Source organism: Lygodium microphyllum, chromosome 15 (genome assembly GCF_053477565.2).
Source record: "Lygodium microphyllum isolate KBCC chromosome 15, Lygodium_microphyllum_v1.1.10, whole genome shotgun sequence".
In the NCBI taxonomy this organism is placed as follows: Eukaryota; Viridiplantae; Streptophyta; class Polypodiopsida; order Schizaeales; family Lygodiaceae; genus Lygodium; species Lygodium microphyllum.
The window spans coordinates 122,651,831-122,723,919 of record NC_141149.1 but is presented as its reverse complement, the minus strand read 5'-3'; the positions used below and the strand labels follow the sequence as shown (position 1 = coordinate 122,723,919).

Sequence of the window (72,089 nt, the reverse complement as noted above, 5' to 3'; positions counted from 1 at the left end):
GATTAACCTCTTCATGGAACATGACTGAAGGAATATGAACTTGTATCCATAGAGTGCCTCAAATGGAGCCATCCTAATACTCATGTGATATGTATTGTTGTAAGAAAATTCAGCAAGATGCAACCAATTATCCCAAGAGGATTGAGTGTCATGGTGACAAAAATGTCTCAAGTAGACTTTTACCCAATGGTTAACCCTCTCGGTTTGGCCATCGATTTGAGGGTGGTAAGCGGTACTTGGAGTGAGAGTAGTGCCCATGGAAGTAAACAAAATCTTCCAAAAATTTTCCATGGATCTAGTATCTCTATCTGACACAATCCTCAAAGGCATTCCGTGTAATTTTAATACGCTTTCCATGAATTGATTGGCTACTTGCTTGGCTGAAAACTGTGTCTTTGTAGGATGAAAACGGGCTAATTTGGTAAGTCTTTCCACAACAACAAAGATACTATTCCAACCATGCCTTGTGGTAGGGAGGCTCATAATGAAAACCATAGAGATATCGGTTCACTTTTCTTATGGAATTGGCAAGTGTTGAAGGAGACCGGCTCTGGTAATAAAGAGAATCTTTATTTTGTTGGCATTCTAAACAATGAGAAACATACTCCTTCACATCCCGTAATAATCCCTTCCAATATAAACTTTTATGTACTTTATCAAAGGTCTTGAAGAGGCCAAGATGACCAGCCAAGGGCAAAAAATGCATTTCTTGAAGGACTTTCAGCTTAAATTTACTTTGAGGGATCAAGTAGACCTTCCCTTTATACCATGAGAGACCATTATGCCATTTGAAATTTTGGTGGTGAGTCATTTTTCCCTTGTTGTAATTTTTGCATAATTGTGGCAGCATGCTCCTCCATCAAATATTCTTCTTGTATGTCATTTATCCAATCCTTGTATACATTAAAGATGGTAGATACATTACAAGCCCACATTCTAGAAAGCGCATCTGCCACTATATTATATTTTCCAATCATATATGAAATCTCAAAATCGTAAGATTGAAGGGTTGCCAACCATCTTCTTTGTTTAGAAGACAAGTTGGGGGCTAAGAAAGAAAGTACTTCAACACCCTATGATCACTTTTCACCTTAAAGTGGCTCCCATAAAGATAATGATGCCACTTTTTCACCGCATGTAATATAGCCAACATCTCTTCCTCATATACATGCATTTTCCTTTCTTTTTCATCAAATTTTCTACTCTCATAGGCTATGACACCATGTTCTTGGGCTAAAACAGTCCCCCAATCCTCTTCCACTAGCATCCACATAGATGGTAAAGACCTTAGAGAAGTCCAGGTAGACCAATATAGGTGTTGAAATGAGGAGTTGCTTAAAATAGTTTGTCCTTCCTCAAGATGTCAAACACCTCTTTAACATGTTGTAAATGCTCTTCTTTACTCTTACTATATATCAATATATCGTCAAAGAAGACCAAAACTGTCTTAAACAAGAAAGGCTAAAGTATTTTATTCATCAATGCTTGAAATGTGGCTGGAGCATTTGAAAGACCAAAGGGCATAACCATAAAACGATATAGACCCCTTTCAGTCCTAAAAGCTATTTTATATTCATCTCCCTCCTTCATAAGTATTTGATGGTATCCCAATCGCAAAAAATGGATTTTTTAAAAGACCTTGGCATCTTTCAACTCACCCAAGAGATTATCAATTCTCGGTATTGGATACATATTCTTGATTGTGGCCTTATTCAATTCGCGATAATCTATGCACATACTGAATGATCCATCCTTCTTCTTTCCCAAAAGAATGGGAGAAGAAAATGGAGATTGACTTGGTTGTATGAGACCCATCTTAAGTAATTATTTTACTTGGCACTTGACTTCTTCTCTCTCCACCTTTAAGAGATGATACGGAGGCTTATTGATAGGCTTGGTATTTGGAAGCAAGTCAATGGGATGATCCACTTCTCATTTGGGAGAAAGAGAAGAGGGAGGTTGAAATAGATCATCATAATCTTCCAACAATTTGCAAAGGCAAGGATCCATCATGTCCTTGGGAAGTGTAGAGGGTTGATTTGAAGAGGACTAATCCTCATCAATCTTAGATAAGAGAAGAGTGAACATACATGCCTTAGCATGGATTTCCCTCTTAATCTTCTTAGGAGGACTAATCACCTCTAACTTCTTCTTCTCAATCTCTTGAAGAATAACTTGATGTCCATGCCATTGTAATTCCATTTGCAACCTTTCCAAATCCATGGTAAATCCACCAATACTCTTCAGCCAGTTATAGCCAAGTATCACATCAATGGGGTCCATTTCCAGAGCAATAAGATTGACCGAAGTGGTACATGATGAAGATAAAGTGATAGGAACATTAGAGCAAATCTAGTTACTGCTCTCATAAGCTCCGTTTGCCACTTGGATCTGTAGAGAGGAAGGCATTTCTTGAATGCTCAATTTCAACCCATCAAGAGACTTTGTGTTTATGAAGCTATGAGTACTCTCGATGTCAATAAGAATATGAGCCATTCTTTCATTGATGTAGCCTTTAAGGCCTAGGGTATTATCCCCTTTAGATCCATTCCATGTGTCATCATGGGAAATAGAACATAACCTCAAAGAATCCAGACTAGTACAAGGATCAACCCTATAATATCCACCCATATCAAATGGAAAACCATCCATGGGATCATAAAACTCCTCATGGATGTCCTCTTCATGGTCATGCATCTCTTCAAGAGTGGATGGGCTCTCAAGCTTAAATACATTGCCATCATTTGCTTCAACGTCTGAATCTTCCTCAAAGATCATACTTCCTTTGACATTATTGGCTTTGCATTTTGCTTCATGATCGGGAGACCATTTCTCTCCACATTTGTAGCATAGTCATTTTTCGTACATGTCCTTTAGCTTGTCATTGGAAACATGTTTTCTTGCACCAAAGGAGCTAAAAATTTTCCATTAATTTCAGTCCTTTTTCCATTTGATCTATTTTCAGCATTAAATCTGAAATTAGCACCCTATTTTGACCCATAAATTTTAGGAAATGAAGGAATCTTGCTATAGGTATTTGACTGCTTTCCTCCATACTATAAATCAGTCTTTGTCTGCCCAAAATTAGCAGTTGTCCTAGTTATTTAGTTTGGTTGAAAATGATGCCCTGTTCTTGATGGAAAATTCTTGTACTTTTGGCCATACCTTTCAACCAATTGTATAGCTACTTGTAAGGAAGAAGGTTTCATGGCTCTACTTTTGAAGATAGAGAATATTCAAGCCCAAATATGTATTTATTCAGTTTGGCATTGTCGGATACTCCATCCACGTATGTAGAGAGGTTAAGGAACTAGTTAGAATAGTCTCTAACTAATAATCCCCTTTGTTCAAAAGCATACCACTTCTTTCCTAGCCTCTCTTTTTCGATTGGAGAAACAAATAATTCGATCATTTCTCTCTTTAATGCTTCCCATGTCAAGAACTCATGACTAATCCTTGACATATACCTCCACCAAGTGTGTGCATATCTCTCCAAGTGTAGGGCTGCAAACTTGACCTTAGCATTTTTCGGTCTAGGATACAAAGATTAATACATATCAAGTTTATCAAAACATTCTTCTAATTCAATTGGGGATGGATTATCGCCCTTGAAATTAGAAATGGTAATCTTCTCCTTGTATTCCCTCTCAAATTGATGAGGTTGGCTATTATAATGTTGATGCCCATAAGTATTTGCACCAAATGAATTCTGCCTTTGAGTATCATTGATCCATGTTCCATGAGCATATGGTTTTTGCTATTCATGGGGGTTTCCAAATCCATGTGGCTAATTATATTGTCATTGTGGCTAAGAGAAAGAATTACCCATGACATGTGGTTGTCCATATACTCCTTGATGTTGTCCATACATATGAAACTGAATATTTGTTGTGGCATTTAGTTGTGGTTGCTGTCCACTAATTTGATGAGGCCAAAACTTATTACAATGAGGACTTTGCTTAGAAGACTGATTGTAAGCATGATTAATGTTGGTGCTACCCATAAAAATTTGGGGTTGAATTGACATGATCATTTCCATTATAATGGTGTTTTCCATGAGAATTATTGCCCCCAGTTTCTTGACCATGATATGATTGTTTTTCTTCAAACTTCTCTTCATTGATAAGTTTTGGGATGGTTGATGGTTGAACATGGAAAGATTTGTAGAAAGGATCACACCCATGTGTGTCTTCATCATGCTTAGAGTTAGCATGGATCCTCTCTTGTGGGTCTTGACTATGAGAGCTTGTGTAAATCTTTTGCTAATAATGAGGGTGAAATTGTGGCTGAAATTGAGATGGTTGAGATCTCGATGGTTCTCCAACCTCATAATGCCCCCCCAACCTTAGGCGTTGTGATCCTTGGATGCTCCTCAACAATGGGAGGGCTTTGAACATTTGGAACTGTTGTAGGTAATATTCTCTCGCTTAAGAGAGCCACAAGTTTGTCAATGCCCGGCTTCATTTCTCTTATATCATTGGATGGTTGCTAAAAGTTATTAGAATCTGTAGATACATGAGTTGTGTCAGTCCCATTCACTTGATTGTTGACTGCAGCATGAGTTGAACTCATTTCCACCTCCTCATTATCATGGCTCACATGCTAAATAGCTTCTTGGGAGGCTTCATGCTCTCTTTCCTACTGGTAATCCTTTAATCCTTCATTAATAGTATCCATAATGGGATCCTTCTTCTTGTGTTTGGCCATTGTTGATGATCTATCCTGAATATACAACAGCAGTAAAACTCACATATCTTGAGCTTCAATGATCCAAATGATGAACTTCTTGGCTCTGTTCGAAATTAATAATGTCTCCTTTCCAATGAGCTATCAAACGTTGAAATTAGTTCAGTACAGAAATTTCTATAAGCAATTTTCAGTGGCTGTTTGCAGTTCCCTACATTCTGCAAGTACTGAATAATCTCTACAAATACCCAAAACAAGTTGACTAATCCCACTATGACTGTAGAAAAGTAATCCAACAATGAATCCATGTTTGCATTTATTGCCAAATTCTTCAATGCTGATTTGAAATACTTCAATGCATCAATAAGCATACATGTTTCTCTACATATATCTATCCATATTTGCCAAGTGTTTCGTGTTGTCATACATTTTCCCAATTCACCATGGAGTCATTTGCCAAGTACATCATGCTATAGGCCAAAGTACGTCACTTTATATGTTGGTACCTGCACCTAAATTGAAAAATGTGTGGGATCCGTGACTTGAGGGGTTTGAAAATTTCCCTCTCAAGTCAATTTGTGCTCCCCTTCAGGGTCCTCGTTAGTAGGGGAGGATCACCTCACTATTGTCCTACCAACTTGCCTAGCATCCATTTTTCATCGTCATGGGAAATGACATGGTAGATCAATACTAGGCTAATAAAACAGCATGAAATGCATGGCTTGAAGAAAAATACATATCCATTTCATGATATGTAGGAATTTGAGTGAAATGGACTGAAAATTGAATGGGAGTAGGTGGGAATTACCTTCAACAGTGACTCGCTACTTTACAACCCCTTTTTTTTAAACTCACCATTGGGCAAAAATTTTCACATGACATTTGAGACAACAATCAAACAAGGCAATGTCAAGGTTAGGGAAATTATATATGAGAAAAGTATGGTTATGGCAATGAAATCAGAATGATTTTCTAATCATTACCATCAATGAAAGATCTAATGAAAATTTATGCAATACATTTAAGAATATGGACAAACTTTTTATCAATTTAACCTCTCTTTCATCAATTGGATAAGCTCAGTAATAGGATATTCAAGGGAGATTAAAAGATGTTTAAAAATACCTTTGTACTTTGGGTGGATAATATTGTTGATGAAGAATCCCTTTGACAGAATGGTTTCAATTCAGCCTCAATAGACCTATGTTATCCTCAATAAGCTTCAACACACCATCAAACCGATATCCATGGTGCATGTCTATTGAAACTAATCCAACCATCTTTCCAGTTTTTGTTCATCCACTATAGTTTGCTAGTTGTTCTTGAGCTCATCCATTTGCTACTATGCTTCTGCATTACAAGATCGCAATACCAAGCAAGGTCGAAAACTACCAAGCATGTTGCATCACCAAGAACTTGATGAACAGATTTAATTGTCTTCCAATCACTAGTATGGAACCAGCACAAGTCTGAGTGAAGAGAAAATTCAATTCCTGGTTCTCCCCTTTTGCAAAGAAGGCTAATTAAACCTTGAAGCATAACCTGATTCTCCCTTCCCTCAGAGAATGTTGAAGGAGGGCATTATGGTGCAGGGAACAAAATGGAAATGGATCCAAAACCTTCTGCAGTTGATTTGCTATTGTTCATGTTGTACACGTGATTGAAGTCAACCTGTTCAAAGAGCAAATAATGCTGGTTTAGAATAACAAGGACGAGCAAAAGAAATTCAAATGATCAATCAAACTATCCAGGACACTGACAAGCTAGGGGCACAAGGTACAAGGCATGAGGAAATATATCAAGACAAAAGGTCGATTAATCCTTTCACAATTGTCAAAACTGATTCAGAAGAAGAGGCCGAAGGAGGACATTATGATACGTGTCCATGATTGTCTTGACACACTCCGTAATCTAGCTTCGGTAGCCTACATTTCACAACTATGGTACAAATAATCCATGAGATGGGCTCATGACCTTGTACAAGGGCCTTTCACTAGCGGGTTTCTATAGGCGAGCCTACTTATGCCTCGCTGAATTTGAGCCAGGTCAACAGCAAATGCTATCAAATACTGCAGACCTGTAGTAGCACTTATGGCAAACAAGAAGCCCTGGAAAAGTGATGTGCATCAAATGCTCCCCTAAGCTCCAGAATTTTTGCGGCATTCAAAATTTGTTAGCATCTGTTAGACTTCCTCTTCTCTGAACAACCAAGCTTTCATTTAGGGTACGTTTGCCGTCCACCATGTCTGCCTTAGTTTGGCACCATAGTTAAAATGGTACTCCAAACGATTCTTAGAATGCAAGGATTAGTGCTACAAATGAAAATTACTTCTGACATGATCTAAACCAATGCATGAAAATGACTTCTGACATGATCTAAACCAATGCATGAAAATGACTTCTGACATGATCTAAACCAATGCTCTGATACCAATGTAAAGAAGGTCTATTCTACCATGAAAATTAATTTAAAAAAATAATGAGCTGAACTAAGAAAATAACAGGAAATAACATGAAATGCTTCAATCATTATAACGTGTCCCCCTTTCCACTTGTAGGACATGTCTTAGCAGCCCATCGGGAAGAGAGTCCAGAAAGCGCCGCTCGGTACTCCCATGGAATGTCATAGGGTTTGCGATTTAGGTCTTCCCGAGTCTGCCACAAAATGGAAGTATTCTGGCCGTTCCCACTTAGGACCGACCTGAATCAAGGTTTTCCTAATGGTCAAGTTCCTAGAAAGTAACTAGCATCGAGCCCCAGACGAACTAGTTGTGCAGAAACGTCAGGGTTGAAGCGGATTTATACTGCACTTGGTTCAAGGAGAATGGGAAACGAGAGGGATGCGAAGCTCGACCTCTCTGCCCATAAGGCATAGTCCCATTCCGTTCCCCTAAAACAGTATAAATCAGGACTCTAGCTTTCTAAATTCTAGGTCATTGTTACCTCGCTGTCAATTCCTTTGAAAAAAGTTCCCGGCGAACCAGGACCACTCTTCCGTAGGACGGACCCATGGTCACATCCATCGAACTTTCCTCGAGTTGCTTTAGTTATCTAATTACCTACCACATTTAGTTTGACAAGCAAAAATAGCTTCCTTAATTAACCAATTAATTACTGGTTCCTTCACGTAACTTAGGCACTGACATAGAAAAACAATGTCAAGCAAGTTCCTTTTCAACATTTGATCTTTATTTATCAGTCTTTGGAATACATCATATAACCCAGCCCGAAAGCTAATCCATAATTCGCCCAAAGGTAATTCCATAATCCGCCCGAAGGCAATTCCAGCAATCCTCAGGGATCGCTATTCCAAGTTTCCGCCCATTGACTAGTATGCGGGCCTCGAGATCCAATCTCGAGTCACGTCGGCCTCTTGTGCAGGACCCGAATGCAAGGGATTTACGGGGCCCAGAGCCCCCCTGGCACCCAAGTATCCTCCTGCTCCAAGTAGCACCCACAGAGAGACCTCTCGTGGCGAGTTCAATCCACGTACCCGGCGCGGCTAACAACCCCCTTGGATAGGGTTCGGCAGACAGTCGGGGATAATTGATGCTGCCTCTCCCTCCAGGCTTTCAAACTGAAGCATTAGTTATTTTCCAGCATTAGTTCCTTGAGCAAAGAAGAACAAACAGTGCTCCAAGCACTCCAGTGGTTGTTTATACGACCAACTGCTAAGGTATAATTCCTTGTCTCCGAATACATCTAGCATTCGATCCGGGATCAATTTCAACTTGGCAAGATCCCAAGGGTTTCGTAAGCTGAGTTGCTTGCTTACCCTTAATCCTTGGGTTAGGGTTTATACCCTATTCACCTAAATTATCAATACTATAGGTTTCCATATATTATGATTAATAAATCCTGGACAATCCCGTTGTCCTCACTTGATTGGTCAATTGCTTGCCAGGCAATCCATAATTTCCCTAACCTTGGCAAATCAACCCCAAGGAAGGGTTATGTAGTAGAATGACTACTCATCCTCTAGAAAATTAGACTTGTACTTAGAACTTGCCAATCTTGTTCTAAGGAGTGGCAATACTATTTTAATTTAGGCACAAAACCATGCAATGTTGCAACTTGTTGCACGAGATAAGTGTCGCACCTAACTCGTGGGATTATTACTCCCATCGCATGGCATTCCTTGGTCAAGATGTAGGGTTTGGGATCCTCTTGACCCAACCCAACCCTAACTCTACTAGGCCGATAACACTTTGGCCCTAGGGTTCCTAGTTCCCTTGCGAAAATCTAGCATTTGGTCAATTGACCCTTAGGATAAGAACCCTAGATCATTCTTGCATGGGCATTTAGATAACCCTAACATTTTCGAGAATGTGGGTAGGATCTTTGGGATCGAAAGTCTTAAATCAACATCCCAAGTGCGATATTAGGCAAAATTTTAACATAACTTAACCCTATCTAGCACTTTGAGGTAATCGTCATAAGCAATCTAATCGTACCTTATGTTTTTCACGTGAGCTACTCAATTATACGCGAATTACTTAGTTGATTTAATTAGCCCACGATTAGAGATGATCATCCTTTTTAAAGATGCAATTACTTCCTTCTAAATTAGCAAGTACATTTCCCTAGAACATGCTAATAATTGCAAGATATAACATTCCATGCAAATATGCGATTTCAAGACCATAGACTTTTTCCTTCTATGTAGATATAAGATCTACAATGATCATTAATCAAGCTTTAATAATTTTAATGAAGATGCATTCAAACTTTGATAGAGAACTCCACTCTTGAGCGAATATCATGAGTCCATCATTAAATTAATCCTTCCTCTAGTACTTAACCCTACCTAAAATGCAACCATCTTTGCATGCAATTTTCCATGTATTGCAACCATTTGGACATCATTCAATTGGCGTCTACGATGATTTTATATGCGAAATATAGCTAGGAAATTATTACCTAAGTGCATTATGCATTGTTCTTTTTGTGAGGCAACAAGGATGCCTTTAGACAAATCCATCTTTTAACTTATGCAATATGCATTCAAGAATGCAACTACCATGACCATGCAAGTAGTCATCATGCAACTTACTTGGTAATTCGATGCAAGTATATATAAATTTTTCAATTTATTCAAACTTGTCTATGTGAATTAAAGACATGCTCAAATGCATCCTTTTCATGTAGGGAATTAATCAGAACCTAGGCATTAAGATTCGGGGTGTTGTCCACTTGCGTACTCGGAGTAGAAGCTCCCGCGTGTGAGCCTCATGACTTTTGCTTAGGAGCCATCGAGGACGTAGGTCTTGACTCAGCAAACTCACCTTCCCCTTTATCCGATTATTCAAACTTGCTAATGTCCATGAATTTACTCCTCTTCGCAAGAAACGAGCCTTATAAACTCGGTTTCAAAACCCACGGAAAGCACAGGTGAATGGGGGCCTATGGAAGCCCTTAATGGAAGCTTCCAAAAAGAAGATTCTAAGCTTCTGAGACAAACAGATGACATCGTGGAGATAGAAGTTGATAAGGATGGGGGTGGAGATGTCGATGAGGATGACGATGAAGGAGAGGAAGAGGATGATGTTTATGATGATGATGGCAATGATGGCGCAGCTTGGCGGCAGCAGCTCGTGACGTGGCGGCGGCAGCGTGACTCCTCACAGCAGTAGGGCGGCACATGATTTCCTCCTCTCCCTCTTAAGCTTGAGAGGGGGGGTCATATATAGGTAGAAGGGGGAGGGATAGCCACACATGTGGCTAGTTGCATGCCTCCTCCTCCCCCCGTGCTCTCCTACTCCACACCCACTCCTCATACTCCCTCTCCCCACCATGCAACGGCTGAAGGGGAGAGGGTTAATAGTTTTAAAAAAATTGCAAAATTTTATCCATTATCCATTTGCCTTTTCCCGTGAAGGGTGTTCCCACGTGGGACTACAGGTTTTTAGCCACGATCTTCCATACACGACACGGAGCTGGAGTTTATTAATGCGCACCGAGGGAGCACTTAGCCACCAACATTTATTGATGCAGGAGATTATTTTGAACCGCTTTTTGTGTGGGGTGTGCGGGGTCTAGGATCATTAATATTTCGTGCAGAAATATTACAATCATGGCCATGCCATAGACAACTTCCATTATACCACAGCACAATGTAGCCATGGAAGTTAAAACCAAGATACAAGAATCAAAGCTTGGTACTCACCCCAAGATGGTGATGAACAAGAAATCTCTAAGAAAAAATAGTGTAAGTGCCAAAAAGCTACCTACATTAGCACTTCTTGCCTTTTTATAGTAAGCCCTAGTATCATCATTGCTAAGGTATTTACATGGTTTATTTTGGTAAAGGTAAGTGAACTAATGTGGCCAATTTGCTTCATTACACATTGGATACTTGAGAGCTCACTCTTGAGCTTCGCATTGACATTGGCAGTGTTTTACTCAATTTCTTGGACTATTCATAACAGTGTATAGGGTAGCATTGACAGTTCATGCATGTGCTTGAATAGCATTAGCTATTTGATGCTTATACATGCCCAAATCGATGCCTACTTGTCATGGGATGTTATGCCTACCATTTGGTACTAATTTGGAGCTAATTCTTGCAGTATCATTGCTCATTTTGATAGTGATTTCACTGCTATAATAGTAGAGGCCGAATGCAATTTTGTCAGTGAATGACATGCCTATTGGTTGCACGCACTATCTCGGGTACTCAAAGTGATGTCTAAATGCTTATCTTGGATGTCATATACCTAGGAATAAATTTGGGGATGCTTTGAGCTTGGAACATTTTGTCTTGGCTAGAAAATTACAATATTCAAGTACCATAACAGAGAGGGTATTTTGGGCAGTTGGATGGTTCCCATTAAGGTCCTTATATACTGATTTGGTACTGATATTGTTGACATATGCTTGAACATTGGGTGCACATGCTTTATGCCTCATTTTTAGGCTGAAACAAATCAGTCTATGCAAGCATTTTGATATTGTTTAGAGTGAACAACAAATCTTGCTTGTAAGTTTGCATCTCTTCTTGGTCACTTGTTTTTTTGACAGATTTGGCTTGTTTTCTTGTCATTTGAGCTGCAATTATGGCTGGCAGCAGTGACAATAGTCATCTTATGCACATTAAGAAGCTTGAAGAGGCACATAATTTTGCAATTTGGCAAAAGTAGTGCTACAATGTCTTGGTGCAAAAGAAATAGGTGAATCATATCAAGTCAAAAGGAGCATGACCAGTGAACATAGAGCAAGAGGATTGGGATGAGTTGAATGAGCTAGCTCATTTGACCATTGAGCTTTCAGTTTTCAGTGCTTTGTTGTTCAACACAGAAGGGCTCAATTCTGCCCATGCCATTTGGAAGTGATTGGCAGAATTTTATGCTCAAAAGAATGCTACAAGTAAAGGCTATTGGCTGAAGAAATTGATGGATTTATGCGTGAAGGAGGGGACAACCATGTATGTACACCTCAGTGAGTTTAATTCCATTTTCAACTAGCCGGTTGCCTTGAAGTTCAATATCAATGATCAATTCAAGGCTACTTTTATGTTATGTACTCTACATAAAAGCTAGGATACATTTAGGACAGCCATGAGCAACTTGAATATTATGATGTTGTACTCTGCTGTAGAGAGTTCTTTACTCATGGAAGAGATGAATTAGCAAAAGAATGCATCTAACAAGTCATCCAGTGCTTTGCATACTAAAGGTAGGTCTTAGCAAATAGGGAAATCTAAAAGAAAAGGACATAGTAAATCTTGTGGGAAAGATGTGGAGTGCCACCATTGTGGCAAGAAAGGACACTTTAAGTGGGAATGCTTTAAGTGAAAGAAAGAGAAAGGAAAGAATAAGAAGATTGATGATAGCAAGGATGGAAAGAAGGACAATCATCCAGTTAAGAAGAGCAATGTTAAGATTGAAGAAGTGAATGTAGTCAGCCATGAGAGCGACAATGACCATGATGTACTCCTTGTCTCTTATTGCTTCAGTGCACATGCCTTGGTAGCAATACGGATGATGACGTGCATACCTAGATCTTGGATTCAGGTGCCTCATTTCATGTCACTTCTCATCATGAGTGGTCCTTAGACTACACTAGGGGTAGACATGGTGTTTTCCACTTGGGGGACAATTATGCATGTGACATTGTAGGCATTGGCAGTGTGCAGCTGTAGTTTCAGTATGGATCTATCTTTACTCTTTAGAATGTGTACCCCAGCTCAAGAAGAGCTTGATTAGTACTGGGCAGCTAGATGATGATGGTATTCATACCACCTTTGGTGATGGTAAATGGAATATCTATAAGAAATCTAGGGTTATTGCTAGAGACTCAAAGAGTGATACTTTGTATCCGCTACATGTATCTAGTGTGCGTGACCATGTCATTGCCATGACCGACCAGCTAAGTGTTTCCCTGTGGCATGGCTGATTGGGACACATGAGTCAGATTGGAATGAAAGTACTTACTTGTTTGGGTTATTTTCCTTATCTTCAATATGCCATAAAAAGTTAGTACATTCACACTTCACATAAAAAGTCTGTTTCATTGAAATATTTGCCCTTAGAGTTAGTACATTCAGATGTATATCAAATTCCAAGGTTATCTCTAGGGGGGAAGAAATACTTTGTCACCTTTATCGATGATGCTACAGGGAAAGTCTAGGTGTACCCTATTCGTAGTAAGACTGAGGCTCTTGACAAATTTAAGAAATTCTTGGCATCGGTTGAGAACATGACTAGTAAGACACTTAAGTGACTTCGTTTCGACAATGGTGGGGAATCTATGTCCAAATCCTTTTAGGACTTTTGTGACAACAAAGGGATAAAGAGGGAGCTCACTACCCCTCATAATCCACCCCAAAATGGAGTTGCAGAGCATATGAATCATACCATTCAAGATAAGGTCTGTACTATGCTGTCTCATGCTGCATTACCCCATGGTTTGTGGGTAGAGGTTGTTATGATAGTCGTTCACTTGATTAATCAATCACCAAATAGGTATTTGGGGGGGAGAGTCCCTCAAGAAGAGTGGTTAGGCAAGCCACCTTCATATTCTCATTTGAGAGTGTTTGGCTATGAGGCCTTTGTGCATGTCTGTAAGGAGGAACACATCAAACTTCAACCAAAGTCATGTAAATGCATTTTCCTAGGATATAGTGATGAGGGTGAAATGGGATACAGGTTATGGGATCCTGAGAAAAGGAAAATAGTACACAGCAATGATGTAATCTTCTGTGAAGATCGCATGCATAAGCAGCCCAAAAAGACAGAGGAGATCAAAAGTCTTGTTTTCAGGGAAGATATACATGTTGGATACCAGATTGTGCTTAATAGACAGTAGAAAATACCTATTGTAAATGACCCTGAAAATGCAGGGAATGATGTTAAAAATGGTCAGCAAGGTATTGCCCATTATGCCCCACAGTCTCAACATGAAAACATGTAGTTTGGGCAACTAGATGTAGCAAGACAACATGCTGAAATTTCAGGACATCAAGTTGTAAATGCAGATTTGCAGGTCACTCCACAACCAGCAAACCTTCACTTCATAGGTCCACCTAACCTTTGAGACCGCCTAATAGGTTTGTTCATGGTGCTCAATATGATGTTGATTATGTCATGGTAACTGATTGTGGTGAGGCATCATGCTTCAAGGAAGCAATGACTAGATAGGACAACAAGAAGTGGTTCAAAGCTATGTTGTCAGAGATGGAATCTCTTGAAAAGAATGGTACTTGGGATTCCGTGCATTTGCCTAAAGGACAAAATATTCTTCCATGCAAGTGGGTTTATAAGATGAAAGTCACTTCTGGTTCCTCACCAAAGTACAAAGCACGGCTGGTTGCAAAGGGGTACAAGCATGAACATGGGATTGACTTTGATGAGATCTTCTCTCCTGTAGTCGACTACTTTGAGAACTATCTTGGGCTTGGTTTTGCAGCCAAGTATATGGAACTCATCTAGATGGATGTAAAGACTGCATTCTTACATGGTGATCTTCATCATGAGGACATATATATGTAGTAGCCTGAGGGTTTTGTGGCAAAGGGAAAAGAGAAGATGGTATGTAAACTCAAGAGGAGTTTGTATGGGCTGAAACAAGCACCTTAAGAATAGTATCACAAGTTTGATACATTCATGTAGTCTCAGGGCTTTCACTGGAGTCAAGTGGATCACTACTTATATACCAAGAAGGCACAGATGGCAACCTGATCATCTTGGTCTTGTATGTGGATGACACGATGATTACAAGCAGGGATGTTCATGCCTTGCACTCTCTGAAGAAAAGTCTACACGGCAACATTGACATGAAGGATCTTGATAATGCAAATCATATTCTTGGAATGTAGATACTCAAGGAAAGACCAAAGGGGCTTCTCTATCTATCCTAGCAGGAGTATGTATCCAAGGTTTTGCAGTGTTTCAATATGGAGGGGGGGAAAGCAGTTGGAGTTCCATTGCCTCCATATGTGAAACTCAGTGCAGAGGATAGCCCTACAATCTGATGATGAGAAGGCTGAAATGGCCAAGATTCCATATGCTTAAGATATTGGTAGTTTGATGTATGTTATGGTTTCTACATGTCCTGACATTTCCTTTGTAGTGGAGTGGTTAGCAGGTACATGGAAAACCTTGGCAAGAAGCACTGGGAAGCAATGAAAGGTATTATGAGATACCTCAAAGGCACAAAGGATTTATGCATCTACTTTGGTAAGCAAAAGGCATCTGTCGTTGGCCTTACGAATGTAGATTGTGGTGGACATGCGAACTGCAAGAAGTCCACCTCAAGGTATGTACTTACCTTCGCAGGGGGATCAGTCTCTTGGATATCCAGGTTGCAGAAGTGTGTCGCATTGTCTACTACAGAGGCAAAGTATGTGGCTCCCACTAAGGCATGCAAAGAGACCTTATGGATGTCACGTTTGATTGTGGTGAGCTTGGTATTACCAAGGTTTCTGTCCTCCATTGTGATAGTCAAAGTGCTATCATGTTAGCACGGAACATGTCTTTCATGCAAAGACAAAGCACATACAAGTGAAGTATCATTTCATCAGGGAGGTACTTAACAGCAAGAGCATTGAGTTGGTCAAGGTACACACTGATGATAACCCTGCAGACCTTCTCACAAAGGGTCCTCCAACAGAGCAGTTTTCCCATTGCCAAAGGCAAATGATGGGGATTGGATAGGTATAGTCTCTTCAACTTTGTACATACTTAGACTTAGCTTATTCTTTTTTCTCTACCTTTGGGCACATTGCCTTTAGGGGGGAGGTTGTTGGGAATAAAGGGCAATGTACCTAACAACAGGGCTTGCTCGCCTGACATTGTACTCTATGTACCATATACATATCCAAAAAACCAAAAGAGGTACACTATTGTAGCCACACGTTGTCATTCTCTCTCTCTCTCTCTCTCTCTCTCTCTCTCTCTCTCTCTCTCTCTCTCTCTCTCTCTCTCTCTCTCTCTCTCTCTCTCTCTCTCTCTCTCTCTCTCTCTCTCTCTCTCTCTCTCTCATGCATAGCATCCACCATTGAAGCTCTGTTCTCTCTTTGATCCATGCACTTCAGCAAAAATAAAACACTAGTTGATGTTGAAACGAAGGCAATAGAGATTGGAAAATAGGCCAATTCACACCAAAATTGGGTCTCTTGGACAAGAGCAGTCAAGGAGTAGCAAAATCAGTAGTTGGTAGACTTGCAACAGTAAAAGACAGTACTATAGGACCTAAGACAAATGTTTGATACCATGTCAAAAGTGGGTGCAATGATGCAAGCATAGAAGACTATTATAATAGTCTAGATCAAGCTAAACATCTCAAGAGCACATCAATAGAGTAGGCAACATGCTAAATACGTTCTAGATGAGGTTGACGACAATAGCTCATTAATAAGTGTAGTCTGTAAATGACCTACACTAGCAAAACACAACCAGTTGATGGTCACCTAGTTGGTAGTGATTGCTAGGAATAGCCTACACAAAATGAAGTTCAATTTTCCATCACATGATTATGTATAATGGCCAAACCTTAGCCTTGCCATTCAAAGGTATAATTGGGATGTTTCAATTTGATTGAATCATAAATAACTCCCTTGACAAACAATTAACATGTTTAAAAGAGTCTTTTTGAAATTGATGCAATACAATTCGATTCCAACCCTGATTTCAAATATTACTATTGATGATAAGCTATAGCATGTAGTATTTTGTTGATTATTAGGATTCATCATTCAACACTCTTTTCGTCATAAGGAACATGCTTAGTATTCTACATAAGAAGAATTGGCCATTTGAATCCATAGTGAAACTTCATTTGACATAACATTATGTGGGTATTTGGTAAAGCAACTCCTTCGTGCACATAAGTGAATAAGAGGTTAAGAGCATGCCAGTTTTCTAAAAGTCATTTGGAGGGGCACCATGACAATGTAGTAATCCATGAGGCAACTTGGAAATTAGCTCATTTGGAGTACCTTTGCAAGCAAAGTACCCTTTGGCTAACGCTCTACAAAATTTCACACCCCAAATATATGTTCATTATGGCATTGATTGAGACATGGCTTTTGGTCTTTGCAACAAGCTTGACATTCTACCCTACTCTTCAACCCTTCAACCAACTGAGGAGTACCATATTCTTTCAATAGCTCAAATGCACACTTTAGAGTGCTATTGTGTTTGAATTTGGATGCATTAGTGCCTTATCCATTAATTCAAGCATGTCCATTGCTTCATAATGATTTATGCCAGTGTAGATGGGCTACACATGTTCCTACCAAAAAGACAAGTGCCCCTGTAAGCACTTTATTTTGTCATGTAAGTTTGTAGTTTCTTAGTCTAGTGGAACCAAAATTATCAAGGATGACATGAAAGGACATAGAATGAATGAGTAAAATGCAACTAAATTATGGGTTGAATGCAATGAGAAAGAAAAGACAATTTATATGTCTATCAATGGCAAGTTGCAAGTGCTTCAATTCCTTGGAATTAAGTTCTCTATAAAATGCAATTGTAGCTATTGTAATGGCAACCAAAAGCACTTTTCGAAGTGGGGCAAAGCTATCCCAAACTACTACTTCTAGTTCATCTCAGTTCCATACAACCGTGCTAGATGTTACAACATCAATACTGACAAGTAGACCATCCAAGCCATTTTGTTTACTAGCCCATCCTATAGGGAGGGTCCATGACATTTTGCATAGCAAAAACAATGTTGAGAAAGCACTCATTGTATTATCCAAATTCCAAAAACTAGCATGCATACTTCAAACTTTGAGACTTTTTTGTATGGGATTTGTCTCTTTCTTCTCAAAGACACGCAATGAACTATCCTCACATGATGGTCTGATAGAAGGCTTGATGTGCTTTCTTCATAATTACATACCTGCTTGAAAAAAGAACTATCACCCCACAACTTTTGATTAGAGAACTTGTAAGATTTTCATGCATGAAACTGCAGTTGTTTTAGGTCACATAATGGCTCAAATCTAGATTTACCAACTTGTTGTAACTCTAGATCACATGTTTCCAAAGTATCAATTAAAGGGTGATGCTCTGCTTCCTATTCAGAACACTTTCTAAACCACATTTCGTAATGTCATTAAGTAAGCTAGGTTCATATACTTCATCATTCCCTCTTCTATACCCATCCATCCTACCTTGCCTTGCATAGATTTTATTTGTGGACTTTGGAGAATGCTAAATCTCCTATTTTATCTCAATATCATTAGCAAACCATCAAAAGAAAGAGAAGAAAAGAAAAGAAATATATAAGACCCTTGAAGCAATGCTATTTGAAAGAATAATCCATCTCATCTATGGTCTTAGTAGGTTCTTAGAAAATCGAGATGCACCTATTTACTATCATGCTGCCAGCAAAGTTGCAAACATAGATGGTGGTTAATAATGTCACCCCCCTTGGATGGTGTTTTGGGCCCCCGAAGTTTGCAATGGTGCAATTTTTGTGCTACCAGAATGCTATTGTTAGGGGTACCATCATAGAACTACTTGATGTGGAGAACATAGTGCCTCCACGTGCAGCAGCTCTTAGTGCATCAACATATGCTAACATTATCTTATGGAAGGCTCCCCTTGTGGTTGGCCCATGTTGCCCATGGAAACTACCTATGTGAAGGACCATCCATGGGCCCAGAATTGGGGGAGGCAATTGTAGTTGACATAGGAACATCAAGAATACACCTAGTATTGCAGTGCTTGATTGGTTTGGGTGCCACTGCCCAAATATGCATCATATGCCAGGCTCTCACTAACCTCTAATGTAGGATGAGAAATGAAGCTATGGTGATGGAATCTCGAAAGCATATCTTGGCCCATCTCTGATGTCACATTTGCTTGGCCTAAGTTCAATCCCATCCATTCATTGGCATGCATACCTACTCTCTCATATAGAGGCCGCATCCCACTCAAACTTGCTATCTTGCTCCAACTTGTGATCAGATTGCAGGGTCTGATGGAGACCTAAGGGATGTTCATTATTAAAGGGTTGCATGTGCAAATAAGCAGTGACTTGTTGGATGCATGCATGGATTTCATTGAGCCATTGGATGTCTAGAAAGATGCAGGGATGCTACATGTGCCTATTGTTGTGAAGATGGCAAGCTTAATGTGATGCAGTAACCATCATTTAATATTCTCACCATCTGATTTGTGCTCCAATTCACGCATAAGTTGAAATATCCTAGCTGCACATGTTGTTGCATGTAGATATTCCTTCCTCTATTGTCTACCTCTGTGTCGGTCCTTGGACAACAGTCCATGGACGAGGTCCTTAGACGAAGACCTCTTCGGAAGCCTTGGATATTGAACTCTTTGAAGGATTCTTGGACTCATCCATAATATTGGATCTCCGCACAAGCATTGATCGACTGGTGGTTGCTCTGATTCAAAAATTTTGTGCTTTTTCCCAAAGCTCGATGGCACGATAGATTTAATGGCAAGCAAGGCATCCACATGTGAGGAGGGATCAAGGCTATGGGAACCATCACCTAGGGCTGCCATAGCTTCAACTTTAGCAACTCCATTGAAGTGTGTGTTATGATGATGATGATGCCATAGGTGCCAAACATGGTGGATCAGATGTTGGAGGGGTACATGGCTTTGTGATTTATTGCTTGAACTTATCAAGTCATTAATTGTAAGCACTATTAAGTGCTAGAAGTGTCTCATGGGGATAGAGAACAAGGATTGATGCAAACTCTTTACAAAACTGGATGGTTTTCACACTACACATGCTCAAGTCATGATTTTTCATCACTTTGAAAGAAGCTTCACATTCTTGTAGGAGTCAAAAACTCAAGTTTTAGTTTATTTCTACCTTATGGTAGCTTGATTCAGAGCCTTTATGTAGGTGCTAGTTGTGCGAGCAACAAACAAGCTTGACATGCTTGATTCAATCCTTATTTAAAAAGGTTGCTTTGATAAGGTGGTGAGTATTGGTCTTCCTATTGAAGAGGGGAGGCTTTTGATATTAAGGGTATGTTAATATTTCTTCTCATTTTCATAGGGGGATGGGTTTGCTACAATGGAAGGAAGGATTGATGAGAAAACGACGAAGGAAGGAGATGCGAAGAGCAGCCATTAATAGTAGCAAAAGTGGGACGATTGATTGTAGAAAAGGGAGTCCGTGAGAAACAAGAGGATTGCTGGATTGGTTTAGAGGGTGGTTTTTTCTGATCAAAGGACAGCACACATATAAGGGAGATGGAAAAGGATTGAGGAAGGTTGTAATACTATGGCTAGGAAAGGAGGTAGAGGTAGCTCAAGCTTTGAGAGAGGAGTAGCCTACTACTTGAAGACAAGAAGATCATGAGGAGAAACAACAAGAAGAAAAGGGAGAAATAGAAAGAGCCTATGTATGAAGGGATAATTGAATAGGGCCAAAATGAGAAGAGTCTAATCTTTTGAAGGAATGACATGCAAATATGGGGCAGGTGGTGCTTCAAGAGAGTTGAGAATTAGGTCTGCAAAAAACAAATTAAGCACTACAAGCTATCATGATCATTGATAGGTTTTATCATGTGATGTCATGATCTTTGCTCATTGATATAGATTATTAGCCCACCTCAATATCGGGAAGAAAAACTACAACTATTAAGTTCGTCAATCTAAGAAATCAAAGACCAAAAGTTTCTCATACACCAAATATTTCTTGCTTACCTTTGTGTTGTTTCAGTAAGTACTCGTGAGCCGCATAACCTATGGCAACCGTTTTACATTCTTGTTCTTCTCAGCAATTTGCAAGGAGTCATCATCAAGAATGAGTGTAGGCCTTAACCTTTGCAAAATTGTCGCATGTGATATGACAATGTACAATAAGCATCTGGGTACCAAGCCAATTGGGCGAGAAGGGTAGAACTAGGCTATTTATGACAGCTTATAGGATGCATCATTTGCAAATAAGGAGGCAACAAAAGAAAAGAAATATATGTAATGGAAGCAAAAATTGGGGGCTCTCAAAAGTCTTATTGTCTCTGAATTTTTCACAATTTGTAGTTTTAAAAGTTTGAATTGAGTGCAATTGAGATCGTGTGTACAACAATGAATCTATGTATCGCAACAAGTTTGTGAGCATTTATATCAGTAGTGTGACTTGGAAACTAGTTGCAAAGTCCCATAGTCTTTTGAGTTTGAGAAGGTGCAAATGGAGGATGAGTAGTAGCTTATAGCTGGTAGTGCAGACAACAATGGGTCTGCAGACAACACTTATGTACATAGTGGAAGTAGGCTGACAGGCAACAAATGCAAATGTTGTGATGATGGCGATAGCTTTCTAATGTAAATTGGATGTTGGGCAACCTATGTAGACAGTAAACTCTAGGGTAGATCTCTACTATAAGTTGGGCAATCTATATAGATAGCAAATTTTGGGGTAGATCTGCTATAAGTGAACAAAATCAGCTGCGCATCTCGATTGCTGATGAAACATGGTTGGAAAGGGTGCAAAAATAGGTCACCACGGTAGATAGGATTCGTGGGTAGCAGGAAGGACAGTGGAAGCCACCCTACTGATCACCTTCCATCTAGAGCCATCCAACTAACATCATCATCTTCTCCATTAGCATTTGTATTTTCAACCTGATCAGCTACTGCCTGCACTAATGTCATATCACCGTCATCATTAGACACATCGACACTACTATTGTTGCATTTTGGGATCTGTTTAAGTATGACAGACTCTAACATCCACTGCTTTAGCCATCATTGCTTTGGGAGTCAGAAGCTTTTGCAATCGCAAGCTAAGAGGCTTCCATCTCTCATTAGGTGTTGGCTATGGGGCCGCCGCCCCGGGTAGACACAGGCTGGGACAAGCTTCACATCCAAACCGGGCCTATGACTGTGCCGTCTATGAGGATTGCTCCCATGTGATGGTTTGTTTACAGCCTAGTGGAAGAATTCCAAAATTACCCCTCTTCTCTTTCACATACCCCCCTCACTCTGTCGAGAGAAGAGTAAAATGAGCATTTTAAGACTTTTTTCTCCCACAAGCATCAATTCTATTCAATCTATATCAAGGAAAGAATCACACAATGGGTTTGTTATAGGTCTCAACTCGTTGAAGTCTTGAGATGCTAAAGCACTTTGCTTCCAATAAAACAAGCTTACCACTAACATAAAATCCAAGACTCTATATGCAGCTTGTGCATCACAATTTAATTTTGTGTTGACAGATACTGCAATGCATCCATCAATATGAATTTCCTATATCGACTAAATTCCAATACTAATAAGTACCGATGCACTAATCTAAATCAAAGGCATTTTATCCTCATGAACAACTCTACATAAATCATACATGAAAGGAGATTATGAGGTCCTTGACAAGATCACATCTACCATGGAGAATTTGCCTTGAACTATCTTATGCCAACGATTTGTATCTAGATGCCCTATCTTAAGACAAAAGGTGCAGAATGGTGGATGGTCATGCATTAGTCTTGAAGGCGTCGGACACTCTATAACCACATGGCCATACCCATGACACTTACCACACCAAATATTGGATCTAGGTGGGTTTGGAGTTGAGCTACTCAAGGATTGTTGTGCACTAGAAGACTATGTTGTTATCAAATAAATTTCTTTCAAAGGTGCTTGCACTACACTCATAATCTCCTCCTTCAACTTTCCTAGTGATTTTGCAATAATATTAGCTACTTTTGCTTCATTGAGAGGGGACTGAGATTGCGGCATAGAAGGCATCCCGTTTGCATCATATAGGCTAGAATAGACGTGTACGGATTTAAAGGTACACTTGATACATTTGGATTTGCTGATACCGATGGATTTAAAGGAATGGTCACATAAGACACATTCTTAGATATCCCACTTGAAGTGCTTGAATATTCCATTTGAGATTCTTTAAATAAGTCCCTCCATTGTTGTTGGCTGATGTTGAATATTAGTGGCATTGAAGATGATGATTTGCTAAAGGTTGCAGCCGCAAATGCCCACCTCTCCTTTGTGTGGAATGCCGCCCTGTCTATTGACTCTGCCTACTAAGTTTGACACATTTGATGCATTTCACCCTACTTGGTCAACTCACTGTATCTATTGCCTAGTGCTTGCTTTGTTGTGTGTGTGTGTGTGTGTGTGAAGAGAGAGAGAGAGAGAAGGGGGGAGGGGGAGGTGGATGCAGAGGGAGAGGGAGGAGAGTGACAAAAAGTTATTACCTTGTCGAAGAAGGAAAGAAGAGGGAAAAATAGGAGTTTCAAAATTGAAATTTTAGAGGTTTAGCAAGAAGGTTGTAGGTTTCAAAGGCCCTCTAGATGTTTAGGGCCCCTCAAACCTACAACCAAAATAATATAATATAGATTTAAAGACAAATCTTTGTTTACTTGAGTGCCTTTGGCTCAATAACAAACATTTTGTCTAGGACTAAAAAAGTCAATCCAAATTATTTGGTTCCTTTTGAAAAATTAACCACACATATTGGTTGTGTGGATAAGATAATACTAGCATTCCTTGTGCGCTTTGCACATAGATAATGCTATGCCTCTTCTTTGTTGTTGTGAAGCAGTGTTGCAAGGGAGGTGAAGTTGCGCGCTTACTTGTCACACGGCAACTTCAGTTCCCTCACTTCTTCCTATGTCCTCTCTCCTCATTTTTCTTTCTCTCTCTTCTCTCTCTTGCCTTTTAACTTTTTTCTCTTCTTATTTTATCTCTCTCACTTTTCTTTTCTCTCTATTCTTTCCTCCCCTCTCTCTCCATGTCTCTCTTTAACTGCTTCTTCTTCTCCCCCCCCTCTCTCTCACTTTTTCCTTTGACACGTGTGTGCACACACACACACACACACACTCTCTCTCTCTCTCTCTCTCTCTCTCTCTCTCACACACACACACACACACACACACACACACACACACACACACACACACTTTTCCTCTCTATCTTCACATGCACCCAAAAGCCAACAACGATGGAGGGACTTATTTAAAGAATCTCAAATGGAATATTCAAGCACTTCAAGTGGGATATCTAAGAATGTGTCTTATGTGACCGTTCCTTTAAATCCATCGGTATCAGCAAATCCAAATGTATCAAATGTACCTTTAAATCCGTACATGTCTATTCTAGCCTATATGATGCAAACGAGAATGCCTTCTATGTCGCAATCTCAGTCCCCTCTCGATGAAGCAAAAGTAGCTAATATTATTGCAAAACCACTAGGAAAGTTAAAGGAGGAGATTATGAGTGCAGTGCAAGCACCTTTGAAATAAATTTATTTGATAACAACTCAGTCTTCTAGTGCACAACAATCCTCGAGTAGCTCAACTCCAAACCCACCTAGATCCAATATTTGGTGTGGTAAGTGTCATGGGTATGGCCATGTGGTTATAGAGTGTCCGATGCCTTCAAGACTAATGCCTGACTATCCACTGTTCTGCACCTTTTGTCTTAAGATAGGGCATCTAGATACAAATCATTGGCATAAGATAGGCCAAGAGCAACAACAAGCTCGTTTAATGCAAATGAATTACAATTACATGGATCGTAATAATACGACTTATGCGATTGGACCACCTAATCAAACTTTTAGGTCGAGAGGATTGCCAACCCAAGATAGACCCCCAGTACCTCAAAATAATTACAATAATGATAGAAATAGAGGAAGAGATTCTCCTTTTTGGAGAAATAATGGTCCTTTTCGTAATCCAATGGGTCAAGGGGACCACAAGGACCTAGGGGACCAATAAATTGTTATCGATGCCAACAGGAAGGCCATATCACTACATATTGTCCAAACGTGCATAAAAATCAGGACTATACTTCTTTATGCAGGAGGTGTAGTGGCGAAGGGCATCACGAAAAGGATTGCCCTAAGCGAGAAGATAATCAACCTAATGACAAGGGTAAGCAAATTTTAAATGAACCCTCAACCTCATTCGCAAATTTAATTGAAGTTAGGTCTAAATTCATACCTCGTAGGGTGACCTTTAAGATTGACCCCATGATTGGTGTAGTTATTAGAGCGCAAAAGCACAGTATGTAGGAAGGTTTTGGCTTTGCTTGTAGTTTTAGTAGTTTTGACTAAGGTTAACTTTTACAATTTGGGTTCTTCTAATTGTTTTGGTAGTATTTGCAGTTTTAAAGCCTTGTTTATTCTCAAAGTATTAGTGGCAAATTTTGGAATAGCAAATTTAGAGAGAGAGGGAGAAGGGGGATGAAATTTTGGGGGAAAGAGAGATAGAAGACAAAAATATTGTAGAGAGAGAGAGAGAGAGAGAGAGAGGTCATGAGAGAAAAGAAGAAGAGAGAAAAATGAAAGAGAGTGAGAGAACAAGAACAAGAATAAGAAGGGAAAGAAATTTAAGAGAGAGAATGATAGAGAAAAATGGAGAGAGAGAGAGGGGGAAGAGGAGGAAAACAAGATTTTACAAAAGGAACGAGAGAGAAAATGCAGAGGGAGAGAGAAGAAAAAAATTAAGAGAGAAGCGGAGAGCGAATGGAGAGAGAGAGAGAGAGAGAGAGAAGAAGAAGAAGAAGAAGAAGATAAACAAGGAGAGCAAATGGGGAGAGAGAGAGGGGGGAAAAGTTGAGAGAAAAAAAATGAGAGAGGTGTAAAAGAGATCAAATAAGAAGAGATAGAGAAAAGTTAAAAGGAGTAAGAGAGAGAGAGAGAGAGAGAGAGAGAGAGAGAGAGAGAGAGAGAGAGAGAGAGAGAGAGAGAGAGAGAGAGAGAGATTACCTTTCACAAAAAACTGTTAGGGTTTTTAAGCGCATGTGAAGAGAGAGAGTGTTCGAGTGTGCGTGCGTGTGTGTGCATGTGTGGAAGGAAATTTTGAGAGAGAGGGGGGGAAGAAGAAGAAGAAGAAGTAAAAGAGAGACATGAAGAGAGAGGGGGAGAAAGAGCAAAGAGAAAGGAAAAGTGAGAGAGATAAAATAAGAACTACCATTAAAAAGACAAAAGCAAAAGTATTTTGGATGAAGACAATCACATTTTACAGAGGTTGGATCACACCCACGGTCATACTCATGAGCTCTAACAAGCTAGGCTACTCCCTTGATCTTGTGCAGAGACTCCCATTGAATGCTTTTAGATCTAAAGAGGTTGTTTTTCCTTCTTGTAGACTTCCTTTTTCATTCAATGCTTTTTATTGATTTTTCTCAAATTATTATACTTACGTATATCTTATCACTTCAAAATGCCATTCCTACACAAATAATATGCATGGTTAATTATTGAATATGACCCAAAGATATTTGGGTCCACCTTCTTGTCATTAAGATGAATGGTTATCAATCTTCATATGCTTGCATGGCAATATTTGTTTGGTTTTTATAATGCACTCTTCACTATTTCAAAAGGAGGAGTAATAATTACACCATCTCTAGGATGCAGTTAAAGCACTAAGCTTCTTCCAAAATAGTTTAGCAATCCAATATTTGTCTGGTTATGGAACAATGTTGCTATTTATTAGAGCTTTTGGGTCCTCCTTTCATGGTTTTGCTTGACTTTTTCATGTGTCTATATATAAAGGAGAAAAGTGATCATCCTTACTCTTGCATAGAAGATCCACCATTGAATGCTATTACATGTACATGACTTGTTTTGTCTTGTTATGGACTTACTTTTTTATTCAAGATTGTTTAGTGGTTTTTCTTGTCTTCTTTTATGTTTAGTTGCTTGTTATGCTTCCACATTTTGCTAGGAGAAGAATGCTCAATTGCATTATACTTTCCACATTTTTCTATTTCTTTGTTATTTATAGCAAGATTCATTGGCTCTTTTTAAGGAAGTATCAAGGTTTTTCAAAGGTCATCTTTATACATTTCTATTATTTTATTATCCATTTAGTAGGATGGCTGCAATCATTGATCTCTTCTATCTTACATGTAAAGATCTGCCCCCACTTAACTATATTTTGTTTTATTCTTTTGTTTTCCACCTCCTTCTTCAATTAATGTTTTTAAAGAGTTAACATTACTTTTAATATTGACACCTCTATCACAACTTTTTTTGACACAACATGCTTGTACTCTTTATTCCCTCTCAATTATAGAAGAACCGTTAATGTTTTTTTGTTGTTCTTGTAGCACAAAAGTTGACATCCTACCATGCATATATTGGGATTTTGTTAGGAAGCTCCTTGACTTGTTACTGTAGGGGGATGGGACTGCAATATCTTTTTTTGGGGGGGTGTGGGGGGGAGAGTGCGCATATAATTAATGAACCTTCATATCAGACAATAGGCTAGGTATGGGGTCACTCCTTGGTAGGAGCTTATATGTAATTTTAGAGAAAAATCAAGGTTTAGCATTAATCAAATTGTTTATTTTAGGAAACTTACCTTAAGTTTGTAGTAGGCAAGGGGATTTGATTTGAAATATTTGGGGCATTTTATGAGGCAAAAAACATAGAAGCCATTGCTCCTAGAATACTTCCATGAATATTACTCATATGTTGACATCACATGAGAATAGTGACATATGTCTAATAACACTTATTGGATAGGCTTGCACATGAGGCTCTCATTCCCCATACCAACAAGCTATGTTTGTGGTCTTGTGTGGTCTCTTTTTGAGAGTTCCAAAGCCCCACTATAAGCATTTTGACCTTCAATAGAAGGCGATGTAATTTACAAGCTTAAACCTTACCATAGAAGGATAATTTTTCCCTTGAAAGCTATTGTTACATGTATCTATGCATCTATGAGTGGAATTTGGGGGAGGTTGAAGAAAGTGGTAAGCGCAAAGTTATGTCCAATACACATTCTAACTTATGTATTTCTGTCATGTGTACAAAAGTAGATAGTTTGACCTTTATAATAACTATGCTCATGTGTACAAAAGGTAGATAGATTGACCTTTACAATAAGTGTACGAGTCATGTGTACAAAAGATAGATTGATTGACTTTACAATAATTGTGCTCATGTATATATGTCATGTGTACAAATGGTAGATAGATTGACCTTTACAATAACTATGCTCATGTGTACAAATGGTAGATAGATTGACCTTTACAATGCTCGCGTGTACAAATGGTAGATAGATTGACCTTTACAATAACTATGCTCATAATTATGTTCTAATGCATTAATTTTTTAGATGTCTTATGCTTGGGCTTCATCCCAATCTTTTTAACTAGAGTCTAAGACATTGCTGAGCCACTCGAGCTAGTATTTGAGCTCTTGACCACATAGATAATACATAATCATCCTACCAATTGAACTCTTAACCACATAGATACAACATAGTCATCCTGCTAATTGAGATGCCACTCGTTGATGACTATGCACATAGTAAGTAGATAACGGTGCATTTATGAGCTTTGAAATTTGAAGTTGACATTACTTTCAAGCATGCGAGAAGTGGGTAGTGAAATAGATGTTGATTGGATGCCATTTATGTCACATAGGATGGATTGAAAGCTCATTAACATGCTAATGTGGCAGCAATAAATTGATGGAAGGGATTGTATAGGTAATGGGCATTTATGATGTGGTTGTGTCATTGTTTTGACATGAGATCATGCACGATTGTAGAGCTATCTTATAACCTTTTTACACAATCTCAATTGAGCTTTTTCATGGTACGACACATTTGTTTTTATGATAGGCTATGGAATGTACAATGATATCATAATTTCATGCTTAAATTGAGTGGTTAGACATAATCATACTTTGGATCATGTCATAACTATGAAAGGTGTGTAGAGACCAACATCTTTTAAAATGTGAGAAAAATAAATCTACATAAATCCTAATAGTCATTAAAACAACTGTGCACAAATTATATCCTTACAATAGTAGAGATGCAAATTTTGAATGGTGGCATAAAATTTTCGAAAAATCCTTCTTTAAGAAAAGCATTTCTTCATCTTTAAGCAAATTGTATATTGAAAATAGTAGAAACGCAAAAATTCAATGGTGGCATAAAATTTTCAAAAAGCTCTCCTTTCAAAAAAGTATTTCTTTGTCTTTGGGAAATCATTATATAAGTAGAAAGGCATAATTTTAAGCGATTGGGTAAATTTTTGAAGAGCTCTTCTTAAAGAAAAGCACCTCTCCTTTTGTAAGAGAGACGTATGATATAAGTAAAACTAACATTGATATGATGGCACCGTATTAGGGGTTCATGATATCAATGCTAAGAAAAATACCTCTCCTTATATGGGCAAAGACCTAGGATAATTGAAAAAATAAACACTAGTGATGGCTTCCTAATATAATAGGGGTTCATGATTGATACCAATGTTATGAAAAAAAACATCTCCTTGTGTAGGAAAGGCAGCTCTCCCTGTATGGAAAAGAACTAGGGTACTTGTAAAAAGAAAACATCAATTGGGAGGGTACTAGTACACGTGAATAGGTGCAAGTACGTTTTTAAGAGTAGCAAATAAGTAAAGTATGTCCACTTGACGTTCACCAAAAACATTTTGGTAGTAGATATAAGAACCTTTAACTTAAATTTTTGGAGGAACATTTAATCAAATTATTTGTACTTATGATGTTTATAGATCTCAAAAGTTTGAAGCCTTATTTCCTAAATTTGGAATGCCTTTTATAAAAGTTTACAATTTGTTTTACATTAAACCTTGACTTTTCCTATAAACACTCTCACAAAGTTCAATAAGAGCTAAATCTATATTCACAAAACCCCTTTTTTTGGCAACGGATACAAAAGCCTTCAACTCAAAACTTTGAAGTAGATTAAATAACATATATTAAAAATTTTCATTAAACATATTTGCAAAATTCAAGGTTTAAATGATTTCTTTAAAATTTTCATGAACATTACTGGTCTAAATTGAATGGATGTTTGCAAAAAAACTAACCTTTAATGTATTTTTCTAGTTACATTTCCAGAAATCTGGTTGGGATTGAAGTTTTTGTCAAGAAAAAGATTTTTCTTAAACAATTGGGTTGGACTCTATAATCCTACAAAGAAGGCCTGAATTTGATGGAAGTTTTTCCTATTTTTGGCCATTTTGCCTGTCAAAACAAGTAGAAAAACTCATCATTTGTTAAATGACATATCTTGTTAAAGATGTTGCCTATCATTTTTCACCAATACTATGCACAAGATACTTAGATTTCTAGATAGTTTGAGACTTGTTTTAGGTAAATGAAAGGTATTTCGACAAACTTAGTTGTCACATGAAATATTGAGTGTCTCCTGAAATTTAAGGTCTAAAGTTGATTCTTAGTCTTTGTTAGAATTGTCCTTTAGGGCATATGCTTATACAATGGTGTAGTGATAAGGTGGTGCAAGTTCCAAGGAAATTATCGAGTGGTAACTTCAATTAAGTGGTCCACTTAGCCTTGAAATGTGTAGATATATTGCTTTTTGAGAAATAAGAGATTATTTTATAAAATTAAAGAAAAGGGTATTCTCTCTAGGGTTCACAGAAAATAGTCCTTTAGTGTATTTTTAATCAGTTGGATTTCTTAGAAATTGATGGAAATTGAAGTTTGTCTTGATAAAAATCGGCTATTTTTAAAACAATTTACTTATAAAACCAACTAATTTCCCCTTAAAATCGGCTAGGTTTGTTATTGGATTAAAAAAAATAAGGGTGGTGGTTTGCGCTCTCTCTCTCTCTCTCTCTCTGTGTCACCAAAAAAAGGGTTATGTTCTTGCACGCGATAATGTTCGCGCGTGTATAAAGATACGCATGCACGCACACACACACACACACACACAAGCGGGGCAATGCTCTTGTGTGCGATAGTGCGCCTTTGTTAGTGTGGGTGTGAGGCTTAAGGGTACAAATATCACAGACAACATCTGGTGGCGAAGAGCTGGGCGCGGGACCCCCTTGCCCATTCGAAGGAAGGACGAGATGAATGCGACTCGGGTAAGCTCATAAAGCACGTGCCACAAGAGCGGCTCGTCAGGACTCAGCACGCACAAACTAGCAACTCCATTTCTCCTCCCTCCGACGTCTCCGCCCAGGCGGGAGAGCTGTGGCCATGGAGGTGCTGTTAAGAGGCGAGGGAGGCGAAAGAGAGAAAGGAGAGGCGCTCGGCCTGGCGCTGTGCGCGTGGACGGCCGCCTTCGTGGCCGTGCGCTTCCTGCTGCTCCCCAGGCGATCGCACGACTTCTGCAACCGCATCGTCTCCCTCATCCACGTCTTCGTCTCCCTCACCCTCGCCTCCATGTCCGTCCAGGACTGGCACCACATCTTTTGGCCTCTCAAATCCGCCCCCTCTCCCATGCAGGTCCGATCATATCCCTTCGAAAGATTTTGCAGAAATGGTGTATTTTTGTGATGTTCCCTTGTAACACGTTCAGCGCGCTTCCATTCTTCCAAATCAGATGTTCGCAAAAGCGATCATGTAAATGATTGCAGACTTAGCAGCTCAAATTGCAAAACAATGGTCAAATTTGTAAGGCTTGGCCTGTTAAAACGCAAGACCATGTCTCACCTTGAAAGAGGTTTGCCTGTTAAAAGGCAAGGCCACATCTCATTTGTAAGACCTTACCTGTAGAAACGCAAAACCACACAAACACAACTAAAACAAGGGGAAAGAATACTGTTTGCTATACTACATTAGCATAGCAAAACTGTTCCAGTTAAAAAGCGATTTGCATGATGCATGTTGCCATGACGAACAACCAGGGAGTGGACGAACAACGTTCAGATGAGAGCGTTTAACCACATCGGATCTCAAAACTATCATAGTTCTTGATTGTTTAGAGGTGTTGCTAAGTGACAAGGACCTCGAAATCCATTCAATAATGTGACATAATTAGGATTTGCAGGACGCATGTTGCTATGATCAACAACCAGGGTGTGGACTTGGTTAACAATGTTTAAATTAGAGCCTTTGACCGCATTGGAACTTGAAACTATCAAGAGTTATTGATCATTTAGAGGGGCTGCTTAATGGCAAGCACTATGAAACCCGTTCAAAAATATGACATAATTTAGATTTGTATAAGGACCATGAAATCCATTTGAAAATATGATAGTTTCCATTTGAAAATATGACCCCAAACTATCAGAAGTTCTCGATAATTTAGAGGGGCTGCTAAATGATAAGAACTACGAAACTTGTAAAAAAATACGACATAATTTGGATCTACACAAGGATCAAAATATGACCCTAAACTATCAAGAGGTCTTGATCTTTTAGAGGGTTTGCCTAGTGACAAGGACCATGAAATCCATTCAATGATATGATATGACTTGGATTTGCAAGATGCATGTTGCCATGACCAACAGCCATGTTGTGGACTTGGGTAACAAAGTTTAGATTAGAGCTGATGACCACATCCGGCCTTGGAAGTATCAAGAGTTCTTGATCATTTAGAGGGGCTCCTAAATAGTAACAAAGTCTAGATTAGAGCCTTTGACCACATCAAGCCTTGGAAGTATCAAGAGTTCTTGATCATTTAGAGGGGCTGCTATTGCAAGATTGAGTGTGCTTGACACATTAAACTACTGGGACTTTGTTATTGTCCCTACTCCTTGTCTCATTATGGACCCTCAAATTGGATTGGTAGTGGATTCAATAGCCTTGTGGGATTAGCCAATTCTCTTCGTCAACTCTTGTTTATGTTTGGCGCGTTTGTAGTATCATTGAAGTTTGGAACTGATTGTCTTCAATTTATTAGGTTAAGACTGTGAAGATATATTAGGGTTTGCGCTAAGAAAACATAGAATGTATTAGCACATATGAAATACTAACTCAAACAATGACGCAATAAATGCAATACCAAAAAACACAAACATAAGTTTAGAAGAAAGAGAACTTCGAGGTGAATGAATCAGTGCTGTAAATGAAGGAAAGAATGTATAATATGCTCAAGGATAGAGTTGTCCAATAGCTGGTGGCTCTGATGGGAGTGGGCTGAGGGAGTAGTCGGAGTGTGACATCCATCAGAGATGGTTCCTGAGTGCTATAACCACCAATCGGAGCCAAAGGAGTGCTGAATGTGGAAGGGCGGTAGGCTGTGACCAAATTGCAACATTTTGAAGGCTAAAATTTGATAATTGCAATAGTGTACCACTGATAAAAGGTTGGAAACTGAGGGGAAGGAGATTGATATCAAAGACAAATGCCAAAACGTGTAGAATACCAAAAAAGGGTAGGAACCCCCTCAACCATGGATGTCAATGTTGAAGGAGGAAGAGGAGCTTGATGTCGGTCTTTGTGGTTTCAAGAACCACGATGAATCTAATGATGAAGGTAGACTTGACATCCCTTAGTTAGAATAGCCAAAGGAGAATTAGCCATCAAGTATGTGGAACATGCCTATACTCGATCTCGGGAGAGGGCTCCAATACTGACCAAGTGACATAGGCAAGCCTAAAACTCAACCTTGGGAGATGGCTCTATGCTAGTTGAAAAACAACAAGATAGTAGTCCACCTTGCAAATGGATCTAATGGACGAAGAAGTAAGACCTAACACTCCCCGACTAGAAGAGTGGGGGAAGTGTCAACCACTAGGGTAGTTGGGTTTGCGTGTACTTGATCTTAGGAGATGGCTCTAATGTTAACCAAGTGTTGTAGGCATGAACGAAACTCCACCTTGGGAGATGGCTCTAATACTAGCTAAGAATGCGAAGGCACAACCACCAAAGTAGGAGTGCACTTGTCATGAAAAGTAAACAAACTAGTAGTGTAGGAAATGATGGTTGAATGATAAAAAAAAACACCTCAGCTAAAACTAAAGAAAGATGGATGTCAAGAGAAGAATGCACAAGATCCGATATAAAGAGAGAAGATACTGTCTCCATCTCCATGCTAATGGGCGCAATATTCTCTAAGGTAGAAACCAGAAAACAAACCTTCAGTCCAGGTAGGACCAGTAATATGCCTGCAATGTTAGTCTTAAGTGAAATACAAAACCCAGCATGAAAGGATCCAGAAAGAAACCTACATAGTAGATGCTTTATATTGAGATGCTTTGGATGTTGTGCTAAACGAAAAAGAAAGCTTAAGTCAGTGTAGAATGCAGCGGAAGACTTGAAAGAATATGGCTAAACCTAAAGAAAATGTAACCTAACTAGCCTAAGGGTAACCTAGGAGTACTAAGAGACTAGCCTAGGAGAAGGTAACGATTGAACTAGTCAAAGATGTCATAAGACATTGATTGAGGGGGAGATCCAAGATCCACCATATTGCTGGCAAGCCATTGATGAACATAGATACCAGGGGGTGGAGAAACTATACTACCACCCTAGGAAAGACCCCTTGCCAACCTCCTTGGAGTGGCACTATCACTGTTGGAAGGAGAAATGGGGATTGGATCTTGCTTTGGTGTGGACACAAGACTCTTAGTTATGAATGAGGTGATTTTGGGTTTGTCTAAAACCTTTGGTCTTTATCATTTGTAGGGCTAGGTTTTTGGCAAAATGTGCAAAACCTATTCTTTTTTGGCAAGAAGTGCCAGGTGGGTCTCTGTGAGGGTGTGAGTCTCTCTTTTTTTCCTTGAAAGAAGGAGATTGACCATTGGCATTGAAACATGGTTTATGTTTAGGGTCAATTGGGGAAGGCGGTATTGGGTCTATGGGACTGGGTCTAAATGTGGAGGTAATTCCTTTCCACTCCCTTGATAGCATGACACAATTACGGGTGTGTAAGGCATAATGTTAAAGGATGGCATTCCTTTTAAAGATGAACCAAGTTGCAGAATGGTACACCTCTAAGTGTCTAATGATGGCCGAAAACCTTGGTGTGCATTAAAGACAATGTGTGCTAAGACTGGATAACCTATTGTAGTTCTAAAGTAAAGGTTTAAGAAAAATCTAAATGTGAAGTGAAAGCACGAGGGAAGGGTGGGGAATGTGAAGGTGAATGGGAAGCACCAAACTCATACTCAAATGAAATAAAAAATGAAGGATTATCTCTTGTGGAACATCTTTGAACATAGTTTTTTTCAAATCCATACCGGTACCAATCTAGGTCTCCATGGTGACTTACAATTAGTTCTTTGCATAATTAAAGGAGCAATATAGACAAAATTAGACTCACACAAAGGTGGATTGTATAAACCTGCTGTTGGGCTTGATTGTGAAGAGTTTGAATGTTCGGCTGTGTCCAAGTGGATAGTCTTTCCTCAACTAAGAGGTGATTAGTATCGTCGGGGGAGTGCTCCAATTGAGATGTACCTTGTGAAGAGGTATGGGACGAAGAAGAGCTGGGCTGTTGTGAATGAACCCTAAAAGTATGGTTAGTAGATGAAGCGTTGTCCTCCAAATCAAGACCATCCTACCTCAACAAAGCCTCCATGGGAGTAGCTCGAGAAAGCATAAGAGGATCCAAAGATGGAGTGGGTTGAGCCATCATGAATTAATTACATGTCCTTCGTGTGTCTTGCCCAAACCAAGCCTCCACTATAGCCATAAGATACTCTTCAGAAGAGCATCGGCTTTGATACCATATGAAGATATGCTAGGTTTTGCACTAAGAAAACACAGAATGTACGAATACTTCTAACACACAATAACTTAGACAATGATGCAATAAATGAAAAACACAAAAACACAAACATACAAGTAGAGAAGAAAGAGAACTTTACAGTGAATGAATCAATGCTGTAAATGAAGGAAAGAATGTACAAGATGCTAAAGGGCAGAGCTGTCCAACAGTTGGTGGCTCTCGTGGGAGCAGGCTAAGGGAGTAGTCGGAGTGTGATGTCCACTAGAGATGAATCCCAAGTTCTATAACCACCAGTCAGACTTGAAAGAGTGCTAAATGTGGAAGGGCAGCAGGATGATACCAAAACAGAGCAATCTGAAGGCTGAAATTTGGCAACTTGCAGTAGTGTATCATTGATCGAAGGCTGGAAACTGATAACTGGAGCTGTAGGCAGTAGGGTGACAGCTGTAGAAGTGTAAGTTGATGCAGGACAGCTTGCTGGACAGCAAAATAGAGCAGTCTGAAGGCTGAAATTTGGTAAATGTAGTAGTGTATCACTGATCGAAGGCTGGAAACTGATAATTGGAGCTGTAGGCAGTAGGGTGACAACTGTAGAAGTGTAAGTTGATGCAGGGCAGCTTGTTGGACAGCAAAACAGCTGTGGCAGGTGCAGCAATGACATCATCACCTGGGGCAGCAAATGCAAATTGTACAACAGCTTCTGGAGGAAGGTGACCGGTAACTAATGTCCACGAGAGCATCTGGAGGGGTAGACTGTAGCAGACTAGAGTGAAACACAGGCTGATTAGGTTTCGAGGCTGATGGGTGTCGGTTGTGGATCACCTTGGCAATAGCTGGAGAGGGCACCTAATGGAGAAAGGAGAGCCAATGGTAGAAATCTACAAAGACAGGATGGGCTCAATGATGGACATCCTATCTATTTATAGATGCAAAAGGGTCCTCCCAAATTAGGGTTTTGCTTATGGGGTAGAGAAATTCTCTAGGAACGCATTTTGTTTTAATGAAAGTTTGGTAATATTTGAGTTTTGGGGAATATAAAAGAGCCTATTAGTTTATAATGCATTTTTAGTTCAATAAAGACCTCTGCACACATGATGACTCTTGCGATAATGCTATGATAACTCGCTATTGCAAATTCCTCAACCATGAAATATCATATACTAAGATGGAGGAGATACGAGATAAGCTTGTATCCCTTGGAAAGGAGGTGGTGTCGGATGACATGGCCATGACCTTATTGTTACATTTATCTTACAAAAAATTTGATACCTTCTACATGAGAATCTCACCTTACATGTTGAGGACAAGGAGGGGTTAGTCGTTATAGTTCTTGAGTAGGATATGTGACAATAGGATATAGGATTATTTTGAGATTAGTGCATCATTAGGGAAAGTACAAAAGAAGATGAAATCGGAATCTTATTTCCACTCTAATTTTGTCAAAGAGAAGAAGCTTTAGTGGTATGGGTACCATGCCGATTCTATGTAGTTGTCCATATTTGAGTTCTGTGAGGAAAGTCCTCCATGTTTTGAATTTGGGCTTCCATCTCCTATCGGTCTATGGCCTTACCTACCTTGATACCCGAGTTATCTTCATCAATGGGGTCATCTTTGTAGAAGATGGTACCTTTCAGAGCCATTTGTTGGAGAAGTTGTTAGGAGTGTGGGCTTTATTGACTTCATCTTCCTTAATTTATGTAGGGTTCTCCTTAGCGTCAGCCATTATGTCTTGTTCCCTCAAATCCCCATCCCTTTTAGAGAGGGATATCAATATTGGTGATGTAGTTGTGGTCTCAGGAGCTCTTTTAGGAATTCTCATCTCAAAGGGCCTTTACTTTATGGAAAGACTACTTTTTCTCTTCTCTCGTATACCCTTCATTGTTGCTGTTATTCCCATTGTGAACCCTTTGGTTCTTCATGTCCATCGTTGGCATGGATGCTTTACGTTGCTTTTGATAGTTTTGAACGATGGGAAAAATGTGAGAATGACAATACTTTGAACTTAATTAACTCAATTAATTATCACCATGAAAATTAGAAGATAGAGAGCAAGAGAGAGAGAGAAAAAAGAGTTGGCACCGTGTTGAGAGGGGAACCAACCCCTCCCCCTTTAGAAGAATTTATCGATACAAAACCACGGGCACCAAGTGCTTGAACCATATACAAAAGAGTTGATTTATTGCAATTTTGAAAAGTAGAGTTTTGAAATCTTAATTTCTACAAACTCTGAGCAGCAAGCTGATTTTCTTATTTAGTGCTTAGATTAGATTAAGCTAAGTAGAAAGTGCTTCTTGGATAAGAGATAGATAAGAGACTACAAAGCTTGTGACTGAAATTTCAGTATGAGAGCTTATTCCAAACGAAGAGAGAGACTTTCAATATATAGGTGTGAGATTGGGATACTCAAAAGTCCAAAGTAAAGGCTGCAAACGACAAGTGTTTGTTGAAAATGACAAGTGTAGGATCACTTGTCTATTCAAAATGACATGTTCTATTCTCGATGTCACATGTCACTTTTCTAGAGAAAGAAGCTTTTAAACCTTTCACTTTAAAAATCTCTCAAATGTTTAAGAATTTGAGATAGTTGCTAAAGACCAAATTGTTTCTTGCTAAATTCGAGAGCTTGACGCGAAGAGAAATTCCATTTGAGCAACTTTCAAAAATAGTATTCTCCTAAATTTTAAGAGTCGCCAAATTTAGCTTTTGGAGAGTGTCATTGTATATGTTTACTAGTTCATGGTTTGTTTCTTTGAATATGAGCATGTGGTGTCAGTTTTTGAAACCACTCATTATATGAGCTTTTAGTGAATATGATTGAGTGTAAAAGTCTTAGTCATTTGAGCTTTTTGGTTGATTTGACCGCTCGGCTAAACTTTTAATTTCTCTTGGGCATCTCATCAATGACGACCCAAGTATAATTATAGAGCGCTTTGGCCATTTATGACTCTTAAATAGAAAAAAGAACATTTAACTATATTTTGAAATACTAAAATAACATAAATCGTCTTTCAAAGTACTTGAGCATCAAATTAATTTGGCATCATTGTACCAATATTTCTTCGTAACAATTGATATACGAAAGGTTTATTACATCCCTTTCTTTTGAGATCCGTCTTGTTTTTGAGATGTTGCTTGATGTATTTCTGATCCTACAACTTCTTTATAAGTTGTAAGTATTTCTAGATAGTCTTTAAAATACTTCTCGAGCATCCATTTAGAATCTAAATGAGAGCAATTTTAAAAATTTAGAAGGAATTTTGTAGAAATATTTCTTTATTGTTTCCTAATCATATAAAAGACTATTTGCTATTGTTGAAGTATCTCCTCTTGTTTCTACTTCAAGTGGATGCTCTATTACAGGTTCCAATAGTGAAGGCTCTTCATAAGGCTTGAAAAGATGGATATGAAAAGTATTGTGAATTCTCCAATGCTTTGGAAGTTGTAACTTATAATAAACATCATTAATCTTTTCATTGACTTGAAATGACCTATATTTTCTTGTTGTGAGCTTAGTGACTTGGGATGAAGGCTTGTTAGAGCTTCGTTAACGAGCTTTGTGAAATTTCAGTCATACCCAATCTCCCTTTTGTGAAATCAAGTGTTTTCTATGCTTATCTACTATTTTCTATTGTTTTTCTTGAGATATTTGAATAGCTCGTCTAACTTGGGCAAAAGTTGTATCTTTATTACTTATGAACTCATCAACATGAAATATCTTCTTTGTTTTGAGAATAGGTATTAAGAATGATTTTTCATATATGATTTTAAATAGTGCTTTACTTGTAGAAATATAAATTGTGTTGCTATAGGCTTATTGTACCAAAGGTAAATACTTTGTCAATTGTTGGTTGGTTTTTTGGTAATAACACTTTAGCATATACAATATTATGAGATTGGTTATCTCATTTTGGCCATTTGTTTGAGGATGATTGGAAGAAGAAAAAGCAAGCTTTGTATCCAAATTTTTAAAAAGAGCTCGCTAGAAGAGACTAGTGGTTTGTGGATCTCTATCACCCATGATGGATTGTGGTAACCTATGATACTTAAAGATTTGTTAAATAAATATTTTTGCCATAAGTTGAGACTTGATAGTCTTCTTGATTGGAATGAAATGTCAATTTGCTAAATCTCTCAATGATAATTCATATGTCATCATTATCGTTTGTTGATTTTGGAAGCTAAAAATAAAATCCATAGCAATGCTTTCCGAAGGTTGGTTTGGAATTGGTAATGATTACAAAAGCCTTGTAAGCTTTTGGTGATGAAATTAATCTTTTGGTACATAAGATATTCTTTGAAAAATTGTTCAATGTCTCATCAAAGACTTAGGCAAAATAAATACATTGCAAGTGTCTTGATTATGGCCAAAATACCTCTATGAGCCATGTAAGGAGTTGCATGACATTTTTCCATTACTTTAGGCTTGAAATATTTAGTAACACATAACTAATTCTCCATAAAAAGAAATCCATTTTTGATAGCATAGAAGTTTATCTTTTATAAAGTTGTTAACTCTCCCAAGTGATTTTAAAATCTTTAGCAAAAGCATATATGTGTCTCATACTAGTGAAATTTATTGATGAATCATGAATACTGCATGAATTTGAGATATTCTTGACAGGGCATTAGCTACCTTCTTTTGATTTTCAAGAATATGCAGTATTCGAAAGTTAAATTGAGCTAAATAATTAGCCCATCAAATATGCTTTTCGAAAATCTTTGGTTGGTTGAGAAAATGTCTCAAACTGTCATGATTTGTCTTGATGAGAAGTTTTCCACTTAAAAGATAGTGTCTTCAATCTTTTAAAGCTTGAATGATAGCCATTAACTCCTTTTTATAGGTAGTAGCATTTTTTTTTTTTGCATTTTTCAACATTTTGCTCGTGTAAGCAATTGTACGGCCTTGGTTTAAGATTGCACCAATGTAGTCTCTTGAAGCATCACATTCCACAAGAAATGTTTTAACAAATTAGGTATAATCAAAATAGGTTTTTTGCCGATATAGAACTTTAGAGTTTCAAAAGCTTCCTTATTTAGTTTAGTCCACTGCAATGTCAATGCTTTATTAGTTTAATCATGCAATGGTCCAGTAACCACTACAAATCATTTAATGAATCTCATGTAATAAGAGCATAATCCCAAGAAACATAAAGTTTGTATTTGCGGAGTTCTTGAAACACAATTTGAGTGTTGCTTATGTTTTTTTTAATTTTTTAAATGAACCAAAATATCATTAAAGAAAATACCTGTAAACTTCCGATGTGCTCTAAAGATTCTTTTTAACATTAATTCTTGGAATGGAAAACCTATTCTAAATTATAATTTTATTGAGGGCCCTGTAGTCCATACACATGCGCCAAGATCCATCTTTCTTTTGCACTAAGAGGACTGGAGGGCAAAAAGGTGAGGAATTGGGTCTTATTAAACCCTTTTCCAAGAGCTCTTTCACTTGCTTTATAATCTTCTCTTTTTGTGTTGGACTCACATGATAGGTTAGCCTATTTGGAGATGAGCTCCCATGAATGAGATCAATGTGATGATCTTTTGGTCTCTCTGGTGGTAACTTGTCAGGTAAAGTATCTGCAAAACAATCTTTATATTTCTTTAAGAATCTCATTCGCTCCTTGTTTGTTTTCAAAGTATTAGACTTTGTCATCTTGACAGCTCGTTGTATTATTGGATGTAATATTGGATGGAACTTTATCAAGAGATGTAAATTTAAGAGAAACAGTTGTAAACCTATTGATATATGTTTCAACATTGTCTCCATGACTTTGCTTCAGCTTGTTCCATTCTTGTTGCACATTGGCTTCAAAGGATAAAGGCAAAAACTTCTTGTTGAACATCTCCTTAAACTCTTTCCAAGACCTAGGTTACTTTTCCTCTTGAACAACTTTGAGGCACCAATTCAAAGCGGATGATTTTTTAAATATAATCTTCACTACCAAAAGCAGTATTAAATTGTCTAGCAAAAGACATAGCTTTCTAAGAATCTCTCTTACCATAGAAAATGTTAAACTTGACGCTCTTCTCTCTTGGCTTGAAGTCTCTTTTTGCATCGTTTTTCTTTGCTATGGAGATTCGGCTACCATGGAAATGGCCAGTTCTTTGAATTTCTCCTTGTCTTTCTTCATGAAGGGATTCTTGGGACAAGAGAAAGCAGCTTGTGTATGATGAGACTTTGAAGGCGTTGCTTGGATGGATTCCTGAATGATAGGTAATGTGTTACCTTTCATAGACTTAATTACGTCAATAACATTGATACCCTTTTATGTTGAGATAGGTGTTCGCAGCTGTAATACCATCTATCTTAAGATCCTTCTCGATAAGGAAATCTCAAAAGACCTCCACTTCAGTCCATACTTTAGCTCTTCTCTCCATAAAAACTTGAATTTTTGGATTAACTTCTAGCTCCTTATATCTTTGCATCTTCTCATAATCAGAGAAGAATATAGATATAGAGTGTTAGAAGCCTTCCGCTTGTTTACCAAAGTTCTCTTATTCGTCTCTTAACATGGTGAGAGAATTGGATGCAAAGATCTTGTCACCCAGAAAAGTTCTTACAAAGAAGAAGTCCTTGCAGTGATACCAATGTAAATGTGGGAAAGAACACGAGAATGACAATTCTTTGAACTAACCGACTCGATCAATTTTCACTATGAAAATTAGAAAAGAGAGAGAGAGAGAGAGAGAGAGAGAGAGAGAGAGTTGACATCATGTTAAGAGGGAAAACAATCTCTCCCTCTTTACAAGAATTTATCGAAACAAACCATGGGCATCGAGTGCTTGAACCATACATAAAAGTTTGCTTTGCTGCAATTATGAATATTAGGGTTTTTAAAACCCTAATTTCTACAAACCTCGGGCAATAAGCTGATTTTATTCTTTAGTGCTTGGATTAGATCGAGCTAAGTAGAAAGTGCTTCTTGGAAGAGAGATAGATAGGAGAGTACAAAGCACGTGGTTAAAGTTTCAGCATAAGAGCTTTTTCTAAATGAAGAGAGAGACCTCCAATATATAGGCGGTGGGACTTGGGTGCTTAAAAGTGGAAAGTAGAGGTTACAAATGACAAGTGTTTGTTAAAAATGACAAGTGAATGTAAGGATACTTGTCTCTTCAAAATGACACATGTCCTATTCTAGATGCCATATGTCACTTTTCTAAAGAAAAAAAGCTTCTAAACCTTCTACTCTAAAAATCTCTCAAATGGTTAAGAATTTGAGATAGTTGCTAATTGCTCGACTAAACTTTTAATTTATCTTGGGCATCTTGTCAATGATGACGAAAGTATAATTATAGGGCATTTTGGCCATTGGCCGCTCTTAGATAGAAAAAATAAACATTCAATCATATTTTAAAGCACTCACATAATACAAATTGCCTTTCAAAGTATATGAGCATCAAATTAATATGAATCATTGAGCCAAGATGTCTTGGTAGCAATTTATATATAAAAGGTTGGTTACAACTATAGCTTTGTTTAGGAATAAATTTTTGTGTGGGAGTTAGAGCTTGTGTATTGTTTTTGCAAGGGGCAATTCTGTAGATATCTTTACATTTGAACACTCACGTAATATAAATCACCTTTCGAAGCACATGAGCGTTAAATTAATTCGAATCATTGAGCCAAGATGTCTTGGCAGCAATTTATATATAAAAGGTTGGTTACAACTATCACTTTGTTTAGGAATAAATTTTTGTGTGGGAGCTAGAGCTTGTGTATTGTTTTGAGTTGCAAGGGACAATTTTGTAGACATCTTCACATTTGAAGGCTCATCCATAACCTTTGTTTCTCCATCATTCTTGCTCCTCGGGTAATCAGTAGCACACCTAGGATATTAGAGGGGATGTTTGCAAATTCTTGATCTCATGCTCATGAGTCCCATCACTTAGTTAGTGGGGAGTATTAGGAACTCAATCTTGTTGGTTCTTGCTCAATTGGTTACCGGTTATTGGTCTATAGCCACTGATTTGGCTGACTGAGTCTTAGGGATTTCTTGGCTGTTGATAGCCACTTGTCATCATTGTGTGCTTATTGAGTCATTCATCCATTCTTCTTTACTCCATTGTCATCATGTTAACTAGCAATGCACACACACGTACAAAATTTGGGCTTTTGATAAACTATTCAGATTTCCTTCTGGTGCATTTATACTCTTTCATTGAACATTTATGCACTTGCTTCCCCTGGCTTTGTGATATAAATGATGCAACAGATAGGGAGAGTATATGTATGTGTTCCTACAACTGATGGTACAAATGATGCAACAGATAGGGAGAGTATATGCATGTGTTCCTACAGCCGAGGTGATTCCATAATCTAGAAATTGGCAATTGTTTCTCAGGTACTAACTATACATGCAAAACTAAGTATCAATAATGAGAATAAATTCTAGAATGAAGTAATCATTTGAGAGGATACTTTACATGCCATATCTTTCAATACCCCATGTCGTAGATTCTTTGATTCTACCAAGTGAAGTGGAGCTTCAGTTTGTTTTTGTGACTGTGATCGAGTTGGGGCATATTCACATGCTACCTTTTGAAGGGGACACACATAGGAGGTAGTTTAGTCATTGATGGAGTCTAAAAGTCATCATGTTAGTCAAGTTTGTGCTGGGATGGAGTATAAATGCCAAAGAGTACATTGTAGATATTCTGGTTATGTTCTTCAATGCGTCTTTTTCAGGATTGATTGAGCGGGGGGCCTTGTTTGAGCACGAGGGGTTTCAACTCTAGCTTATTCTTTGTAGCTTATCCTAATGCAACTCCTTTTTGTCTTGTTAAAGCTTTCTATGCTAAGTTACTTTTTTTTAGACATCCAACGAGCCAAGTCAATTCGGTGTCTTTTACTGTCTTAAATGACATCATGAAATGCAAGATAGGATTCTTGCTTAGCTATTATCATGTTAACATTAATGCATTTCACAAGTCCATTGTTTTCATGTTTGTTATTTATGGGTTTTTGGGCAGAAATTGAGGTTGGTAAGCTGATTTCTAATTTTCTTGTCTTGTCTGGTTCAGTATATGAGTGTTCACTTGTCTGAAATCTAAGTGAAGTGGTTTTCTTTATTAGTGGGTTTTGGACATGGCTAATAGCGGATGAGGTTCTTTTGCACAGACGAGAGCGATGACGATAAGCTTGGGATATTTTATTTATGATTTCTTTTGTTGTCTCCTCGACACACCCATAGATTATTCCAGTACAGTCCATCATATTGTTGCAATCAGTGTCCTTGGATATTCTGTCTTCTACAACAAGGTACGATTTTTGTGTATTAGCTTTTTGCTGTTTGCCTTTATGCTTTCAATGGATCAGTTGTGTGTAATGTGAAACTTCATATATTTATTGATTGATGAGATTGATCCAAGTATAATCGATAGATAGATTTTAGGTGCATTTTGTATGTCATACTCACGTAACAGGACCGGGATGGAGCCTAAACCAGACATGCAAATCTAGTCATAGCTCACAAAAAATGTGAAAGCATGAACAAAGGCAATTTGGATTTGCATGCTTGTAATAGATTCCAAACGCCTAAAAAAACCTCAAAAATGACTCCATATAACTACTATCCCCACCCAACCACCCCCCCCTTTCCTTTTGGATGGCTTTCTCATAATGCTTTTAAAATAGTGAAAGAAAAATCCCAAATGGTGTGAATCTCCATGATGAAATAAAAGGTTAAAGACTCAAGTGTTGATTACTTCAGAGGCCTGATGGAAATGAAGGAGCAAAAGAAGGGGGAACAATGCGAAGGTGAAGAAGGTAAAGGGATTTGCAGACTGTTGAATGATCCTAGGCTGTAAACTCCAGGTGCAATGAAATATTGAATGTGAAATGAAGTATGTTTAGTCTATAAGTAGGTCCAAATTGGAAAATTGACTGGCCTAAAATAGTCATGCTCACATGTGGCAAAATTGGTGCTTGGACATTGCGCATACATGGCAAAGGGTGCCCAATGTGCAGATGGACATATGATCCTCAACATCAAAGGAGAGGAACCCAAATGAGTTGAGGGGTCACATGTCATGTCACATGTGTATGATGACATGAGGGTTAGAACATGGTCCCCCTTTGACCAAAGATACAATCACGGAGGTCCAACTCTAGCTCTATACAAGAGATCTCTAAGGCTGTTGACAGGTAATGCCTTGTTGAAGACATGTTGACTAGATTTGGGTTAAGCTAGGGAAAAGGAACTCCAGCTATTGGAGTAGGTGTCAAGGAGCTGATTTTTTGAATGCATGTATGCTTCAAGAAGCTTAGGACAGATCTTGGGTACTTAATCTCAAACTTGCAAGCTAGTGGAATTGAAACCTCCATCCTGTGGAACTCGAATATAGGAAGATCCTCAGATATTGAGTAAAGTCTAGTGGAATGGAATAAGAAGAATCCTCTAAGATGGAGAGAGAGAGAGCAATTGCAAAATTTGGGAGCTGTAAGTAGAACGTGAAGATGTCAACTAGTAAGATAAAAGACTCGTGGAACTAGGTTGGCCCTCTAGAGGATGTGGAACTAGGTGGCCTCATTTGGGACCTAGATGAGGAAGTGGTTGGTCCCTTGTGGGATCAAGATGGCTTACTTAAGTACTTGGATATTGGCAATTGCCACCTAGGATGGAAAGAGCCCCTCTAGATTTTGAATGTCTCCTTGTGAGATGAAACTATTCTGTGATGCCATATCTTCCATCAAGTAAGCAAAAATTAGTAGGGTTATTAAAATAATTGTGTAAAGTAGTAGCCCCCTTTGCAAGCAAAGAAATTGTAAGGGCTTAATCGTCCAAGCAATCATCAACCAATGGATAAGGATTCTCCTTAAGATGGCCAAGGTAGTTCTCAGTAATAGCATCTAAATAAATGAAAACATCATTTGAGTCATAATCAAAACAAGAAACCTCAACCACTTAATCAATCTCTACACCACCATGATTTGCAAATAAAAGTGTATCACAAGTGATTGAAGCTAATGAAATAGGAGAGTAGTATAACGAGTAGGAAGCATCAAGGAAAATGGAATGGTGAAAAATTTACTCACACCATGAAAAAATAATCTTGATGGATGAGGATGGGTAGGGATTTGTGAAGAGGTTAAAAAAGGTGACACTTGCAAAAAAGGGTGAATCGCAGAATTGGGGGGCACCAAGTGAGCTTGCTAGACTCGTTGAATAGGTAAAGGAGGGGGATAGGAGAGTGCTAGATAAAAATGTGAGGGGTGGGATGGTCATGCCCAACCAAGTGAAATAGAGGGCATCTTGCCTTGGGAAAATGAGAAAATAGAGCACTCAAGATCAACCTCCTCTTGCTAGTGCTAGCCATTGGCCACCATGGAGCTTCTAAATGAGGTGGGTATTGCCTAGGCTTGGTAGGATGAGATGGCCATGTGGCTGTTGATGAGGAAGGGATAAACTAGAGGGTGGAATGCTTTTTTTCGTGTTTTTATATGCCTTTTGGCAGATGAGGGCAGCTTGATATTTTGAGGGAGTTGGGAATCGAGCACATGCACCCATGCTCACAGCTGTGAGCTCTAACCAGCCGAGCTACGCTCCCGACCTCAACTAGAGGGTGGAATGTTGCAAAGAAAGGCATGCTTTGAAGGTGTATCTAATGGAGCCACATAGCACCCATTATATTCGTTACCATGAGCTCCTCGTCCACGATAGGACCCCCCTGTGAGGCTTGGAACTACTAAACTTTCCCTCATGATCTATCCATTGGTAATAGCCTCTATAGTGGTGGTATCTGTGTCAAAAGATGAGGTACCAGCGAGACAATAGGGTTTGTGGGAAGGAACACGGAGTGAACTCGGCAAACACGGAGAAGAGAAGAAAAGAGAGAAGAAACTTTGATGAATGGAATGATGAAGTTCTGAATCATGGAGTGAATGTGATACAAGGGAACAAGGGTGCCGTAGCACAAGGAAGATGATGAAGATAGCCACGAACCACGAACCACAATGTCCTCCTAAAGGGGTGTGAGGGCAGTGGAAAGGTTGGAGAGAAGAGGTGACAGACTAAATGAATCAGCTTTGAGGAGTGAATGAGAGTGGCCTATAAATACGCACAGTCAGTCTAGGATGGTGCCCCTTTTTGGGGATGCAAACCCTAAACGTAAAACGCAGAAATGTAAAAACACAAACTGTGGGTGAAGGGTTTTTCAACACCCCCTCTCAAGCCCAAAAAGGGGAACAAGAGAAGAGTGAGGTGGAGATGGAATGCTACATGCTGAAGAATGCTCATGCAGCAGGTGCCACTTGGACAGTGTCTCTCGTGGGGAAATTGTTCACTTGCCCAAGCGCCCTAGTACAAAGATGATAAAAACATGCAATGCAGAGGAGGAATGTCAGACTTTGTGTGGTGTCGAGAACCATAAGGATATGTACGTACTCGATCTCGGGAGTTGGCTCCATGCTGACCAAGTGACCAAGGCAAGAAGAAGAGGAGGAAGAAGATGTAGAGGATCCCTAAGATCCAAGATTTCCACATGAAAGGTAACCTGTAGTAAAGAACAGTAGACGGAGAGAACTGGAGAACCTGAAACTCAACTTAAGGAGAGAAGCCACTAGCTCCGTGCATCCATGCAGGAAGGAATACGAAGGGCTCATCACCAAGTCGCGGTTGAACCTTCAAGGCTCCGATCTAGGTAGATCCTCGAGATCCTGGAAATCAATAGGTGAGATGACCGATGGAAGGAAGCCACCCCATCCAAGGGTAGAAGAAGAAGGTAAAAGGCCTCCGCCAGGGTGTGCGAAGGATTGAGCGGTGGGTGGGGACCCCCTTTGAAATCAGAGGAATAGGAGCCCCCTCTGAAGTCGCAGTAGATGTAGATGCCCCCTCGGAGGGCAAAGAAAGATCATCTCCCTCTGAGGTAGATAGAGAATCCAAAAACTCATGGATCACGGACTCCGAAATGTTTGAGGGTGAAGGAAGTGCCGCCGGTCGTGTCGAAGAAGATATTTGGGGTGGTGAAGAACACCTAGAGGTGGCCTCTCGAACCTGAGTAGGTGAGGGTGAAGGGTGGGGCTTAGACTGAGCAATGAGTAGGCAACAATCGCTACTTCTCAATAGAGTGGACCGGAAAGCCAAAGAAGAGGAAGGAGTCGAGCAACCATTGTCTCTCGAAGGAGCGGATTGACAAGGAGACGGTATCAAACAATCACTATCTCTCGACGGAGCGGACTATAGAACCGCGGGCCATGGTAGCCATTGTACCCAAAGTTAGGTGGGAGAAGATTGCCGTTGGCATTGCGGCGATCTCCAAGAAGTTGTAGTGCCAATCAATCCTTCATGTGCTCGAAAGGACTTAGTGCGCATCGGATGCGTCTTATTGCCTTGAGCATAGTACTCTGATAGCCGATGCAGAACGATCTCTGTGGCCTAGAAAGGAGAGGTGGCACAAGGAGTGCTTGGTGGAAGACGCGTATACTTTGGGGGGGTGTGGATCAAAGGTTGAAGTTGGCAAGCATCGGTGGTGTGTCCGATGATGCCATAGTAGAAGCACCTAGTAGTTTGAGCGTCTGTTGGCAAAGAAGCCATGGATACCAGTGTGCCTTGTTGAAGAAGGAAGAGGTTAGCCATGAACCATGAACTGCAATGTTCGTCTCAAGGGCTAGGAGGGCAGTGGAAGGGCTGGAAGTGAGCTGCCAGTGGGAGGAGGATGCGACTAGCAGTAAGAGGTTGCAACCAGTAGAAAAACGTAGGCGAGGAGAGAGAAAAACTAAAAATGCATGTTGTAGGAGAGAGACTAAAAAACGTAGAAAAAACTAGCTGTAGTAGCCAACATGCTAAGCTGTAGTAGCCAACATGCTAAAATCAGCTCCGAACAATGTGTGATAAGCTGGAAGCAAGCGCTAGACTGTTGTAGACAGCAATGGCCAGCTTGGACCGTGATGTCCTTTGCATCTGGGGTGTGGGCAAAAAGCTGAAATACTTGGAATTTGCAAAAACGAGATTGTTTTCTGAATGGAGAGTGATCAGCAACAGTTGCTTTGTTGTAAACAGTTGCAAACTGCAGGTGGAAGGTTGGAAGTAGGCACCAGGCTGTAGATGACAGCAAGGGACAGCTGAGACTGCGATGTCCTCTGCGAAAGGGGTGTGGGCAGCAAGCTGAAAACACCTAAAACTTGCAAAAACGAGATTTTGATGCAGCGGAAGAAGAAGAGAAGTGGATGCTGAACCCGCCACTGGTCTTTGCCTTCATTGGGGTAGAGGATCTTTGCCTTCATTGGGGTAGAGGACCGTGTCAAAAGATGACATACTAGCGAGACAGTAGGGTTTGTGGGGAGGAACACGGAGTAAACTTGGCAAACATGGAGAAGAGAAGAGAAGAGAGAAGAAACTCTGATGAATGGAATGATGGTGTTCTGAATCATGGAGTGAATGTGATACAAGGGAACTAGGGTGCCGTAGCACAAGGAAGATGATGAAGACAGCCACGAACCACGAACCACAATGTCCTCCTGAAGGGGTGAGAGGGTAGTGGAGAGGTTGGAGAGAAGAGGTGACGAAGTGAATGAATCAGCCGTGAGAAATGAATAAGAGAGTGGCCTATAAATAGGCATAGTCAGCTTAGGATGGTGCCCCTTTTTGGGGCTGCAAACCCTAAACGCAAAACGCAGAAACACAAAAACGCAAATTGCGGGTGAAGGGTTTCTCAACAGTCTCTAGCTACAATGTTTGCTTAGGGGGGCACCTTGTATGTGAGAAATTAGTGTCCTTGTTGTCATCAATGCTGCAATCACCATTTTGTTGCTTCTTGTCGCATCCCCAATTGTGATGCGGTGACACCTTGAAGAAACAAGGGCCCTTCCAGGAGCTATAAGCAACTTTCTCTTTTTGTGACATAATATGAAATGAAGGTCACTTGGGTAATTGTCTTCAAGATTGATGGCAGCCTCAAATGCATGACATGACTCTAGTGACTTTTGAATGATGTACATAACTTAGTCATCATCCTTGAACTCTTGCTGTCTTTCTCTAGCTACCCATCAAATCAATAAAATTTTGCACTAGCTCTATGAAAGTTTTGCTGAGCTTCCTCAATAAAGGCTTGCATAACCACTAAGTGATCATGTGTTAATGCCTAATTTTACTCCTGTAAAACAGCTTATTTTTGGACAGTAGGAAAAATAATAAAATTCTTGAAAATTCCCTATCAAAGGACATGTTATGGGTGTCTAGTTTGATCCCTAGTGTAAAGAAAATACCCTAACACAGAAGCATAAACAGAAACCGTACGACAAAGCACAGTCTGATAAAAGAACACAGTTAGGGCTAGGGCAACTCAGAGACAATGAACACAGTGAATAAATGAAATGATATGACTACTAATAATACGATGCTTATGCAGTAAACACACTATGCAATGAATGAATATTGAACCTCGAACTCCTGTATCTCAAGGATCAAGGTAGGGGTAATGAGCAGGAGAGTGTGTCGTACTCCGAACGGATCCCGAATCGCAGCAAGGCAGCCTCTGGATGTCGAACACCAACAAACACAGCAGTGAGAAGCTGGATCTGATGCAGGCCGCAATGAGGAGAGAGAGACTAAAAATGCAGGTAGGACAGCCTGCAGGAGAGAGAAAGACTAAAAATGCAGGCAGGACAGCCTGTAGGAGAGAAAAACTGCAGCGACTATAGAAGGAGAGAGAAAACTGTCAGGGCAGCAGCTGGGGCCTGCAAACGCAGCAGTTTGCTGATGTGGCAGGCTGTACAACAGCAGTGCAGATGATCAGCAGTCAGTCGCTAGGTAAAAACAGCAGCAATCAGTGTGTGGAGGGCTGGAAACAGGCGCCAGACTGTAGGGAACAGTGATGGACAGCAAGGGCTGAGATGTTCTCCGCGAACGAAATAAGCCTAAAATAAGCATGTTTTGGGGCTGTTTAAGTGGCTAAGAGCAATTCTTAGCACAACATCTAGTTCTTGCTTTTCAGCCATCATCCTTTACTCCCCAGCCTGCCCAACCCTAGAGGTTGCATTGCCATCATTTGGAGGTCATCGTCAACATTGGTGGAGGTTTGCCCTGCTGCTATAGCTGCTGCCCAGCTGCCCAGAATGCTGCCTCTATTGATTACCATGTTTGGAGCTTGTCACTAGCCATGGCCGTAGTTGGCGTCATCATCATGCGCTACGTTTTCTCTGAGCTGCCTGCCTTTTCCCCTTTTGGAGGCTAGCTTGCTATTGTCATTATTGGCTTTATCTTTTGCTATCTGCTGGTATACCTTATGTTTTTCTGCTTGGAGTCATCCCACATCCTGCTGTCCAAAGGACTGTGTTTTGCTCTCTCCTTTGTGCCTACAACATTATCAACCTCGGTGGACAGTTGCTGCTGTGTTTTACGATTCATCACGAGTATAACACCCTCTTGAAGATGTTTTTGGTGTCTCCAACACTATTCTCAGCTCTCCCTTGCCACGGTCCTTGCAACATGGAGGTTTGAGGCCTTATTGTATAAATCACTTTTATATATCACACTCATCTTCATCTAGCATTCGTTAGACTATGTTCATCATGCTGTTGTGCTTTCTATGTTCCTTTGTGTTTGCCCTAGCATGTCTTTAGATTGTATCACAATAGGGTTCTCTTGACAGACACTTGTGCCTTGATTGAGAAAGCTTGGCCTTCAAGAGCATGTGAGAACACTGTCTAAGATGTCTCAGCCATCTTCATCAAAGCACTCCCCCTGGGAGCATATCTTCTTGGTGCGCATTTTCCCCTTATTGCAAGCTTTGAGCAAAGGACACAAACAAACATAGGCACAATGCCATATCAAATGAATCCGCTCTAATTGCAATTAGTGCAATGTTCTTATATTTTTTCATTTCGTTAGTCCTTTTGTTACTCCTTATGATGTGCAGCCTATGGGTATAAAACCTACATAATCATGGAGGCCCAAACCCAAACCTATACCAGCATGTGAATGTAAGAAGATATGGGTCTAGAGGATAAAGATTTTACTTTTGGTACATCTTATCATTCACAAAACCCATCCATCCCACCCTTTCCCAAATCATGCCTACCTCCATTCCTCTATCCACATACGCTCGTTTCACAATTTACCCCAGATGTCCAATATTTACAGTTGAGTATCCTTTTTCCACTCGTAAGTGCCCTGATTTTTTTGAACGACTTTGTGGTATATATTGAAGCGTTCCACTGCAACAAAAGCAATGATGCAGCATTACAGCCTTAGCTGCTTTCATCTATTCTTTTATTCTGATCAAGTTGGTAGAGTTACTGTATATTTGTGTCTGCAACACAATGAAAAAGGGATTACAAATAGGAAATGAATTAAAGCTGTTTTCACTCCCAATTTTTTGAAGGAACACATTGCTGTTGTGTATATATGATCATATTGCTATTGCTGATGTCATAAGTTGGATAACAGTTAAAGAAGTTTTAGTCTATCTTATCTATGCTAATACAATCTTTTTGTGCTATCCTATCCTGATTCAGTGTGGAACCGAAGTTGTGATGTGCTTGTGGCTAGCAGAGCTCTCAAACCCATTTATGCATGCCCGTGAACTACTGAAGGAGCTTGGTCTGAAAGATACAGCTCTGAGTTTGGCAAATGATGTAAGCTGGCCTCTTGGCTGGAGGATGAAATTATTGTCAAAAGTCTTGGTTCATATTTGTGAGGAAGTGTGCTGATATTGAGTGCTTGCTAATAATGTTTGCAGGTCTGCTTTGCCCTCGTTTTTGGTTTTGCTAGATTGGTAGTTGGCCCTTACTTGGTATATTTGACTGTATTTGCAGACAACCCCTTACCTGTAAAGGTGAGTAATGTTCGGAGAGCTAATCCGCCTTTGCAAAGCTATATTTTCTGACAGCCTTGAAATGAAATTAGTGGATGTTATTTGTGAAATCTGCTTCTGATTTCTTATATTTTTTGGCTGTACTACAGCTTGGGGCCCTGGGCATACAGTTTGTGAGCATTTTCTGGTTCTACAAAATTGCAAGGATGGCTATATACAAAATGTCAAAGAAAGGAAAACAGAAAAAGAGGATGTAATGGAAGTAGGCCTACTAGTAGCTGTCCAATCTTTTTTTGTTTTTTTGGATGGCAGCAAATTCTTTGATTGTTTCAACAATCACATGTACTTTATGCAAAGTCATGCAGAGAAAAGTGGGAGTAGTCTGCTTGATCATGAACTTCTGTCCTGATGAGGGCTGTACTGGAAGACGTGCATGACATGTCAATGTACTTCTCAATTTAATGCAATGTTGTTTGGCAAGGTTATTTGAGTACCAAATTGTTAAGCAAGCTTCTTAAGCAGCTTGTTGCAGGCAATGCATTACATCTCTTCTGGTTTGGATTCACATCCGTATAAGTAATGGAAGGAGCTAAATTTTTGTAATTGGATTAAGGACAGGGAAAAGGACATTGCAATTTCTAATTGGACTAAGTTCTGGAAAGGGGCGTAGTACAACTGGACTAAAATGGGAAAAGGCTATGGAGTTACATAATTGGACTAGGTAATGGAAATGGCCTACTATAAGTGGACTTGGGTCGTGGAAATTGACCTTGGGGCTATGTAATGACAAACGACCTTGCAGTTACTTGAATTAGTTGGCTCGATGATGAGACTGCAGGCTGCTGCACTACATTGTGCATTGGCATCAATTGTTTACGCTTGATGGCCATGCTATGGGAATTATTAGTGCACAACAACCATTGATGCCACTATTATGGATGGATGCACTCCCTTTTGGAGATTCTTTAGGAGATTTTTGTATCTGTCCCTTTTTGACTCACAAGTGCTTTTGAAATCTGCAAGGCATTAGTCTTTCTGAGTGTAGCCATGTTTTACATTAGTCATAAATACAGTCATTTTCACTCCAAGAAAGGTATAATAAGAACGATTGGAATATCAAAGTTTCTTCAGGTGTTAATGATGCAAGTATCATGTTAGTGGTGGATTGGAAAAAGTGATGTTCCTGTGGATGTGCCGACAAGAGTATAACAATAGAAGAAAGATGCTCCCAATGTGATTGCTATCAACAACATTTTTTCTGCATCAAATTTTGTTTTGTAAGTAATTACTATATTGAGTTTTATGGGATTAAAAATAAAGCAATCTGATAGCGTTACACTGGGTGTCAAGCTTTGTATGCCAACAACTGAACTTCATCTTATTTACTGCATTTATTTCTGTTAGAATATATATATTACCAGTCTAGCATTGTTCACATGATGGTTCGATTGAAGTTCACAAATCTCAATCAACTTCTCAAAATGAGAGGGTTGAAAAGGAAAATGGTTGTACAAATGATACAATCTATATGTTGTGAGAATTTTATCAGTAATGCTTATGCGGATGTGCTTACAAGGGTATACAACAGAAGAAAGGCATTCCTGAAGTGATCGCTACCAACAACATTCTTTTTTCATCAAATTTAGTTTTCAGGTTACAACTCCTTTGAGTTTTATGGGTAAAAACAAAGCAATTCGATTATGCTTTCACTGGGTGCCAAGCTTTGCATACCAACATATGAGCTTCATGCATTTACTGCTTTTATTTCTGTCAGAATATACCCAGTCTGGCATTACTAAGCATGATGGAGTCTGCAACTCTCCATCAATATCTCAAAATTAGATCCTCAAAGAGGAAAATGATTATACAAATATCACAATCTGTATATCGTGAGAATTACATTAGAGTTAATATTCATGTATGTTTGTTGTAATTTACCCAACACCATCTAATGGACCATTGAAACTTGGAAGGATGGATCCAAACTACAAACATATTTTGGTTACTTTTCTTTCTTGGTGAGGCAATTGGCTATGGAAATAGTGCCTACCTATGACAATTGCAAGCTTGCTTTGCTTTTGAACTCTCTTTTGGAATTGTCAATCAATTTTTGAAGAGTATAATTGACATGGCGTTCTTGTATGGCTTAGGATTGATGTGAATTGTGTGTGTGTGTAAGAGAGAGAGAGAGAGAGAGAGAGAGAGAGAGAGAGAGAGAGAGTGCCTCTTGATCACTTCCACATTGTATCTAGCTTAGACATCATTTTGTTCTCATAAGTTATGTATTGTTTATTGTTTATTTTCCATTTAGTTAGTCATAACATTAGATGACATCAATTTTGCGACAAAGAAAAATTCATTGCCCATTGAGTGATTTATATTATATGATGTGAATTCTAGATGGAGGTACTAGTGTTGTATGAGTTTGTCACATGATGGGTTTTGAGCACCAGGAGGGTTGTCGAAGGAGATTGCTAGCACCATTGAAGTGAAACAAGGATGCCCACTCTCACCTACTATATTCGACCTTTGTATAGATGAGATATCAAATTACATTGATAGACTTGGTGGGGAGAGAGTTTTCCTAGGGAGCATTGATATCCATATTATTGTATATAGATGACACAATTGTCATCTCCAATATACTGGAGGGACGCCACCTAGATGCACTATATGCCCTTTGTTAGGATAGAGATCTCATAGTGAACCTTAGGAAAACCGAGGTTATGGTGTTTAATACTTTCTCCCAATGGATTTGATGATCAGTATCCCCTTTCACATATGGAGAGGAAATGGTGGAGGTGGTCTAGAGAGATGTTTATTCAAGGATTATATATTCAGGGCCAAGATTCACTTTGAGAAGGGCATCAAAGGATAGATTGACAGGAGGCTATGTACTCCAAGATCGATGGAGAGTGAGTGTGTACACATACAATTTCAGGAGCCTTACTCGAAGCCTTGGCTCTTTGACACCTTGGTCACAACAGCAACTCTATATGGAGTCCTCATATGGGGATTGCCTCTACTATGAGGAGAGCCATGCAAGATTAGCCACTACCTAGGGGAGGAGATATATGAGGGATGAGAGCAGATGGAGAGACCCCTAGTAGTGATTTGAAGTAAGCGCTCTGTACCACATGGGATTATCAAAGCAAAGATGGGAGCATCACCCATAGTGGCAAAGGCCCTTTTCCAGATAATGACCTTCTTACACCGGCTTTGGGACTTGCTGAGACAGAGATACTCTTGGCTCGCACTAGAGTCATCTAGATAGCTAGTATGGTAGGGGGGTATTGAGTATTGGTATGCTTGGACAGAGGCATGGTTATGGCTACAAGGATTACACATGAATCACCTCTCCCACCACTATAGTACAACTTGGATTGCCCTCACCTGGAGCTTAGCTGAGAGGAGCTAAACTGCATCATTAGGATGGACATTATTCAAATATACACAACCATGACATGGGTGACACCTGTTGAGGATTTGGAGACGAAGACGACTTTCTATCGGAAGCATCTACTACACATATCTCCTGATGGATTTGTTATTTGCTCGAGATACATGAATGCACACTTGTCTCTTAATGTACAATGCACCATTTGACAGCTTCATACATCTTCACATCAGCTATGGATCGAGACAAGTAGATATGGTGCAAGCTCCCTCCCCTTGGAGGATAAGATTTGCTAGCTTTGTCAGCTTGAGGCAAGAGACAAAGGAGTACTGCTTATGCAATCAACTACTCCCCCCACTACAGAGCCCTCCTTGGATTGCTTAGTGGCCCCACCACGGGGAACCAACCTAGACATAGCCACAAAAAAGTGTATAGCCCATCATCCATGTCCATCCAGTCCATGCCCTTGTAGGAGGCATCATTTGATACTACATTGCCATTGGGGGGCCATACCTCACCGCTTCAGTTTCTTTATGCTAGACAGACCCATGACAGGTATCTTGGGATGAGAGTGCCTCTTGAGCAGTTCCACATCGTATCTAGCTTAGACATCGTTTTGTGCTTATCAACCATGTATTCCTTATTGTTTATTTTCCACCTAGTTAGTCATAGCATTAGATGATAGCTATCTTGGGACTTGCAAAAATTCATTGACTTTTCATATGTAAAATTTTAGTCTCATAGGCCTATTTGGCCTTTTTTACACACACACACACACACACACACACACACACACACACACACACACACACACACACACACACACACACACACACACACACACACACACACACACACACACACACACACACACACACACACACACACACACACACACACACACACTCATTCTCTCTCTCTCTCTCTCATGTAATAGGAAATTATATTAATCACATGAGAAGTACAAGAGTCACAATAGAGTAGCTAAAGAAATTGTCGAACGCCAATAAACTAAATCCTCTTGAGTGACAAGGCTAGCATATTAAACAAGATTTAGCTACCAATGGAGAAGACCCTTCAGCCTAGTGACATGAATTTGAACCCTAGAGGCGGAATTGAGGATGAACTCCGTGTGTGTGTGTGTGTGTGTGTCTCTCTCTCTCTCTCTCATATCATATTTGTTTCTTAGAATATAATCGTTAATTAAACCCTAGAGGCGGAATTGAGGATGAACTTGCTCTCTTACTCTCTCTCTCTCTCTCTCATATTATATTTGTTTCTTAGAATATAATCGTTAATTAAATCCAGGGATTGTGATGAGATGATTATGTTTTTGCAATCTTGGAATAATAACATGTTATTAACTTTGAAATTTTACATTAATAACATTAACTTTACTATGGTGATCAACTGACATGGATTTTATATAACTTAGCGGGCCCAACTATCGGGATATCAATTTTGCTCGACAGGATATCTAGATGGAGAGGACCCTCTATATATAGAGATCTAGGTCACATTTCTCACTTTTTCTGCTTTTGGGTTAGTCTCTTGGGAAGTGCATCCTTGTTGGGTGAAGAACTCTCTTACGGAACAAAACCGTGAGAGTATCTCATACATAGAGTAAATGGTTCTGAGAATCGTTTGATGAGCTAGGTTCCATTCTTTGTATAGGGATACTTAAAAACAAGGAACCAAAGAGTGTGTAGACAAGATTAGGTTGCTTATTTCAACAACTTATTTTTAAAAAAACATTGGGACATTCACAAAGTGCTTTATATCTTGGGTATTTGGTCCTCTCATGGGTGGTAGTTATCCTAGATATGAAACATTGCATTAGATAATAACAACTAAACATGTGTGATCCTTTTTGAATGGACTGACCTCCTAGCTTGGGCAATGTTAGTTCATGATATGGTTGTTGTTTAATGCTATTTGAACTATGTTATCCCTAATTGGGCAAAAACAATTCATTAATGTTTATTTGTCATTAGTTTAAACATGTATTTTAATGTTATGTTTATTGCTTGCAAGTTGTGTATACAAATTAATTACTTATGCAAATAGTAGTATATGTATGTGCACACAACACATGTATCTATGCATTTTTGTGTGGTATAAAAGCTATCAATATTTAAGAGTATTATTGCATGTTTACTTGTGTTTGTGCATATCCTTAAGATATAAAAACTATCAATCTTCAAATCATTATTGAATGTTTATTTGTATACTTTATTAATTCTTTCATGTAGCATGCATTATGTGTCCATTAAAATTAAACAAAAGATTCAAGATCAAACCGCAATAAATTTGTTAAACAGTGATTGACTACAAACTTTTACTTTATCGCAAAAATGAGTAGTGTGTGTATATAGCTATTAAAATCATATAGTAAATGCATTCACACGACGCCCTATCCTCTACCAACATATGAGTCCTTGCCTTAGACTCTATCAATTGCATGATCACTTTATTTGGGGCATCCCTCAACTCCCTACGCAACTATAGGTGTTGCCCTAAGTGCCAAAACTCAATGAGGCAAAAATGAGCTAGCCAATTACATAAATATTTGACTCCTTGCTGTAGGTAGACTAGCACAATATGTTGTCAATCTTAGGTGCATTCCATGGTATTCTTTTCCTTTCCAACTCCCCTTTCCATTGGCGCTCATCTATAATGTACATGGGTTCATCTGGTACCCCACATTGCTAGTTGAGAGCTAGTGTTGTCATGCTTAAAATAGGCATTAGACCCCAATCTATGAGGCCTAGCCTAGAGGTGTTATGTTTGGCGAACTCTAGTACCATGTTGTTGGCATGAAAATATGAATAGATGGCGTAGGCAGTATGGATGCCCTTCATTCCATGCATTGGTGCATGAATAATATTTAGCATATTGTTGATGACACCCATGCTCATAGATCTCTATTTGCACACTGGGATCCATATCATGAGTAGATCTAAAATTTAATGATGCTTGTGTAGGCACTTGATTGTTTTTCTATATTTGCATTGATGAAAAGGGCCACATCAATATATCATTTAGCACTCTGCCATTGAAGAGAGGGAAGATTGTAACCCAAGGAGGCTCATAAGTAAAGGCAATTCATTGCACAATCAATGCATTGATATTTTTAATCCCATGCTCGGAATTGCTATAGTGTGGAATTGTTGGAGTCCTTGTGCATTTTGGCACAATATTTTCAATTTGAAGGAAAAAAACTAAAGCTATCTATGGTCTCTTTGACACACTATCCGAAGGTACCTTGATCTATAACCTTGCCTCACTTGATGGAATCAAATGGAATGCTAGTTGTTGGCATGCATTAGTGATTTTGCAATGTGCACATATTACTTCCCATCATCTTATTGTCTTTTGGGATTGGAGATGGGACTTGTACCTATAATGGTCTCCAATTGCTTCGGAAGACATTGTATCAAACAAGTCTTTTACTTGCTTTGAGCATGCTAGCTACATATAATCTTTGATTGATAATGTTAGTGGCAAGTGTGTGACATCAATTCCAAGTTTAGTTGATGTTGTGTGTGTGTGTGTGTGTGTGTGTGTGTGTGTGTGTGTGTGTGTGTGTGTGTGTGTGTGTGTGTGTGTGTGTGTGTGTGTGTGTGTGTGTGTGTGTGTGTGTGTGTGTGTGTGTGTGTGTGTGTGTGTGTGTGTGTGTGTGTGTGTGTGTGTGTGTGTGTGTGTGTGTGTGTGTGTGTGTGTGTGTGTGTGTGTGTGTGTGTGATACAATTTTAAGTTAAATAAATGTTGCACATGATCTTCAATTAAAAACATACTAGCATGACATCAATATAAGTTAAAGAAGAGTTGCACATAATCTTCTGTGTGTGTGTGTACAGGTGAGGACTTTTTTTGCCGAATATATGGCCTAAATGCCCATCCCATCAAACAATACCAAACAAATAGCACATCAAGACATTATGTAGCCAAATACATGACCAAATACCTACCACTTATTTATTCATTTATATCACATCAAGACACTTTCACAACCAAGTGCCCAAATACACAACCAAATACCTACCACTTATTTATTCATTTATAACACATCAAGACACTATCTAGTTGAATTCACAACCAAGTGCCCATCCATGCTTGAGGGGAAAGGGAGGGTGTCACAATCAAAATGACACCTTTGTGTTGAGTTTGCAACATAGTACCAAGTTATTTATTATATACTTGTCAAAAGACACAGACTTGTCAAATTCACGACAATTGGGTATCTATTTGAGAACTACCTTTGTCCCTTCACACACACCCATCACAAGATAGAGATATCATGATATGTATATGTCAATACACGATACATGCCAATCTACATTTCCCATAAGTGACAACACAACATAGATACAAACAAAAACTTCAACATACAAGCAATGCATGAGAAAGGAGAATCACCTCATGACATGTGTAGCATATGACAATCTGTGACCTCCTCCTTGCCATACATGTGTGAAGAGTGTACACACACACACACACACACACACATAGTGAGTGATAAGAGAAGATTGTCTCATCAATCCTCATGATAGGCATGTCCAAAATCTTGGCACATGCCAATTAAATAGCCCCTCCTATCTCACACACAACGTGGCAAGTCATGGTTGTCTCATAATATAGATATGTCAAATTCATGGCACATGCCAATCCTACAAAACACATGCTACACAACATGAGAGAGAGAGAGAGAGAGAGAGAGAGAGAGAGAGAGAGAGAGAGAGAGAGAGAGAGAGAGAGAGAGAGAGAGAGAGAGAGAGAGAGAGAGAGAGAGAGAGAGAGAGAGAGAGAGAGAGAGAGAGAGAGAGAGAGAGAGAGAGAGAGAGAGAGAGAGAGAGAGAGAGAGAGAGAGAGAGAGAGAGAGAGAGAGATCACCTCAAAAGCAATTTGAATAAGGCCTAATAGGATCCCTAGGTGATTTTGTTGCCCATTTATTGAGACTAATGGGCTTTTCTAATTCCTTGATGGGCCTAGCAAGATATAAAAAAAGCTCGATGGCCTTTTAGTCAGTTATTAGGTTTCCTTTTACATGTTCAAGTTAATCAACTATCATTGTAAATATGTTAACATAATAATCACACACCTTGTTTACATAAATTTTTGTGATGATGTATGCTCTCCACAACTCTTAAAGAGCCAAAGGATGTCAAGTGGTCTTACTCCATGTTTGCTTCAAGAGACACATAGAGTTACCTCTTGTTGAGTTTGTTTGCTAGCCCATTTTACATCTACAAAAGTCTTTTTCCATTCATGATCGATTTAGGTGGAAAAGAGAAACTATCAAAATTTTCCTAAAATTGTTTACTCCCAATGAAACATTCCAATTTCCAAAGTGGGATGTGGACATATTAGTATGCATACTGTAGCTAGTATTTCAGACCAAGGTTGCCATTGTTGGACAAATTCAACCCAACAATGAAGATTTTCTAGTCAACATATGACAATGAGTATCTAATATATCCCATCGTGAAATCCTAGAGAGCACAATTCATCAATAAAAAAATGGTCTAAGACATGTGACATGCATTATTTTTCTAGAATAGATATTTCTATGAACACGAATGCCTCAATATCTACTTTTCTCCAAAGACTCAAGCTGTAAGAAGGATTAGTTATAAGCCTTGATGATAGCCAACATATGACAATATCTAATATATCCCATCACGAAATCTTAGAGAGAATAATTCATCAACAAAAAAATGGTCTAAGACTTATGTGACATGCATTTATTTTACTAGAATAGATATTCCCATGGACACAAATGCCTCAATATCCACTTTTTTCCAAACACTCAAGTTGTAAGAAGGATTAGTTATAAGCCTTCATGATAAATTGGGATATTCAAAATAGAATATGCAAAGGTGAAGTTAATAATTTCCAATAGTCAATTTTAGCACAAACTATTTGCTTGAAATATATATTCCAAGACAAAGGATATCCCAAATGATAAACAATATTATAAGCAATAGATATTTGACTAAACCAAAACAAATGATGCAATTGTTATTCAAAAATTTTAAATCATCTTGTCCATCATTTCTTGGGATGAAAAATGAATTATCAACATATTCTCAAGCTAGAAAGTATGAACCAGAACCAAATATCAAACCATAGAAAATGCAGGTAGTTGTTGGATAATCTAGATATTTCAGAGTCCGGTGGGTATTCAATACATATAAGGCAATCAAAGGACAACCTTACTTGTTGATCTTGCCAAAGACCATGATTTTGATAAATTGTGCATATCGCCAAATGCAAAATTTTGGAAAGTGGAGCCAAAACCAAATTCAATCAATAGTTAATGCAATAGTAATCCCAATTTGTAAGAATCAAAACCTTCTTTAATGTCAACCTACATAATCAAAACATCCTTATGGGTATATTGACATATATATGCATTAGCTATTGTATTATTAATTCGTCTTCCTAACACACAACCATATTGATGCAAGCCATCATGAAGAAGAAAATTTGATTCTATTGACCAACATTTTAGTCACCAACTTGTATAAAACATGCATTAATCTTACAGATCTTCAATTACAAAATATTTTATAAATCTATATTGTGGGAAAAGTTTAACTGAACGTTCCTTCTAACAAGAGGATGGCATTATCCCCATCTATGACAATATTTATTTGTCACAAAAAGATAGCCACATTAAAAAGATATGAGTAAGCTTGAAAGAACTCAACCAATGTGCCATCCTATCAAGGAGATTTCCATTTACCTAAAGTCAATGCACTACCTAATTAATTCATCATAAGATGCTCATCTCATGAAAGAGAATCAGTCAAATCTATAATTGTGATGAACATATTCTAGAAATTGATCTCTCTACTTATAGCAACATGTGTTGAAGAGAAGGAAGCGATAAAAATATGAGCAAAACATTGAAAATAATGATCCAAATTCATATTTTTCATTCTCTATTCATTCATTTTTCCAATTTACATTGATGATTACTACTTGTGGTATGTTTTGACTTATCAACATAGCTTTTTTCTCAATATCACCTCGATTAGGAGATTGATCAACAATGATCAAACGGTGCCACACTTGCTTGACCTCATGCAATACTTTCCTTTCCTCTCCTAGGAACCAACTACCATAGACTTGACCAGTTGCATATGCTAGAACAAGTTAAACCAAACAATGTATACATCTTTATAAATGGAATCATTCAAAAGAATCATAGATATTTGAACTGTAGCACAAAAAGCATTGAATGTAGTATAACTATTATTGAGTGACCAACCATAGATACTTATGAGATAATGTAGGTTCACCTACTTCCATGTTGGATGAAAAGACCAAACCATAACATCGCATGATCATAAGTAATTGATTTTGATCCATCCACATTTAATATATATAATCAACCTATTAGGTTGCATATAGAAAAAATACCAATGATCCAATCTAGCCCATGCATGTTCAAAAGCATTGGGATAAAAGGTAAAGTCAACTTAAGGAGGACTCACATGTTACCACTGATTTAAATAATTTCATAGAGAAAGCATTCAATTGAATTATGCCTTTTGAATGCTAGTATATGGAAGTGGCCATGTATGCTATTAGAGGAAATCAATGCATTATTGAAACCTTAATAAGTAAAATATTATGAAACCACGGGAAATTTTGTATCCTAGCCCATGTTAGAGCTCTTTATTGAGAAACTTGAGAAGAATACATCACTTTTTGGTCATTCGGAAGACATTGGGTGACAATCTAACTTCCATAACAGTCATTAAACACAACTTGAGATTGAAGTTCTTAGATGAAAAAGCATCAAAACTTTCCAAATAAAAACTAGAAGTTATTCTCTTAAGTGTGAGATGAGGCAAAAACCTCGGGGAGGTCACTCATGAATATATGTACATATAACGTGAGTTCAAAATAAGGGGTTTTAAAAATACCATTTTTATACATTTTTTACATACAAAAGGGTGTCATATAAAGGGGTTACTTACAGATTGAATAGAAAAGGGTTGTGTTTTATTTTAGAAAAATTTACAGATTAGGATATTTATAAATAGGCCATGAACGCACGTTTTATAGAGAATATATATATATAGTGAACCCCCCGAGGCAAAAACACAATGATGATTAATCGATGTACTCCATTGAAAGCAAGTCAAAGTACAAGAAATTGAAATAGAAAACCTTAGGGCTAACTTTATATATCGGACACAAGGACTTAAATTTGATGATTCTTATCCTTGATGTTGATGACATGTTTGTTAATGGTATCAATGTTGGTGAAATTATAACCTTTAAGAAGGGTTAGTATAGGCATTTACTATTACGAATTTGGGTCTACTTTGCCATTATTTGGACATTTAATTTTCCATCATTTAGAGGGTCATCAATCCAAATATACTGCATAGACTTTAGAATGATTTCAATTTGAGGATTTTAAGCTAGTGTTTGTGCATTTAGAGCCTAGTTTCTATGTCTCTTCTATTGATGGCAATGGATCTTTTAACATTACAAGCTTATACATGCCAATCAAAGCGGGTAGCAAAGTGGCAACACAAATGATAGGAGTAATGTGTGAGGTAGGACCAAATGTCTATGAAAAATCAATGCCTTGTTGTTGGGCATAGCCATTGGTAATGAGATAGGCTTTGTAAGTGTCCACAAAACCATTAGATATTCTCTAATTTTATAAACCCATTTTGTACCTATAACATGATTGCTTGGATGTAGGCCACATAGCTTCCAAGTATCATTCTAACAAATAGAATCTAATTTACCTTTCATATCACCTAGATAAATTATTTGCAAATGTATTCTTGTGATAGAGGGGCTCCACGTTGCATGATCTAGCCCCACCAATTCTCAGAAATGGCCCTAGCCTTAACTAGATTCTACTTGTGTATGGGCAAACAATGGAAGGGGCTTGTTGCTATCTTTGAAGGTCTATAATAGCCATTGAGGAGCTCACTTTGATTGTCGAATCTCTAAACATGAGTGTTCCAAAGTGCAATGATTTTTTTTGAACAAAGAAAGTAAACTATCAAATATGTTAGAGGTATCAATAATAAGGGGATTTTTGGGCAGACTAACAAAGACATAATGGAATGCTCCAACAAAAAAGTAAACTACAAATCAATAATAACCTTTCTAGTAGACAAATGAAAGAGAAAATAGCATTTTCTCTCAACATTGTAACCAAAGAATATGCACCTAATAGTCTTTGTGATGAAGATTATGCCGAAAAGAGGAAATATGTAGAACAATCCCCAAATTGGAAGCCAATGATGCCAGACATCATTGCAACCTTGTTCCAACGTTAAAGCCAAAGATAGAAAGGTGAAGATACTTTTCTAGGGAGTGATGATATCATTTTTGGTTAAGTAGATGGTGGCATGTTATGCAACACAAGGGTGATAAAAGGGTAGTTTTGCAGAAGGTGGTTGAGATGGTGATTTTGGCAGTACTGAAGCTTCAAGAGTGGATGCAACTTTAAGGGAACTTTTGGTTTCAATCAAGGTGGTAGGTTGTTTCAAAGGAGTTCCAATGTAGCATGATGAAGCTGAGGGTTATAGTAGTGGCTAAAATAAGGTAGTAGGGTGGAGGGTGGTGCTTTAGTAAGTAAGATGGACTAGGTGGAGCTCTTACATTGTTGGTTGGTGTTGAACTTGGTTAAGTTTAACATCAACAAGACAAGTTTGGCATCAAGCAAGGTGGCATAATGAAAGTAGCTACAAATTGAGCTAATAGCAACTACTACAAGGGTAGAGCTATAGAGGAATAGGAAGGTGATGCCAAAAGGTTGTAGAATCATTGAGTGCTTGGTGAGAGAAGAATCTAGGATAGTGGCTTCAAACAACACAGTTAGTTAGAGCTAAATGCCAATGGTTTTCAAAGAAGATGGTGAAGAGTAATAAGATTAGATGGAGGGGAAGAACATCTCTCTAGTTTGTTTTCTAAATTTTTGAAAAAAAAGGGTATATTGAGGTAGTATACATGTACATATACTTCGTAGAAAAATGGAGTTGCTGAGCAAAAAACACGCATATTGCAGAGGTGGCTCGTGCATTGATGTTAGAAAGAAACTTGCCTCATTACTATTAGGCTAAAGTAGTTGCCACTATTGTATACATTATGAATAGAACACCCAATACTGTTGTACATGGCATGACACGTGAAGAGAAGTTTACAAGTAAAAAGCCAAGTCTATCCCATCTGAAAGTATTTGGATGTATTTCTTATGTATATATTTTTGATGAGTTCATGGTAAATTTGATCCCAAAGCAAAAAAATGTATATTTGTTGGATATTCTATTGAGAAAAAGGGATATAGATATTATAACCATGTTATATGTGAGTTGAGAGCTAGAAGGGATTTTGTCTTTGATGAAATGAGTAGCTGGTATAGTAATGTGAAGAATGGGACATGGGGAAGCTATCTATGATACCATTGTTGGCCAAGTTTTGAAATGAATTATGTGAAATGGAGAGATAAAGTACAAATATAATGATGATCAATCAATGTATTCAACTGAAAACAAATCAAAGTACAATAAATCAATGTATTAAACTATCCACCATGATGCACTAAAATGCCAAAATATCTATAAATAGAAAATTGTAAGGCTAACTATGCTAGATGTAGTAATTGTGTTATTGTTGCAAGCAATAATTAATATAGTTAGGAAGTCGTTACTAAGAGACAAAGGGATACTAGATATGCTCCGCCAATGATCCATGATGCTCTAAGTTGTAAGGTCCCCATTAGCCATGTGCAAGCATGGACATTGGGTGGCTCATGACTTATATGCCAGATGAGGCCTATGTGACCGGATGGAAAAAAAGGTTGTTAGAATATCAAGCTCTGGGTGTGTTGACCGACATGAGCTGGACACAGCTAGTCTAGCCATAGTAGTTAGATACATTAAATAAGTCGGTGCCTTTGGTGTGAATGGTCTTATGACCGTAGGTTGTATCTTTCACTATTGAGTGTGGTTTGAATATAGTGTGAGAGAGGAAGCTGGTTGCTTCACTCTCCCTTTCATCACTCTACCTCTTTGAACTTAAACATGGTATCAGAGCCATGAATAGATGAAGACTGGGTGCCTGGGAGTGTGGCATTGGACTTGCAGGAGCTGAAGTCAGAGAAAAGGTTATTCTTCTTCAAACAGGCTGAAGCCATTGGACAATGGAAGGTATGAAGTGTATAGTGGTATGCTTAATGATCAATGGCAGTGTCAAAGGCTTGTTTGTAGCCTTGAGAGGGATGTATTGAGCACCTTAGAGTGCTTCATTGCCCTGGTTAATAGACACGTGAGCTGTGCTATCCATCCAACCAGTCTGCGCTGTTGCGCCTGGTTCAGATCCATGTCCTACAGCTACTAAATGAGGCATCATGCATCTTCTACATGCTCTAAACAGTGTATGCTGACCCTGGGTGTGACCTTGAAGGTCTGATATGTCAATGGAAGCTTGGGTGATGAGAAGCATGGACTGTTATGCAGGTATACAGGTCTGAAACTGAGAGTACACTGCTGAATACAGTGATTTACATCAATGTTTTTGATTCTGAAGAGCACTTGAAGCTCCCTAATAGGCTGGGAAGATTGCATTACAGACAATACAAGTCAAGAAGTTATATGTACTTGATGTGAAGTACTTGAGCTAAATTTTTCTCAGTAAAATATTTAGATATGAAAACTGTTCACTGCTGAAAACTGTCATGTACTGTCAGTAATAAGCATTAGATACTACTAATGCAATACAGGTCATTTCTAGAGCTCTATCACCTATGAGAGCTGTCACATACATGCTGGATGTATGGAGGCTTGAAACATTCAATGAGTATCATTGAAAACTGAAGTCTGGAGCTGAAGTGAATGCAGACATATTGTCTTGGTCAAGTACAAATGGTTCATGAGGTCTTATGCTTTGGTCAGTGAAAACAGGTTGTCTATGTATACCTAGATGCTCATGTATTGACCTCACCATTACGAAGTAAATGTATGACATGATCGGGAGACAATTTGGGGCTGATTGGAACTTGATATGCTGAACTTTGGTTGATAGTAACCTGCAATTGAATTTGTTGACACTTGTATGTGCTGTCTATGCTTATGTCTGAAGTGGCATATGTACCAGCAGTCAACTAAGCAGTTTTGGAATATGCATTACATGTATCCAGGTGGAGTTTGACTTTGGAAAGGCTGCTGTAATTGCAGTTTACAGGTTTGGACTGCATGCTTTTGGAACCTGGCAGTGGATCTGCAGGAGTTAAATCTGAACCGAACATCAGACATATGTATTGGCAATTGTCTTTATGAGTTGGATCAACCGATTGGGACGTTGTTTGGGCTGATATTTGACTGAAATTTACTGGTTTTTTTCCTGCAATTAATTGCAGAAAACTGTCATAAACAGTTCCGGGCTGAAGTTGAACTGTTAAGAAAATCTTGGTTTGCAGGTAGTCAGGCAAGGTCTGCAACATGGCAAATGCTGATAGAACTGATAATGTAACCCAGATTGTGGGAGAAAAGCTTGATAGCAACAATTATGCAATATGGAAGTTCCGCATGGAGAACTTTCTGATAGGCAAAGGATACTGGGACTTAGTGACAGGTGTTGAGGCTGAACCTGAAGTTCCAGATAGGAATCCTACAGCTGATCAAAGACGAGCACATCGAGCTTGGACGGAAAGAGCTCGCAGAGTTTTACATTGGCTGTCATTATGTATCTCGGATGCTATGGTGATGCAGATCATGAACTGTAAATCCCCAGCCGATGCATGGAACATATTGGTCAGGTACTATGGCACAACTACGAGTGCCAGGAAGATACAACTGAAGCAAAAATTCAACAACATAGAGAGGAAGAACAAATCCATACAGGACTATGTCACGGAGATTAAAACCTTAGCAGATCAGCTCGCATCTGTTGGCTCACAGGTAGAAGATGAGGATATGGTTGCAGTGACCTTAAATGGTTTGGGTTCGGAGTATAAGTCCTTTGACACTTCGGTATCTGTGCGGGCTGAGATGCCTGATTTTAATGAGCTGGTTGCGTTGTTGATTCATGAAGAGGTGAAGCTTGGCTTAGTTACAGGGTCAAGCAGCTCAAAGAATAAGGATGCAGTTTTTTATTCGAATCAGCGTGGTCATGGTGGCCGTGGTAGAGGCTATGGATCTGGCAGAGGAGGCCAGCAGAATGCATCCTATAGTAATAGCAATCAGCAGTCATCACATGCAAGAGGTAGTGGCAACTTTCGAGGAAGGGGGAGATCTAACTCCCGTGGCAGAGGCTCATGGCAGCAGCAACGTCACTCAGACAATCCAAATAAAGATAAGGATTGTCACTACTGTGGAAAGTATGGGCATATTGCAAAGGATTGCTGGAAGAAGCAGGGAAATCAGAAGGGCAATTAGCATGGACATTATGCTACGTCCAGTCAGACAGATGACTCTGGTGATAGACTGTTTGCCATGCAATATGTCAAAGATAAGGCTGCTGAAAAATCATCTGATGATGCAGTGTGGTACATTGACTCGGGGGCGTCGAATCACATGACCCCTCATGGTGATTGGTTCACGGATATGGTGGCTGAAAAGCATGGCTATGTATGCACAGGTGATGACACGCAACATAGCATTGAGCATAAAGGCAAAGTGCCTCTGGTTGTACATGATGGCATGAAGAAGAATCTTCATGATGTTTTGCATGTTCCTTCGATTACGAAGAACCTATTGTCTGTGGGTCAAATGACAGAGCAGAACTTGCAGGTTCGCTTCAATAAGCATGGCTGCTTTATTGAAGAGTTTGGCAATGGATGCAAGTTGATCGCGAAAGGCCATAGAAATGGAAGAATGTTCACTCTTGATGCTACACTGCCAGAGCTGAATTCCGCTATGTTTGCTCAGGGTTCTGGCACTATCAGGGACTTAGAGATTTGGCACAAGAGAGTGGGGCATGTCAATTTGCAGAGGCTGCAGACCATGCAGAAGAAGCAGCTGGTAACAGGACTACCTAGATTCCAATATTCAGATATTGGTCATGTCTGCGAGGCTTGCCAGTTTGGTAAGCAGTCACGATTGCCGTTTGTCAAGCATGTAAGACAGAGTACACGACCACTGCAGTTAGTGCACTCTGATGTTTGGGGACCAGCTCATAATGCATCTATGGGGGGTTCCAGATACTATGTATCCTTCATTGATGACTACAGTCGATATACCTGGCTTCACATATTGAAAACAAAAGATGAGGTCTTTGCCGTTTTTCAGAAATTTAAGGCACAGGTTGAGAAGGAATTTGAGTGTTACATCTCTTGCTTGAGATCCGATAGCGGTGGGGAGTATGTCTCCAATGAATTTGCTGATTTTTTAGCTGAAAATGGCATTCGTAGGCAGCTAATCTGCAGCTACACTCCGCAGCAAAACGGAGTAGCTGAAAGGAAGAACAGGGTTCTGATGGAAGCTGCTAGGGCCATGATGAATGAGAAGCATATGCCGCTTTATTATTGGGCAGAGGCTGTTGTGACAGCCGCATATATTCTGAACAGGACTCCCACTGCAGGCATTCATGACATGACACCGTTTGAGAGGCTCTATGGCTATAAGCCGGATGTAAGACACATGAAGGTCTTTGGCTGCCTTGCTTATGTGCACATTCCAGATGAGAAAAGGAAAAAGTTGGATCCCAAAGCGCATAAGAGTGTGTTCATTGGATACTCGCAGGAGAAGAAGGCATACAAATGTTATGATCCCTCTACCAGGGAGACTTTGGTAAGCAGGGATGTCATCTTTGATGAGCTGGGCTCTTGGTATGTCTCACCAGTTGCAGTGCCATCCGATTTGCCTTCCACTCATGTCTCTACAGTTGATATGCAGCAGAGCACTGCTATGACAGGACCTATCAGTCAGACAGTATCCCCATGGACAGGGAGATTGAGGAGCTCACCGTCCACTGACACGGGTATGTCAGTGAGGGGGAGACATGATGTCTTGGACAACAAAGGAAAAGAGAAAGTTAGTGAGGATGGTATGATGACACCTGGCAGAATGACTTCGGGCTATGAGTCTAGTGATACTTTAGACAGCGAACTTGGTATTCCGACTGTCTATACGCCTGGCACGAGGCAGAACAGGTACATTCCGCCTCATGAGAGAGGTGAATCGAGTAGTGCACCACAGCCTAGACGATCGCAGAGGGTCAGATACCCTGTTGACAGGTTGACGTACTCTGGTTATTCTGCAAAGCATTATGCATACATGACAAAAGTGATGGAGATCAAAGAACCAGGTACTTATGCTGAAGCAGCGAAGGATGAAAACTGGTGCATGGCTATGGACGAAGAGATGAAAGCCTTGGCTGAAAATCAGACTTGGGATTTGGTACCACTGCCTGAAGGGAAAAAGCCTGTTGGCTGCAAATGGGTTTATAAAATCAAATGTA

At 39.1% G+C, this 72,089-nt stretch overlaps 1 protein-coding gene across 2 annotated transcripts; it reads left to right on the top strand.

Moving 5' to 3' along the window:
- The first annotated feature begins 30,877 nt into the window (after positions 1 to 30,877).
- LOC148025006 (TRAM, LAG1 and CLN8 (TLC) lipid-sensing domain containing protein) lies at positions 30,878 to 53,731 on the top strand. 2 transcript variants are annotated; one of them, XM_087694703.1, is made up of 5 exons: positions 30,895 to 31,326; positions 44,619 to 44,759; positions 52,953 to 53,072; positions 53,177 to 53,272; positions 53,401 to 53,731. In XM_087694703.1, the coding sequence occupies exons 1-5, from the start codon at positions 31,078 to 31,080 to the stop codon at positions 53,506 to 53,508; spliced, it is 714 nt and encodes a 237-aa protein (XP_087550829.1). In that variant the 5' UTR covers positions 30,895 to 31,077; the 3' UTR covers positions 53,509 to 53,731. The 2 variants fall into 2 exon arrangements, with proteins under 2 accessions (XP_087550830.1, XP_087550829.1); XM_087694704.1 differs by lacking the exon at positions 44,619 to 44,759 and having other exon boundaries at positions 30,878 to 31,326.
- The last annotated feature ends 18,358 nt before the right edge of the window (positions 53,732 to 72,089 follow it).

Excerpts from the sequence above, each read along its gene's own strand:
- LOC148025006 (XM_087694703.1), top strand. The coding sequence starts at position 31,078 with ATGGAGGTGCTGTTAAGAGGCGAGGGAGGCGAAAGAGAGAAAGGAGAG. Across the intron at positions 31,327-44,618 it reads CCGCCCCCTCTCCCATGCAG|ACGAGAGCGATGACGATAAG; the intron begins GTCCGATCATAT and ends TCTTTTGCACAG. Across the intron at positions 53,073-53,176 it reads CTCTGAGTTTGGCAAATGAT|GTCTGCTTTGCCCTCGTTTT; the intron begins GTAAGCTGGCCT and ends TAATGTTTGCAG.